The sequence below is a fragment of the Haemaphysalis longicornis genome, unplaced genomic scaffold (genome assembly GCF_048455015.1).
Source record: "Haemaphysalis longicornis isolate Haplotype H1 unplaced genomic scaffold, Haemaphysalis longicornis Haplotype H1 scaffold_7, whole genome shotgun sequence".
Taxonomy (NCBI): domain Eukaryota; kingdom Metazoa; phylum Arthropoda; class Arachnida; order Ixodida; family Ixodidae; genus Haemaphysalis; species Haemaphysalis longicornis.
Genome location: NW_027526422.1, coordinates 149,065,182 through 149,137,270, shown reverse-complemented (window position 1 = coordinate 149,137,270; position 72,089 = coordinate 149,065,182). Strand labels below are relative to the sequence as shown.

Below are 72,089 nucleotides of genomic sequence, written 5' to 3'. Positions count from 1 at the left end.
CTTCGACTTCCCGCCGCCGTCATTTCGTATTCCGGTGGTGACGTCGTTCTGGATGCCAGCTATGCATGACTGATAAGCACGCCTCCGGAACGCGGCACCTACTATCGTGTAGTGGCAGTACTGAAAAAGCTCAGATGGATGCAAAATCCCTATACCTCGTGTACAGGACGTCGCCCGGTGCGCGCGCCTTGCTCTAGTTGTAGAAGAACACAAGACGGCGTTTCTCGCCCGCGCCTTGGATGTTGTTCTTGTCATGCTGCCCGCTCTAACCGTCTCAGTGGACGTGTTCGCTCGCTTGAGCAGCACCAATCGCTGCTTGTCGTTCCTTTTGTGGCACACCAGTATGGGCATTTCCTCAGCGTCTTTCCGATTCCATTTTCCGCCAACTCGCTCATGCGCTAGCATTGCGTCACATTTAGAAAGCATATGAGCGGCAACGGGTGCGCTATAACAACGGCCGGACGACGGGTGCGCCGGCCAAGTACAGGGGTGCGAGCGCAGCGCCACCACAGCCGTTGCCAGCATCGAATAGGGGCTGTAAGGCGAAAGCCTTAAATGTCCCAATTGCGAGAAATTGTCGTTGCTGTCCGTTGAAGAACTTGGACGGCGCTGAAATTACTCAAAGAATAAAAACCACATTTGCAACCCGATGAAATTTTAACCCGGAATTTCACAATACGACCATGTAGCAGCCCGATGCGCTGCCAATATGCTATTTCGGCACGTTGCCCGCGGTAGAACAATAGTTGTAGTCTATGTTGTTGTTTCTTTCGTTTTAGCATATACTCACGTGAGGATGTGCCAGGGATCGGCGTATTGTAGGCGCTTATGCTCCCGCTTTGAGAAATCTAAGAAACCATGAATTAGAAACGTTTATGTGCAGTGATGCCACTACGCATAAACCTCTCTGAGTGAAGCATATTGCCACATACTTGCTTCCTTGACTTGTTCATGTCGCTTCTTCTTTTTTTTTTTTTACCGCCCCTTCTCATGCCAGAGACCTTTCACTAGAGGTCGGCAGTACGATGTTAATATTTAATAAATAAATCAATAAAAACCTGAAGAACAGTGCTCCCACATGATCCTTGAACGTGATGACACGTGAGCGGAAGAACACAAGCCGAACTAAACATTTTGCGCCAAAACAAAAATTAACAACAGTGAAGGTGTAGCAGTAAACAATATAACTTTCCCCAGGGGTTAGACTTCGATGCACACAGGCACATTTAGGTGTACGAAACCATTATTTATCACCGTTCGTTATTTTGGCTCCAAATCCTCCACTCCCGAAACCATGGACTGCTGCCACCTCCGCCAGCTGACTATGCAGCAACAATCCATTTCCCACTCGGAGCACAATTCCACCAATACGGCTAGGGCCAGCAGATTTTCCCCAGCTATAAGGTAATGTCACCCAACTCACCCATTTTTTCAAACTCACACCCAGGACTCAATGAAGCCAATGCAATCTGACTATTCAAAGCCCTTTTTATTAGCCGCATCACATACGCCGCCCTGAACTGCAAAGAAAGGAAAAAAGCTCGACGCATTGATTCCGTAAGCTTTCAAAATAGCAATTTTACTACCCCATTCAAACCTCTGCTTGTCGTTTCCTTATACATGGGGTTCATAACACCTCTCATAAATCATTTTAGAATAACGTTAAAGCCAACTCCCTGGAATACTCTTTACCACCACAGCCCGGCACGTCCTATTTGACTCCACCTGCTCTGCAAGCCTTTTACACATTACATGCTCAATGCGGGCTCACATAACCGTATCAGCAATTCCCAATAATATTAACCGGGGATTCAATCAACGCCCAAGTCTCTCTCGGGTTCAGCATCGTTGCAAACTCCACTCCTTTCCCTACAATTGCCTGTGGGATGTCACCTCTGCCTCTTAGCCCATCTCATACCTTGGGGGTTGTAAACTTCTATAGCATACTTCTCACTTCTTTTACCATGGTATTCAAATCTCCTAAAAGAGCTTAAAAACCGCCTCAGGCATTGCAATTACCAGCGGCTCCGAATACCTCACCAGTACTACAGATTCCCACGAAGCCTTCGCAAATTGTGCGCCTCGCATCTCACTTCCTGCCGTACCGATTCTCACTTCTATCAACTCCTCACCTCTACGGTCCGTTCAAGCCACGTCACCCGTCCCTCGAGGTACGTAAGCGACCGAAAGCTGCGGATTTCTACGTCCAACACCTGACATTTCCGTTAGGGTGAGTACCCATTACGCAGTCCGTACCCCTTCCCACTCTTCCGTCGCACTGCCAGGTCATCAAAACCTTCGCTTTACCCTGCCGCAACGCCACCCTTGACTACGTAGGGATGAAGAATTCATCTGGCACCGTCACAAACACCGACCACAAAGCACAGCTTCCACTCTATCGCCCCTGCGCCACAGCCAACTAAGTGCCACTTCCGCGCCTCTTCTAATACCGTCTACCACATGGCCAGGGCTTGCCAACCCATCTATCTGTTGCAATTCCTAGTGTTCCCCCCGGCAGTGCAAGGTCCTGCTGACGAGGCCTCACCCCGCTGGCCAGATCTCGCTGGTCGCCTTTTCGGGTGTGCAGCCAAGGCCCGAATGTACCTGAACTGAGGATAAACACCCCACTGATTGGCGGCTCAACACTCACCGCTTGCTCGATTAAACGTAAATTCTCTGTCTCACATACGCACTTTTCGTTGTTCTCGAACTTTGTCACTCATGAAACAATTCGGTGCCATGGAATGGCACGGAGACTATTCATGATGTAGTGCCCTGGCGCTACTGCAGTGTGTGCGCATTGACAGCGCTAGGATGTGCGGCCAAAATGTTACATTTGAAAACTGATGCCTTCTCTCAAAATATCTCTATTTCTATCTGGAAAGGACGTTGCTACTATTTGATGATTGGGGGATTTTTATGTATACCCACATATATTTTTATGCCGCTAATGTTTGTGATCCCGTCCGTTATTCACCTATAAGAACTGTAGGGATAGACGCATGTTTAGAAGACTTATGAAACAATGGTGTTAAAGCTAAACCAAATACTGGCCAAATTTTATATTCCCTCCACAATAAGAAAAAACCCTTAAGAAATATGTATTGCTGCCAATTCACATCAAGAAACATTTTTTTAAAACAAAAACATCAAATAACACAGAATGAAAGGATTTATTGTTCTATGCATATGCGTTAAATGCTTTTTTCCAAACGCGTGTGATGGTTGAGTGGGAGAAAACATGGTGTATTTTACGCGAAGCGTCGGTATTATTAGGAGGGATTTATATTAAAACAGTTTCTTTTATAATAAAGGTATCCCACCTTCACCAGTGACTGTCTTTCGTTCAATGTCCTTGCCGTCAATACTCGTAGCTTCGATCAGGCCGCTTTCGTTGACCCAAACTTGACGAGCTATCGTAGTGTCACGTACGCGAATGTTCGCCGCGGACTGCTTCTGTTTTAGGGCCAGTTTTGCGGCCGCAGAATTGATGTCTGCGTAGACGATGAGTTCGTCCTTCGCAGTTCCCGTAACGGCGTCGTTGTCTGGTGGTGCGTCCAGCGTGCATGGCTGGGCATCTTCCTTGTCTATCGCAGCTTCGCTTGACGCCTTTATGCCGGCAATGTGGTTGACATTGGTGTCGTTTACTTGGGTGGTTTCAGTGGTCGAGGAAATCTCCGTTGTGCCTGAAAGGCTGCCGTAAAACACAATGACGGATGCCACTACAGCAACGGTGAAAAGAACGCATAGCAAGCACGATAACACCACCGCCTGCTGGGCGCAGTCTTGCATGTCGATTATAAACCGAGGAGAGTGCTGCACATGCTCCCCAACGTCGTTGTCCACCGACGGCGCCTCTTTTTGAACAGCGACATCAGCGGCCGCGCTGGAATTCTTCAGGATTCCTTTGACAGCCTTGTTCGCCATTCTTTCCCCTTCACTGAGCTACTTCTTCCTCGTCGTCGTGCTTAAACATTTCTGCATATCCTCGCGAGGATCAACGCTGATCATTGAGCTTACAAAGGCATCAAGTCATCAGGGTTTACCCACAGATGCAAGGAAAGACAACCTTTAGGATAAGGACCAAGACAAAAAGTCACCGCTTTTGCGCTCTGGGGGCCATCGAATGATTTGCTTGAATATAAAGACGTGCTGTCTCACGGAGGGTTTACAGAAATGTTTTAGTAGAACTTCTGCGTTGGGTATAGCCTACGAGAATAAAACACTACTTAGCCAGGATGCAAATGAAGAAGCCTTAAGATGAAGTCGTTGACATTCCCAAAAACAATGCGAATAAAATGGATGTCACGGTGTTCGCCGACTAAGGAACGTGCTTTAATTGCTAATTCGTAATGTCTTTTAACGTACGTCTTCCGGTGGATCATTAGACTATCTTGCTGCGAACCATGTATGGGTTTGTTTATTTATTGTTTGATTTTACTGCCTGGCCCCACCCAGCTCTGTTATCTGTGTCTCAAGCGAAGCGCGTCTTCCATTCTTCATTTCTATGCCGCACGGGCAATCTCATTCAGATAAGCAGACTGTTTCGTCTTAACGTCTCTAGCCCAGAATAATCTTATCTGATCTACAGTTTTCGGGGTGTAAATTGAAGGTTCCAGAAACACTCGCGCCGGAAGATAAAGCCTGCAGAGCAGACGCCGCGGCATTCAAATCCTCGACGCTCACCCTCGCACGTCACTTGTTGACTGCTGCTTCGCCGCCTGTATTCTTTGAGTTGTTAGGGGAGCACAAGTTCGCTCTAATAAACGTGTTTTCCTTCAAGGCAACTGCGTCGGCTTTGGCCACGTCGCAATATATTTTGAGACGACATATTGTTATTTGCCGGCAGTCTTTATAGCGTGGTCTCATGGGCCCAGCGTCATGCCAACATTCGTCGGTTTGGAAGCATGCGTTGCACGGCAAGGCCACTGCCATAGAGACCCCACTGATTTCAGCGGTTGGATGATGAGTGAGATATCACTCCAGACAGAAAGGTACTACGATTGTCAGTTCCATGAAGAATAATATTTCGCTCGTAGCCCCGGATTTGCACTCCCGACCCGCTGTCAAGGAGCGGCAGCAGAACAGAGAAAGAAAAGTGTGGTTAGAAAGTGGCCACCGCCAAGCCGAGATGGCTGTGGTGGCGCTGCCTTCACGCTGCCGCTTTTTCTTTGATCTGAAAGATGCGGCTCCTCGCCCCTCCCGCCACCCGACAAGAGGAAGGTGAAGAGCGTAAAACGTCGAGTAGCCGCCAAAGTACAAGAAATGGGAAGGACAACAGCGAAATGCCGACACTAGCGAACAATACAAGGAGCGGCAGGCAGCCAATGTTCTGCTGAGGGGAGCAGATAAGATTACTAAGACTGTTTGACCGCAAAGAAAAAAGTTAGCGTATACAGTTGGAGGGAACCATGCTGCTGGCTTCTAACGCTAGAAAAAAAAGCGTGCAAATCAGGCCGACTAGGCACTTTGGGCTGGAGAGGCACAAGACGCGATATTTTCACTCCTTCTCAAAAATGCACCGACAAATCATTGAATATTTTGTTTATTCGTTAGTATTTGGCTACGGTTTGATTATAGAGGGAATCGGGGAAAGGAACGTCCTTCGACCTCGGCAAGGCTTGTTAGCAGAAATGATAGGTTAAGCTTTTTATTATTACTAATGTAGCGAAGTGACAACCTAGCAGCTGAAAGCCTTTTTCACCGGTCAGGCAGACAGAGAGACAGCTAAGTTTACTGACTTGCTGTGCTTCTAGTATTTTTGCCAGCGTGTTGCACATGTCGAGCTTAAAAAGATTTCAAACGGGGGTAAAGAGCCACGGAATATGAATAATTTTTCGACCACAGAAGAAGGCAAGCTGTTGGATATGCTTTCTGCGTGATACTAAACAAAAAGCGTCCCCATGAACTGACTCAGATTCAGTTAAGCTGGGCAAGTACGTCCCCTTTTTAAATTTTCATCGCTAAACAGCTTCAATAGATCCTCATTCTTGTTTCTAACTTGTGCACACCAAGCTTTCTTTCTGAATCTTGCTCTTCTCAAAGGCTTTGTACATAGATACAAACAAAAATGGATGGGATTCAGCATCCTGATGTCGCTATTTTATGTGTGCAGGGCGGTATCTGTTGGATTATGACATGTATCTTTTTCATCCTAATTCATTCTTCTGGACCTTTGATGCCAATCGAAAGCATTTTGCGCAACGAAATGGCACGTGCACGAGTTGTTGATCGGACGGACTGGCGTTACTGAAGTGCCCGGGCGGGTGAACCGTGGGAGATCCTATAGCAAGAAATTGCCATAATTAAATCTGCTTCCTTTTGATAGATCACTGAAGTTTAAGTTGACAACGACACTTACATTTCCGTGCAATATGTCAATGCTTATACACCCCGGTTGCTTGAGGCGTGTGCATATCCTAGCCCATGCTTATGAAGACTACCTCTGCCCGCAAGGGTTCTTTCGCGACCGCTGGTGTCAACAGAAAACTCCCGTGAAAAAATAAAAGAATTTACTGGCACCGCCAGAAATCGAACATGGAACTAAGAGCGTAACAAAGCGAGAGCCTGTTGTCCTACCGATTTAGCTACGAGTCCACGCGGAGACGAGGAAGACCGGTGACGCACTCACGCAGCAAGTCTTCGGGTTTACCCCTGCGTTGTCGCTGAATGTCATGTGACAGCGTAGCGCGACCTCTCGCGCCGCTGTGCGTTGCGCCTACGGAACGTGCAGCAGCTGTGTGCGCACCTTTAGCATGCGCTAGCACTTCCAAAATAAAGCAGGCTCACACCAACGCATGCAATCCCACTTCCGGTACGTCAATATGCTAAAGCCTGTGGCCTTCGGTGTTCCCCTGAAAAATCACAGCTCCTTGTCGTCCGCCCTCGCGCCAAGCGACGCGTCAAGGAAAACAATCAAATACCTTCGAAAAATAAATATCAAAAACGAACAAAATAAAAAAAACGTGGTGGCCTTGATATCCAGGCCACCACTCCAAGCCCCATCATCATGATCCTGGGCCTCCATCTCAAGTCCAAAACGAAGAGTGTCGATCCTTGCAGCACCTGAAATAAAGCATCAATAAACTCATACACATTATCAGGCGTGTTGGCACCTTGAAGCGATGCCTTAAGCAAGCCAATACGCTTCGAATAATTCAAGATTTCGTCATCTAGAGTATCACTTACGTCACGCCCTATCATCTCGGCAAGGATGAAGATGCTTGATTGTAAATGCGGTTAAGCGGGCCATTGGTCTTCGCATGAGTGCATCCAGGGAGATGGTGTTTAGGATGGGGCTCCACTACACGGTGGAACAGCTGATAGAGGGCCATCTTTCTAACCAGACGCTCCGATCGAGCAGAATTGAAGTGGGTCGCCGCATCCATCACCAGGTTGGCTGGGCAACACAAAATGTCACTACCGGACTCTTGGCGACAAGAACTAAGATGCTCCCTTTTTTACTTGAAATATGAACCTCTCCAACCATGAAGGTCGCCGACAAGCACGGGCTCAAGCTCTCAGCACCACCCCTGGCGTGGATGTTGTGGTTATCTAACAGACGCCCCAAACATCGAGGCCAGCAGTACGCCATCATCGTGGCTACACCAGAACCAACCTCCTTGCGTGTGCCTCACTCAAGATGCAAGACATGACGGCAGCAGAAGAGGCAGCCATCGCCTTGGCTCTCGCTCAACCATTGGTTCCGAAGGTAGTCCCGATTACCAGCAAGCCTGGGAGAAATGACAGTCCGGGTGGGTGTCCCAAGCTGCACTGCGTGTGCTAAAAAAACATTGCCCAACCGGTTTCATTCAGTTCATCAAGACGCCTGCTCCCGCTTCCATGTAGGGCAACCAATACGCCCACCAACACGCCTGCGCTTTTACTTCACCATTCTATGGAGCTGCACGAGGACAGTCACCCACTTGTCACCTTCAGGGACATAACCCAGCATTATCGCCTTCAGAGACAGATCCTACCCTCATCGCACCAACAACTTTCAACGGAACAACTACCCTACGGCTCATAACAGCGGACGCGTCTTCACTCAATGCACCCGAATGGCTACGACAAGGAATAATATTTTTCTCAGAAGTACAAACACTCCGCCACATAATCTGAGTGTTCAACTTTAGCCCCGAGCACCTTCCTCTCTTCCTGTGAACTACCCAAGAAGAGCAATGGCCAATGCTGCTGTGCAGCCCCTCTCCGCCTACCCAACTTCAGCTGGTGGACAGAGCGCAGGCTGCGCGGAATGCATGTGGGCTCCACGGAAGAAGAAACCACTCCCCTGGGCCGCCGTTTCCGCCGTTCATAAATCGGAATAAAAGTATTTCCTTCTCCACCACCTCCTATATCTCTCTAAGATTTTGTCGCCTCTGTCGGCGGCGGCAGAGACGGTAATGTGAAATCGTCTAACACCGGGTTTGAGTTTTCTTTAATTTTATAAAAAAGCGCTTCACTCATGTGCTTCCCCAATACCACTCAAACATCATTCGTGAATCATGCATCGATTTCACCTTAGCGAAGAATGTCTCTTTGAAGTAATAAAGGGTCTGGTTAAGTGCATTTCACTTCTATCTGGTTTCACTATTCGTAGAGCCACGTGAGTAAATTTAAGTGATGTCGCATGGGTAATCGTTGTGGGTCCCTCTTACAGCTTGGCTTTTCAAGCACATTCATAGGGTGGATTGGCGCGCTTTTTTGTCTACGCATCTGTCAATTCAACTTTCATAATAGATGGTCACACGTTGTTAGTACGCCTATAAATTACTGCTGTCAACGCCACGCGCCACTCCTGTGCAGTGCTCATAGGCTTCCAATACCAGGAAATATAGTGCTCGAAGTAGGACCGGTATTTCAACTTTGTGATGCGTATGAATGTCTATGCATATTTTCAAAGCGAGAATTTGAAGTTGACACGCAATGAAACGATTCACCCTGTGTTACATATACGCTTCAATATTTAACGTCCATTACACTGCGTCGCCTGAACACAAACAAATATTGTCTGTGTGTCTCACAAAGCGTCGCTCTTCTTTAGAGGGATATCATATAGCTTGGCATTGATACCACTTCTTTCCTAAGAGACACTCCTCGCCCAGCGGCTGTCTATCGTTCGTCTTCTTTGTCGCCGCTGGTGGCAGCTGCAAACACGGCGCTCTCGTTGACGCGAACTTGGAGTAATATTGTGGGGTCGTGTACGCGCTTAATCCATGGCCTGCTCTTGCGCTGCGGAAGGTTTTTCCGACGCCTAAATACGTCTTCTAAAATCTGTGTCCTCGTCTTTCCTGGTTTCCGTGGTGATGCCGTCGTCTGGAAGTGCCTCCGTCATGGCGGGCTCGGTGTCATCCTGCTCAAGGCCCAAGAATGTTCATGCGAAGAATAAAATTGAAATCTGCCTTGTTCACTTGCTCGGCTTACTGGCCGTTCCACTCTCGTCTACGCCCGTGCGCTGGCCGTAGAAAACGATGGCGGATGCCCGTACTGCGTGGGGAGACTTGTTCGGACGGATCCATACAGGCATGAACGAAGAATGTGTTTTGGGTGTGCCCCCCGCAGATGGGCAGATTAGACACAGTACACAAAATACCATTGCACAAGAGCTAGCAACTGAACAGGAACTAGGTAGGGTCCATAGATCACAAAGGGTTAAGCGTTTCTAAGTAGTGGGGGAACACGGCCTCCTTCACAAGGACAAATCACATTGTTGATTCGCATTAGGCTAATAAGGCTGCTGTATTCGGTGCGTTTCTGCGAATTCTGATGGAAAACTCAACGGTAGGGTTAATAAAGAATGTGTTAAAAAATTACGAAGTCACCAATTTTAATCGAGGGATAAGCACGTTAGTTTTCCGTAACTTTCATTTATACCAAGCATCGCTGACCCAAACTTAGAAATGAGATAAGATTCCCGAACTTCGCTGTCGTGGTGGGTTTTGAAAGCGGATTCCAAAATTATTGTTTTAAAATGTACAAATGCATGACCGGGATCATTCACATGTCCTTACAGGGTCAAATAAGGGCAACGTTTTGCATGAGAGGGGTGATTATTGAATGGTATTTGGAAAGGGGTTTCAGTTCTGCCGATATATTGCTGCCTACAAACAGTGCACTCAAGAAGGTATACGACATTAGCAGAGTCACGGTTGAAGTTACCTTTTATATTTACGTAACAGTCTGAAGCCGTGCTGGTGGCACGCTGTGCAGTGGTCATGTATGGGCGTACTTTACATCGAGGTTTATTGCTGAGCATGTAACCAGTAGTTTCCGGTCGGTTGATACAAGAGTTAATAAGAAAGTCGCGTATATTCTTATTACGCCGGTAGACAACGCGTGGTGGTTCGGGACATATGCTTTTTAAGCGTTCACTTTGAATGAGGATATTGTGATCGTTTATTAGTACGGTTGACACTCTTGGAGCGGAGGCTGAGTGGGTTAGAACTCAGTTTCTTTGCGAGTTAACGTTCGGGGTTTTTTTGTTACAGATTTCGTTACGGTATAATTAGTTCGCTCGCACAATAGCGTCATCGATAACTCGTTTCGGGTATATCTTATTCAAGAGGGCGAACATGAGTTCTCGACAGTTGGTGTCAAAGTCGGCTTGGTTCGTGCAAATTCTCCTAAAACGGTGGGCTTGGCTGTACGGTATTGCTGCCTTACAGTGTCTGACATGGCTACTTTGGAAGTGCAAGAACTGCCGCGTTTCTGTCGGTTCTCGGTACAGTTTAGTTTGGAGCCGATTTTTGGAAGTAGTAATGGTGACGTCCAGAAAGTTTACACTGTGTTCCGAATAAGAATGAGCAAGAAAAATAGTAGAATGGGCTGGGATAAATGCCTCAATAAAGGTAAGGAGCTCCGCGTCACGGTGCTGTGAGACCATGAGTATGTCATCAATATATTTTTTATAGTACAGTGGCTTTACGTTTTGAGTGTCAAGAAAGTGATTCCAGGTGAGCGATAAAGATATTGGCGTAATTGGGTCTGATTCGAGTTCCCATTGACGTTCCACTGACTTGCACGTAATGAACTCCGTCAAACGCAAATTTTTTGGGTTCAAGAATAAGCCTAAGGAAGGTTTAGAGAGTAGAAGAGTCGATAGGTTTGTCGCAAGATGACTGTTCATAGGCAAGCGATACAGTGGTGATGCCATCTTCATTGCGAATGTTGGTATACAGGGACGCAATATCGAGGGTGTCTAGGAGGCAGTTATCAGGAATTTCAATTTCATTCGTCCTCACAAATACATTTCGCCAAGACTTTCGGCAAGGCCACTCACAACCACCGTATGAAAAAGCTTATTGTTCCTAATATCAACGTTACTGCTCTTAATACCAACGATAAAGTTACCAGGTGGTCTAGTAACTTCCTACCAACCGACATCAGTCACTAACCATGAATGCCCAATTCTCCCCTTTACCTCACGCAACTTCTAGTGTCCCGCAGGACTCAGTGTTGGGTCCTATCTACTTTGAATATGTATCAATTATATTAACAGTATTATGTGTTCTACTGCTCGATTATTTTCGAATGGCTGTTTTCTTAGACAAATTAAAAACTCCCTAGATTTTAAAGCGCAGCAGACAGACCTTAACCAACTGACCAAAGGTTTTGGGATTGGCAGAAGCAAATAATAGGGTCCATAAATAACGCCATAACTTTTCCAAGACTAGGATGTAAGAGCTCCGTCAATATTTTTAATAGTATGCTACACAGGCCATCCATCCATCTCTTCCCCATTCCCCTTCCTGCAGAGTAGCATGTCAACATACGCCTATTGGCAATCCTTTCTGCATTTCCTCTTTAATAAAGAGCTTCTCTCTCTCTCTCTTCTCTCTCTCTCTCTCTCTGAGCTTTAAATTTCGTAATTATTTTGCCTCAGGAGTGGGAAATCATGCTTCAAATTGCAAATTGAAATGTAACGTCAATGTAACCTCACGTTCCAATGTTCGAAGTGAAACCTGAAGGCGTTCCTTTCGCAAGAAACTTGTAACGGGAACTCGTTTCAAAATTGGGAAAGAACGATGAACGAGCTTTCGTTCCTGTTTTAGAGAAACGTGTACAGCACTGTGCATAGGTTACCAAATACAAAAGGCCCCCATTCGGTAGCATTTTGGCTGGCGTCCTTCTGTGGTATCCCGACCAGCCTTGTGCTCTTCACTAAAGAGTGAAGTCAAGCCAATCAGTGTCCTTACTCAAACATAGGCGCTGTACTGTTTCGTTACACTTAGTCTTTCTTGGGCTACTTGAACGAGTAAATTTTGGTCTGCCTGTATGTCTTTCTGTCTGTCTGTGTGTCTGTAACGCGATGAGGGAAGAGGACGCACAGCAAGCATGCACACAGCCGCATGAGGCCCTGTCTTGCAAGTCGAAGACAAACGTCGGCAATCGCCGGCAAACGGCGGCAAAAAATTGCCTTCTATTCCCCTTCATATACTTTATAATGGCTCCAAACCTGCCATAGCTTTGCAGAAGCAGGTATATTTCCCGACTTTATTTTTGGTTTTTCTTTAGGGGGAACGCTATTTTAAAAGGTTTAAAAGGCAAAGGTCCCAAAACGGAAAAGGGTCGCCCCCCGCCAATGTCCGCCTGCCATTGATCTTGCACGTTGTCCCCTGTATCGGCGCCTGGTCTCTTCAGGATGCCTTTCAGCGGCAGTGTAGCCATTGCTGCTGCTTCAGTGTCCTTGTTGTTCTTGTTCATTCGGGTATGGCACATAACCACTCAAGGGATCGGCCAAACAACAGAGGTTGGGGAAGAAAAAAATCGCTTATTTAGTTGCGTGGCACTGTATGAAGATTATTTTACGAGGTTGCAAACCAATCACGGTGGATAAATTAGGAAAAAATAAGGAAGAATTTAATGGGAGAGCAAACATTGCTAATTATATCGAATATCGCTCAGTATTTTCAAGGAGGGTCAGGAAGGCTGACCAAACATCCCAGCGGCTGCCTTAGAAGCCCCTAATGAATGTATTGCTGGTGCTGACATGTTAAATGCAAAGATACGCAGCGGCGCTTCAAGAGGGTGGTTCCTGAGTTTGGTCAAACGTCGACAGGATAGTTGAAAATGGTCGAGAGACTTCTTTGTTGAAGGTACTACGCTGAGGTGTTAGATATAGACGAGACCTATGAAGGTACTTGTTTAGTGGGGCACGTCGTCAGCGGGAAGCCGTTAGAATAACCTCTAGGCGGCGTGGAGGGCACCAGTGGACTTTAGGGGGAACTTAAGGTGGCCAAAATCACTGCAGCATAACGCCACCAAACGATGTCGTCGTCACGGAAAGCAGGAAAGAGGAGGACACAGATTTCACAAGACATAATTCTGCGTCTTGACGTGCCTCCCGCCCTCCTTGTAGCTTCTGTACCATCCTGCGCTATCTTTCAGCAGTGATAAAAGACGTTGCCGGAACGATATCTACAATGAACCCAGAGAGCGCTATTCTTGCTATGGAGTCAGCGTCGTCATTTAAGGAGATCCCTTTCATACCCAGGTACCCAAACAAGATGGATTTAAATAAGACGAGGTGGAAGGGGTGATTTAAACGTGCGTTGGATAGGGGTATTTTAGGGGCAGGTAGAGCTTACCAGACGCAAAGCGAATCTGAAATTATAATGAGGGACACCATAGATGTGTACAATTTACGTGGAGATAAGAGCATTGCTGAGAATATAGAGTGGAATACACAAAAAAAGTCTGCAAAACAGACTGAAAACTCCCAATTAAAGGGGGGGGAAATACACCTATACCTGAATTTTGATTGCTCTGAGAGGCATCTGTATAAATTACAGCTTCGGTCTGCATGGAGGCCAAATAATCTTGCGGGAGACCATTGAGTAGTAGTGGATGCAAGTGCTCGGTATTTTTCTAAAAGATATGGCGAAGGTTTATGGAAACCGAAGTACTCGTATTAAGGAGAGGAGTCCCCGTATTGATTTCTACACCTACTGGGGAAATAAGACTTTGTACTAACGTACTCTGGGGGCGGAATGCCCTGGGCGACTCGTGTGGAAAAAACGTCCTTGGATCAACAATAAAAAAGCACTGCAGCCTGTTTGCTTAAGAATTATAGACTCACAGAAAGGTTTCCATAGTAAGTTTGCGAAACCTACTTAAAAGAAAACTAATGGGCACTTCAAGATACAGTATAGCATTAGCTGCATACGTCGGTAACCCAAAGCGCCAGCGAAGACCCTGTCGCTCCAGAAGAACCATGCGACGGGTCTTATTCTCCGCCTACTCTGAGAATAACACACAGCAATCTCTAAAATAGGCCGAACGTATATTTTATATCTCTTAAGAAGGGTATCTCTGCACATTTTGTTTTTTATGACTGAGGCGCCACAACATGCCAACTGCGCCTGCACCTGTAGCACTTATGAGAGCTTTATATGTGCTCCAATCTAGATAACTGGTGTATTTCATCCCCAGATATCTTGAACACTTAACCCGAGGGATGATCCGTCGTCGATAACTGAGGGGTATTGACAGGAGGACTGAGCGGAAACGCTTATAAAAGAGCATATATTGGGCTTTATAGAAAGATGCGTACTCTCTTTGCATTGATGATAGCATTACATTGATACGTTGATTACATTGAAAACATTGGATGTCAGATGCTGATACGAAAAACGAAATATCGTCGGCACAGATATATCTACCCACACACAGAACTTCACGAACCGAGGTTACTAGGATGTTAAACCGAACAGGCGGAAGGACAACCCGTCATGCACACCTCTAGTCTGTGGCCGCTGAGTGGAATAAATGTTACATTTTACACTATTGAACTGTATGTCTCATAGAAATTCTCAAAGCCATGGTATGATACACCTTGGGAAATTTAGTCTTTCTAACCTGGAGAAAATCACTGGACATCCTACACTGTCAAAATCGTTTGCAATATCCAGAGTCACTACAACGGCAACCTCGTTATAGCGACGGTCAAGTTTAATCAGGCTTTCAAGGGTCATTTGGGTGTTCCAACTAGGCTCAGGCTGAAGATATTATTTCTGTTCTTAGTTTATTCGTCGTGCGTCCGCGAAATATCTGCTTGTAAGAACCCTGACAAGTAATAGTCCCACAGATAAATTAGATGCCGGCAAAACGAAAACGTGGAAAATAAAAACGCCATAATAACTGACACCACAAAATTACTGCTTTAGTGTGCTGTAACAGCTGAAATGCTTTCAATAGCATTGAAGGCGCCACTTCGAAAGCCCCTGAGACTGCCCTACGAAAGAAACGAACGACAAATTTCTACAATGGCGACCTGTGATTGCTAGGCAGCCGTTAATATTCATACGTAGCGTAGATGTAACATATAGGGATTGAAATAACGAACGAATAGTCGTTTGTATAAGAGTTATCTGCGATGGGTTTCCAGGGATTAAATGAACCTGGGGAGACCTGCGAAATTTTCGCGCCGGTGGCAGCTGGCGCACCCTTGCTTCTTTCAGATGACTTCTATGTACAGCCCGCTAGATTCGGCTCAAATGAGTAATTATCATCATCATAAACTTTATTGGGAAAGATGGTTGAGTAAACTTGAACAGGGAAATTACGGCGAGCGTCTGTCTTGTCTGCAGTGCTTGCGCTGAAGGCTGTTCACGAAGTCAACGCCACTACGGGCACCGCCCTTCCGGCAATGCCCATGAGCTCAGCTGTACTCAGCCTGTTGTCAGTTTGAACGTAACCATGCAAGAGGCAAAAGCGCTCATTCATCAGTATTATTTCGGGGATCGTTTTGCGCAGCTCTAAGCTCGATGCCCAGTCTCCGAATGCACAAGTAAAACCTTCTATCCTCCGTAATCGGTTTTGTTAATTAAAATGTCAAATGGTGGTTTCTTTCTGCAGTTTTTTATACTTGTTTATTACAGTCATGGAAAAGCTACAGCCGTGTTAAATATATACTCTTACCCTCTTGATTGAGCAGCACTTTGGAAGTTCTACGTTTCCGATGCCCGTTCACCAATCGTTTCGTAAGATGGCTGTTGTTGTTGTAAGACCCTTAATCAAAAAGGGGAGGCTTTGGGCAGTGTGAGAAATACGGGGGAGGGAGGTTGCTTGAATTGACCTTGTTTGGAACTGAGTTCTCAAGCTTCCAGGGGAGTTTACTGCAGACCTTTCGCAATCCGAAGGGGAAGCGTACAGCTCCAAGTGCTTAGTAGGCCGTAGCGAGCTATATTGTGAGACCAATTGTATTGCGAATTACCCTATAGAGAGTCGATGATGGTTTTCACGAGAGTATGCGTCGAGAGGGGTGTTTGCATTGGAAGTGGGAACCGGAACTTTGTAAGACTGAACCGTGTACATCGGCCGGATTCCTTGCTGATCAATAAGCGCAGTTCGGGGCTTTCATACACGCTTTATAGCCCTGTATGTCCTTTATAAAAAAAGGCGAATTCCTGATGTTTTTAAGGTTCCCCCAGTACTCAAGAAGTAGGAAAAAAATGGGTTTCGGCGTATCTGCCTGCTTCGCTTGAAATGTCTGCGAAAAGAGATAGCCTTCTGCCGCTCCTGCCACATAAAGCAATTTCCTCACTCCTACCCTTACACTCTTATAAGCTCTTCACTCTTACTCCTCACTTAAAGGGACACTGAAGTGAATTTGTCAAGCTCCCGTTTTTGCTTGCACTGCGTAGACTGGCTCAAATTAGCACACTTTTCATCGTTTCTCCGGTTGACAAATCGGTAATTATTTTACACAGCACGAAAGAAGAAAAAAATTTCCCCGCATTTCCCCGAGGGGAAGAATGTGAAAGTGCGAATGCAGGAGTTCAATTTGCGCGGTTGGGTAATGTTCGCGAAAGAGAGATCACACACACACACACAACTACAAAGAAAGAAAGATGCATTTATTCACAGCCACCTATTTGTGTTGTCGTTGTACTTGATTGCTAGAGCGGATCTCAGCTTTGAAATTTCGTGTGAGTACTCCTTTAAGCGGGTGCATTAGCCCTTCTCACGCCCGATTCCTGGCCAATCCCCCACGTGGGTATGTGCCATGTCAGCGGCCAGGCAGCGCGCGCCCATCTCCCCCCGTTGCCAAGGAAGACGAGGAGATTCCTGGCCAATCCCCCACGTGGGCATGTGCCATGTCAGCGGCCAGGCAGCCCGCGCCCATCTCCCCCCGTTGCCAAGGAAGACGAGGAGCGCGCGCACCCGCAGCTGTTGCTATGTGGACGGACGGCGGTCAACGGAATTCAGGGGCGCTTATAAAGTGCATTCCCACTTAAAACTACTATGCGCGGTCTGCGTCGGCCGCACCAACTAAAGCTGTGACGTTGGGAGGAGGGAGCACCGTGATTGGACGATGCCCAAGGTTAGCAATCAAACAAGTTTCGGTTTCGGTTTCGGTTCTGTAAAACACAACCGATGGGGTTGTTGAATGGGCATTCTCAATATCTCAGTAATCATCGTACCGCGCTTCTGCCATGTTGTCGGCTGTAAAATGCGTAAGATAAGCCTCCCAGGACGGCTTGGAATCGTAGCATTCACTAGCCGAGGCCTACGCAGTGTATGAACGCCCTCCGCGTCCCCGCAGACGCTCAAATGCCATGCGCTTTTCCCCCATATTTGGAGCTTGCCTCACTCATGCCTGTATCGTAAAAAGCGTGTTCGCACCAGGCCAAGGGTCTGTTGATTCTGGCCTGTGCCCACTGCCCGCAAGCGGTCGGTGCTTATGGCAACAGCACAAAAACGAGAACTGGCTAGCGCGCCAGTGCCAGCCTACGCGCGTTCTGTGAACTAGTTCGTGGAGCAATGAAAGTGGTGGCCCAAAAAAAGGTGAACTCAGTATAGAAAAAATCGGCGGAAAACGAAAAAGTTAACTTATGAAAAAAAAGCACGCACCCACGGGGATTTGAACTCGTGACTTGCAAAACACTTGCAATGACATGCCCAGCGCTCTAGACAACTCGGCCACGGGGCAGGCTCTCCTGACCATGGTAATATAAAATATATATTGTATAACCAGTTTACACTTTTATTTAGTTTGGGCATTTCAAGCAGCTTAGGTGACTATTTATTGTGTTGCGCTCGTGCAGTAAGCATCCCCCAAGTTTCCACAATATATCACGTCTAGTAATTGCATTTCTTAGACGGAAAAGCGTTCGCAGATGCGTAGTCGTGCTGCTGACCGCTGTGCTTATTCGTCCAGCGCAAAAAAGTGCTTCCCGTACCCTAGTTTTACGCTGTACGGTAAAAATATCAGTTGATTTTATTTCCTTACTACCTCTATTGACTTCGCCGACTCTTCTCCCGCCTTCAAGAGGCATTATATTTTCCTACTGGCGTACCAGTCAGCGAAGCGTCGCAGGTGCGCTTGTGCAGCGCTTGTGCAGCGCTTGTTTGAAGCGACCTTGACTTGGAGCTAGATACAGTGTACAAACTAACCAAGTAAAGAAAGGCACATTCTTCCATTCACAAACGTGTCCTGGCTTCGTTTCAACTGAGCGAACGAATTGCGACGACCCGTCGGCGGCCGGCGGACGAAGCGCTGGGCCGACTGACCCTGCCTGAAGGCCGGGGAGCCGTGCAGTAGCGCAGCCAATTGCGAGCTCGGCTCCTCCCGACGTCACACGAAAACGCCACAGAAAATGGGCGAGCGTAAAGAGAGGAGGACAGCATTTTCGAATTAATTTTTCTACTAAATAAAATCGCGTAAACGCGCCCAGAGTGGTCGAAACATGGCCTGGGGACTCCAGCCTACAATTACCGCTAGTAATCCCGCAATGTTTACATATCACTTCACTGTCCCTGTAATGTTTGCACAGGACGAGAGTTCAACCCACGTCAATGTTCCCGCATTCTCTGGGCTCGCCTGCCATGAGTTGGCACCTTTCGTCTTAATGTTTCTTGGAACTGCAGGTTCTGACACTTTTTTTTGTAATTGTTGCCGTTACGTCGCCTCTCTTCAGACTTAATAAACGCTCTCATTATTGTCCGGGTAAAATGTCACTGCAGCCGTCATTTTGTGTTTATATTTTGGCTAAATTCCGCAAGTTTTTTATCCTGAACAATTTTTGCATGCATTGGGCATGCAACCAATTTTAGTTGTTTCTCTCACGTATTCCCTACGTGCACTTTCTCTTCCTGCACTGCTTCTGCGCTTTTTTGGCGGGGAGTTTTACAGATTCTAGTAAGAGACCAACCGAAATTTGTGCGTTAGGCAGGCCAAGGAATACCACCGTCTTTAAAATAATGGCGCCTCTGAGCCAAGCCCATTTTAACATTCTAACACATGGCGCATATTGATGTGGTGTATTGGGTGATACGAATCCCCTGTGCGCGTGCGCGAGTGTGTGTCCGCTCTTATGTGTTGACATTGCGCGTGAGCTTCGGCAGTGCACAGAGCGAGAGCGTGCCGTGGTACTCCCCGGCCAAGTATTGGTGCAATGAGAGACGGAGATGACTTCCGGCGCTCATGCCGCTTCGAGAACACGGCGCGCTCAAAACGCCCTTGAGCAAGCAAAGGCTTGACAGAGCGGTCATTGGCGGAAGAAACGTCTGACTCATCGCCTCTGCCGTTCTGCAAGGGCTCTTTTTTAGATGCCACTGCATCTCATTCAGTCGCCTTGTCCCTGAATCCGGCGTCGTCGGCGTTGTCGGCGTCCGCCCCTCCCCCATTCTCCTCGCCGCGTGAGCTGCGCTCTCCGCCGCTCACTCCATCTCCTCTCCGATAGCGAACACTCTCTCGCGACGGGCATTGGATTGGATTCCAATGGATTGGCTTGGCTTGGCTTGGCTTGGCTTGGATTGGATTGGATTTGAATTGAATTGGATTAAAGTGGATTGTGTTGGATTGTGTTGCGTCATAGCCGCGCAAGACGCACTGGCGCCGGCGCGTCCCCTCACCGTTATGCGCGCTATAAAACGCGGTGCCTGCGCCGCTCCGCTCCATCGTTCCAGCGCCGTTCCTCCGCTGTCCAACGCTGCGACGTGAACCCCCTATGCGTCGCATCTACACAGGGGTTCCCGCGAGGAGAGGTGGGAGTTTTCTGTCTTGTGTGTGTTTGACTCTGACGTGTCGACTCCTGTTTTGACCGTTGCAGTTGAGACTATACATAGGCCCACTTTTCTGACGAAGGGGTAGAGCGTGCTGGGATTTTGCGCAGAGCGTTTCTCTGCCCATTCGAGTTGTCATGTTGTATGCACGCCCGTATGCTGCTACCGCTACCATCACTGTTCTATACTTGCCATGCAATAAATAAGTTAAGTTTGGATCTCGGCTGTGCGTCAGGGGACCGGGTCACGACTCCACTGCACACCACTCATTCACCACGCTACCACACGATGGAGGCGGTTCCCGTACGCCGTCGCCCACGTAACATGAGCGCGTAACTTAACCGTAATTAGATTCCCACCCTCCGAAGATATATGTGCTCTATGATACATGCCAAAATAAATCATATTTATTTATTTATTTACAGGTACCCTCAGGGCCGAAGCAATATAGAGGGGAGTGGGTTTAAGATTCACGAACAAGTACAGCTTACAGTGCATATCAAGCAAACATACAAAAAAGAGGAGTTGCGCGAGAACACACCACAAAAAAAGTTCACAACTTCTGTGCACAAAGGGTCAATAACTACACGAACTACATAATAATAATAATAATAATAATAACTACATCTGTACTTATAAAGGTTACCGCAAAAAACCTCAGGCACGTCGGGGCAAAATGTAAGTAGATCACAGGGAGTACCGTTGATTTTTGGTTAGTAATACATGTTTGGTCGGTTATTACCATTGGAAAAGAATAAATGCAATGTGTTAAGCATAGCGCAGAGTAGGTTGAGCTAGTACGCGATAAAAGCAAGCACGAAACAATAGAGATTCTGCTAGTGCTGCGCCATGCAGAACCAGAAACCAAAGATACAAAAAATATACCGCCTATCATTTCGTGTGAGCTGGGGGCCCCACACCAACTCATGTAAAATATCCAAACCCTTCCCTTTAGCAGTGCGTACACGTGCTGAAGATATTTTTTTGTTCTCAAAATTAGCGGCCAATAAAATAAATATGTGCCATAGAAAGATGCGGAAGAGATTCTTCCTAGAATGACTTGGCATTGCTTGTGTGTGCCTGTTTTGGAACCACAAGACCGGGCCACCAGTACATTACTCTACACAACAGCTTGCAGCTGGTAACGAAATCATATTTTAGTCCCCCTATTTTACCATTACGTGCTTCCCTTGTACACCCGTATTGACCGAGACCTGCAGTCTTCCGGGCACTTTGTCAATACTCTTGTCTACTCAGCCATCAGCTGAGTATCCATCGGCCCTTTAGAACTGTAGGTGCAGACGCGTGCTTACTAGATGTTTAAAAAAATGGTAGTAACTGTACTTCTAAAGTGCTGCCTAGCAGAGGAAATATCCTTTCAAGTAGGCGTTGCTGCTATTCTCTGTGTTTTTAGCCTAGGAACATTTTTATAGCAAACTTTAAAACGACAAAGAATGGAAGAGTTTATTTTGCGTTGCATTTACGCTGAATATCGTTTTAATAGGGGGAAATATCTTGTTTATGTTAAGCAAAGCGTCGGCTTTGTTAATAAGTAGGAAATTATGGACTAGACTGTAAAGACGCCTCAATGATCAGAACGTTGTTTCGCCTTCACCAGGAACTGGCGTTCGTTCATTGCCTTTACCGTCACAAGTCGTCGCTTCAATCAGGCGGCTTTCATTGACACGAACTTGACGTGCTTCAGTAGCGTCCCGTACAAGAGCGTTCTTCGTGGTCGACTCTTGTGGTTGGGATAGGTTCGCTTTCGCAGAATGAATATCGTCTTTTCTTGTTTCTACAACTGTGTCGCTGTCTGGTGGTGCGTCCAGCGTAGTTGGCACGGCATCGTCCTTGTCCACGGCAGGGTGAATTGACGCAGTGATGTCGGTGACATTTGTGTCATTTCCTTGGATGGTTTCACTGGGCGTGGTAATCTCGTCTACGCTCAAAGGGCTGCCGTAATAAACGATGGCGGATGCAACTACAGCGACGGTAAAGAGAGCGCATAGCAAACATGACAATATCGCTGCCTGCTGGCCCTCATTTTGCAAGTCGATGCTGAACGTAGGAGAATTGCGCACCTCCTCGCAGGCGTCGATGTCCACCGGCTGTGCATCCTTTTGAACGGGATTCTCAGTGGCCGCATTCTTAAGGATTCCTTTCACTGGCTTTTTCGCCATTCTTGCAGCTGCACTCCACTTTTTCTTCCTCGTCGTCGAGCTCAAACATTTCTACATATCCCCGCGTGGATCAAAGCTGGTTGTTGAGCTTAACAATAATATATCTAGTCTTAAGTGCTGACCCACACGAGCAACGAAAGAAATGCTTCTGCACTGGCGAGGCATGACAAGAAGGCAGCCTGTAGCGTTTACAAGTAGTAAAAAAACAGTTCAAGGGAAATATCAAATGAATAGTAATCAGAATGGGTTTGAGTTTGGACAGGTCCTTGTTACTTCCCAGCTAGCTTACTCCAACTGCTATCGGTGGGCAGGTGGCGGTGCAGCCAGCTATGCTAAGTTGAAGAGATATTTAGCTTGCATAGTATTCAAGGTGGTAGAAGCTTCTTAGAAGTGATGTTGATGATGGTGATTATGATGATGATGATAACAGTGTCTTACAATTTCGCTGACTCATACAATCCTCCACCGTTAATATAGGTTCGTACAATATTACCTAGAGGGGAACCTGGCACTAGTGTCAATGAGAACTTTGAGACGGTGCTTCTGCTTTTATATGAAAGTTGGGTATACTGGAACCGGATTGCGTTGGATCGAAGGATGCCTTCGGCTCCGCTCACGGCGTGTTTGACCGTAAACTCTTATTCCGTGGTTTGTTGTTTGTAAAAACGTTCCTTGCACTTAGCTCGAAAGTGCCAAGACCTAAATCTTGGCAGCTGAAAAAACTGTCATGCAGCCATTCCCTTCCCTTTTGTGTGAAGAAGAAAAGCATTTCGCCCTTCCTTCGTCACTCCCAATAGAAAAACGTTGACACCAAAAAAAAAAAACGTCTCAGAGTTGCTCAAAAACAGTTTTCCTGCTTCAGCCCTCTCACTAACACTGTCTTGTCACGAAATTCAAGGTAATCTCCTAACAGACTACACCTTAGGGCATGACATGAGCTCTTACGTTAAGACAAGGTGCTTTACTGATGCCTTTATGTAAGGAGAATCAAGCACGAATGCAGGAAAGGATGCTCCCCTTCAGGTGTGTCAACTCAAGGTTTCGTATCTTTTTCTTGCCCGATTGACAGGGAATGGGAATACACCAACTCGGTTAGCTTTCTTCTTCAAGGTGCGCGCGTGCGCATGAGCGTGTGTGTGTGTGTGTGTGTGTGTGTGTGTGTGTGTGTGTGTGTGTGTGTGTGTGTGTGTGTGTGTGTGTGTGTGTGTGTGTGTGTGTGTGTGTGTGTGCGCACGTGTGTGTTCGCGTGTGTATGCGTGTGCGTGTGCGTGTGCGTGTGTGCATGTGTTTGTGAGTGTGTGTGTGTGCGCGCGTGTGTGTGCGTGTGCGTGTACGTGCGGGCGTGCGTGCGTGCGTGCCCGGATGTGTGTGTGTTGTGTGTGTGTGCGTGCGTGTGTTGTGTGTGTGTGTGTGTGTGTGTGTGTGTGTGTTTGGGTGGGTGAGTGTGTGAGTGTGTGTGTGTGCGCGTGCGTGTGCGTGCGCGTGTGCAGGTTGGTACACGCTGAAGCGCTTAAGCCACGTCTAGAATACGGCGCGGGCATAACCCCACTGAGCATTTACGGGAGAGAGAGGGAGAGAGAAGCAACATTTATTTGTCAAACGTAGTTTTGAAGAAAAGGAGGCGGAGCCTGTTCAGCCCCCTCAGACGGCGGCCAGAAGTCATTGGGCTCCGGCTGCTTCTTCGGCCATTTGGAAAGCCCGGATCTGCACGTCCGGGTCGGAGCTGCGCGAGCAGTACATTGCCTACAAATACACGGCACTATTGCAGCGGCATCCAATTCACCGCCTCCCCGTCTGTGCAAAAATGATTTTACTTGTGGTAGTTTTTTGCTTCCAACGTGTAAGGCGTCCCATAGACCGTTGCATTCGGGAGCGTAAATCCACTTTTGAGAGTGTAGATCCGCTTTCTGACAATACGGCACTGGTGCCCTGGGCCACCATGGAGAACGTTTCCCTTCGCGTTCGAGTTGTCATGTTGTGAAAACGCCATTGTGCTGCTTCGTTTTTCATTGCTCTTCTCTACTCTTCATAAATTAAACCCGTTATGTTTGGCTTAAGCTCTTCATCATCGCAAGAGAAACATCTCCCCTAGAAGGCCCTCGCCTACCACGCGGCCTCAACATACCGAAGGCCCATTCTCGTACGCCTTGGCCTTAGAAACAGCATGTTTGCAACCTACGCCGCTCATATATTTAATGTTGGACAAGTGAAAAGAAAACAATCCTCTTGACGACGTTTCGGCGCGTAGCAGAATTATAAGGCGTTTGAATTCATTCATTATGCATTCATTCGTTTATGTATTATCTAACAGCGCTTTCTTTGAGGTTGGCTACACCGACAAGGGTTTATTTCATATTGGCCTTAAGTTTATGCGAACACGTTTCGCTGCGATTATTCAACACTGCTGGACAAATCGGCACCGTACGTTCAAGCGAAACTAAAAACACGTACGTATGGTGAAGTGGCGCAATAAGACAAGACAGTTGAACCTCGATTTATCGAAGTCTCCAGGACCCGTAAATTATTTCGTTAAATCGGGAACTTCGTAAAATTGAAAGAATGACAAATTTATTGCCTGGGGAAAACGCTTGTGATTTTGGCCTACGTACCATTTGTGACCAGCGTGATCACACACTTCTCTTAGCAGGAAAGTGAAGTCAAAGCCTCCTCGACACCCTCGCGTGCCCCAGGAAACTGCTCCGAAGGTCGACGGCCTCCATCACCGGGTTTGGTGTGGGCAGGGGAGATTCGACAGTTTCCGGATCATTCGCATCTTCCACCTCCTCTTGTGCGCCGGAAACAAACTGCACTATCTCCTCGTCGTCGTGAACTTCTGTTGTGTCAGTGTGAGCGTCTGCGTCTGCGTGCACGAAGTCGTCAAAGTTGTGATCTGCGGCCATGTCATCACGCCGGCGAAGCTCTTCCCAACAGCTGGGCGATGCCTCTTCCTGTTGGTGTTGCGGGCTTGTGGAGCCCGCAAGACGAGGTAACAGCACACTGTCAGGTAGTGTACTTCCACGGCGCTCGAGGCTTACTGCCAGATATTCTAGACGGCATATATTTGGAAAACAAGACATTTTCTATGCATCTTGTTTCCCGGAATGCTTCGTTAGGTCGGCTTTGCCGGCGAAGTTTGTTTCGTTATTTAGAGTTCGTAAGAACATTAAACCTATGGGAAACTGCGGGGGGAATCCGAATTTGTTTGTTAAATCGGGTAGCTCATAAAATCCGGTTTCGTAAAATCGCAGTTTCACCTGTAGCACTTCGTACACGCACCGCTCGTGTGTCGTCGTTTGCATCAGCCCCAAGGGCGATGTCCACGCCCAACACTTACGCTATTCCATATTTCAATAACATAGTTGCTCGAGTCAGCAGCCTACGATTTTCTCGCCGCAACAGATAAACTTTACAACAACGTTGCTACAGTCACTTTCGTTGGTTTTTTTTGCGACCGTCGCTAACAGAGGAGGAGGTGAAGGATTAACCTTTTTTTTTAATTGGCCGCCATTTTCTTAGTCGCACAAAACATGTATTGAAGATTCACTGCAGGATCTTAAAAAATGCATGAGTAGCTCGTCCCTCCCCCTAACGAAGTTGAGGGGGAGCCCGATTAGCACACTGTGCTCGGGCTTTTTTTTCCGCCCTGCGCAGAGGGTGGTTGCGAACCATGCGCCCGATGTTGCTTCGCCCTACCAACGTCGGCACCGTTCCGAAGGTAGCCCTGTCCTTTCTGGAAGGCAGCTCTCCCTGTGGTCGCTTCGCTCTATCGTTATGCCACGTGATGAACAAGCAAAAAAGGCCCCCCGAGTAGAGACAGGATTCTCCATTACTCATCCGCTTTCCTGGAAGATTGAGCGAAGTGCGCTGCGTAGTTTTACTCGCAGTTTTTCTGGGTATGCGGGGAAAAATGCGCCATCTGTCAGTAGAAATAGAAATATTCACTTTAAAATTAAAAAAAAAGGATGTTGTATAAGATCTTTAACAAGCGATTTGTGGCAAACTGCGTAGATTTGGATATAAAGCCGGAAAAGCAACCCTATTACGAACAACGCTTCGAAAGAAACATGGCCGTGCTCCCGGTGCAGACACTGGAATTACCGCTTAACGAATGGCTTAACCAAGCATGTAACGGGTCCTGTTCTTTCAGTGAACTTGTTTTGACTGTAGACGAGCGCTACCTGCTAAGCATCTGGCCGAATAGGTCCTAATCTAACGAACCCTATCAGCCATGTTCGCGTCAATATACGCCACCACAAAACAATCTATCTAGCACATGCAAAACGAAATCTGCTAGATAAGGGGGGGACTGTCCCTAAAACATGACTGCTGTGATATACAACGCCATTGTTGCGTTTTAGAGGCGTTGGACGCTAGAAAGAAGAAGATGCTCGAGTGAATAGGAAATTTCTTTGTCGGGGCTTGAAAGAACAAAGGTCCTAGTTTTATTCCCAGGCTTGTAAATCTATGAATGTGTGCAGTACGGTGCTCGTTCTTCGTTTGTCGGCTCACGGGTCCTTAAAATTTCGGAAAAAATGCAAACAACGTTTTTTCGGCTCAACGCAGTGTTTTTAACTGCACATCTTCTTATTAATCGCATCCTTAATAATTCAGTAATTCCTTGCACTACTACCCGCCGCTGTGGCTCAGAGGCGTTGTGCTGCTGAGCACGAGGATGCGGGTTCTTTTTTCGGGTGCGGCGGTAGCTTTTTTGATCGAAGCGAAAAGTGAAAGGCCGTGTCTAGAGTGCTGTGCGACGGTATTATAAGCACACCACTATACCGACGTCCACCAGCTTTTATAACAATATCGCCGCGTCTGGCCATACATCGCTCCAAATAACTTAAAGCTAGACACCTAACCTAAACATAACATAACATGACCTAACGCACACAAAGAAATTATTTAAAACACCAACACTTAACCTAAGCCTCAAAAATTATTGTTCACTTTAAAGATGAAAAAAAAACGGAGGCCAAGCTGGTATCGCACCTCCGTCCTTGGGATTACGAAGCTAAGACGTTTCCTCTACACTAAAACCACAGGCGCTTTGGCCGGAGCTTGCCTAGTCTTGTATATTCTAATGTCGTCGGATGGCACTCTAGCCATGCCTTCAGAAATCAGCTAGAGTGCCGTCGGACGGCACTCTAGACACTGCGAAATCAAAAAGGTCCGTTGTAAGAGATTTCGGCTCACGTTAAAGACCCCAGGTGGTCGAAATTAATCCGGAGACCTCGACTACGCCGCGCCTCATCGACTGCATTGCGTCGGCGCGTTAAGCCCTACTATCAATCAATTACTTGCATTACCAACTATTTTTTTCTGGGCTTATAGGAGCAGTAAAACGTAGTAGAACACAAAGTAATCATATTTGTGCTTGAAATAAAATAAGGCTGAAAGGGTTAAGCTACATTGCCACGCGTCCGCTCGGCGTGCGCTCACTTTTGGTCAATTTTCATAGCTATATTTTCGGGTTATTTTTAAGACTAAATATTAAATAATTGAGTGATGGAAAAATTACGGAGAGATGCTTAGAACTTTTTATAGCATTGTGATGGTTGAAACGTACCGGGACCTTCTGTTGATATTTTATCGCCAATTCCGCGTTCATCACACACATAAAGTTGGAATAACGCATTGTCAAACTAACACATTTTCTAACTCATTCCTGCCTAGCAAATCAAACTGTTAGTGCCTCCTTCATGTCGATTTTGGTTCAATGACACATCAACCACTTTTTCGGCGTGCATAGTATGAGTTTTGGTTCCAGGTGTCCTGTCATAAATATTTTGTGTTGGTTACGGCGCACAGCTACCCTTGTATCTGCGTACATATTCTTTATTTTGTTTGCTGTGTTCAGCGTATAACACCTGGCGTTTTTTTTTAAATGTTCGCCTTTGTGATATGAGATATATGCCACCTTTGGTTTCTTTTTCCCTTTGTGATATGCATGCCTCTAACTTTCTACATTTCTGATAGGGGTATATTTCTATTTACAAATTATTCTTTATGATGTTATCCATGCCTTGGCAAAGTATAGCTAGTCAATTTGCAAGGGATTCTGTGTAGTTTGCCGCACTTGTCCTTTTTTGTGCACTCTGTAACACCACTGCTCTCTACAATGCTTCGGCGATCGAGATAAAGGTACGTAAATAAATAAAGAAAAAAATTACGGCGTTCAACTTTGATGAACTTTCCTGTTCTTTCGTGGGAACACTGCCGCAGTTTCACCAGAGCCTGTTGGTTCAGACAAGGGGTACGACGAGCGCCATTTTAAGCTGTTCTAACCTCTTCTGCTGTTTCAGCCTGTTCCGCTGAGGTTGTTCCTTAGTTCCTCGGTCTTCCCCTCCCGCTGCTGTGCCTGGTGCATCGTCATTCAATTTGATGAACAATGACGCTGTAAGCCAACGTGGCGACGTATAGGCCTCCTGCGCTGGAGTTTTGGCGACTTGCAGCGCCCCTAGCGGCCGACGCCTCTGGGTAGTACAAAAGGAGACGACCCTCGCTGCCCTCCATGTGTTTTCAATTGCAAGCCAGAGTGAAAGTTGGCTGTGGCGCTTTATGGCGTGTTTAAAAGACTGCATACTGTATGAAATAGCCCTTAAAGTAGTTGCAGAGGCTAAACAAAATAATATCCACTAAAAGAAGCCGATTTGTCGGCTTTCTTTTGAGCGAGCTGTAGCGGTGGTCGCGGCGTGGGACAGTATCGCCAGGTCGGGTGGTTTAACTGTTTGACCACAGTTACAGTTTCTTCTTCTTGCGTGGGGTCGACAAAGGAAAGTTCACGAGTAGCATAAACACGGAGCGCTGCTCATCCTATATCCCGAGGTAACTGCAAAAGGTTGCTTCAGCTGGAGCATACAATCTAACGCAAGAATTGCGCAGCCGACTCAGCTGACACTGCTGGCCTGGCACCGCCTTTGAAACGAGTGGAAATTTTGTTTCGTATTTTCGCAAACTAAATGATTCTTGCGTAACGTTTTACGCCGCATGATTTACGAACGGAGGGGTAGATGTATACTAGCGAGTAGGTGGGGCAATAGCGCCAAATAAACATATTAAGCGCTATTGAAGTACGCAAAACATGCACCAAATCACACGGACGCTGCGTGCAGAGATGTGTACTTCTATAACATCACATAACAGCCGCATACACGGCGCGGGGCCCCGAATATTTACATACGATCATCCCTGACTGTGTTGGTTTTCTAGTGCGGGGGTCGTAGAATCTGAACGCCGACACGCCAGTTTTGACTTCAAATGGAGTTAGACAGTGAGACAAGAACAGAGAATTGTCGTCCTCCAGTTGAATTGCCCCCACCCCCCATCTTCACACTTGGCCAGATTATTGTCAAATATTATGAGAAATTTGCAGAATTTTTTCTCTTTGCATTCAAAGCCCCCCTCCTCCTCTCACCCGATTTGCCGTCCAGCCCTCCGCCGTGTCGGCTGCATGGAACTCGGCCGTTGCTGACCCTCATTCTAGGCTATTAAGTGCGAACTGGGAATGTATGCTACAAGAGCGTAATTAAGTAAAGTGAGAGCAAACAAGGAAAGTGAGCGGCCTCTTATAGTTCGCCCGACCATTTTGTTTTACGGCCACTAATTTCGCATTCGCCAAACAGATTTCACGCTTCTGACGATCGCGGCATTTTGTCGCCGAGACACGCAACAAAACGGCAATCTAACGCTGCACCATGTATTTGTAACTGCAACGCAAACGAGCACTGTTTAATGAAAGTGCACGCATAGTGTGCAGGTACGCAAAACAGCGGCGCACCGCAGCAGGCGAGCCTGCGGTCCGCCGGACTCGCTGGCTTTTTAAAGCGCGATCATCGCCGATTCCGTCACTCTTCGTTTTTGATCGGCTGTTTTTGAGAAGTCTTTGTCACCTAGAGTATTATTAGTTTAAACTAGAAATTTCACTTCAAATTTCACATAGTACGACCATCGATCGGTGAACCTGCGAGTAGCAGACGCCGTCACGGTCCCGGCACTTTCGCCGGCGCTGTAAACGTGTTTAGCGCTGCAACGCTTTTTCCCCTAATGCCAAGTTGATCGCTGAAATAGATCGGACGCGTCGGGTGTGAGCTGGTAACCACGTCGCAAAATAATCGGGAGCGTCGAGCTCATTTTGCTTCTGTCAACACGGGATCCTATGGGACCCGCGCAGCTTTGTACTACCCGGAAGTACTTCCCGGAAGCCGCTTGCGCAGCGCCCTCTGGGCAGCGCCGGAGGCCTATAACAGATGCCCCGGAAACATTATACGGTCCGTCACCTCTTCTTACACCCCCTATGGCAATGCTGCGGGCCTTTACTGGTGCGAACTCTCAGGATCGCGGTCTGATTTTCTGTGCCACCAATTTTCGGCACATAATTCTGCTGTTCGCAACGTTTCAGCACCCACTGTTCACGGTATCTTCCAAAGTTGCGGCACAGCAAGAATTATAACTTTTCTGTACAGATTTTAATACATTTGTCACAGCATGCTATTCATCTCGCGACTAGCTACACTAGCTCCTGCTACATTTCCTGGCAAGACAAAAAGAAATACCATCCCTTCCTGGAACTTTGAGAGAAGCGCGAAATTGAAATTGATTCAAACCTTCGGTGAAAGTGCGTACAACTGATCGGGAAACATTTAAATGCATAAATCGGAAACAAAGAACGAACCTATTCGACGACTTCTCGCGCAATTCGTAAACGCATTTTCGAACTATCTAAACGTATGTAAGTACGGGGGTAATGAGATAAGGGCATACTATTATACTCCTTCTTCATAATCGATGCGTCAATTTTTCTATCCGGAACTGTTACTTTTTCGGGATTTTACAGCAACCGTTTTGACACAATCTCAGCCTGGTTCCACGCAAGCCCGGTGTATCCAGAGATCTTATCAGAGCTTCTTGGCAGACCTGCAGGTAAACGCGGACCTGCATTACTTTTCACACAGAGCATCATCGGTCCCACTAAGACAGCTTTCGCTTTCACAAACATCACGTCACAACTTTCCTGTAACCGACTTCGAAAGTAACGTTGCATTTCGGCAGGTCGACACTTCTCGGGTTGCCCCAGCATGTTTTAAGCGCTTTCCTTTCCGGGCGAGTATTTCATAGAACTGTGCTTTTTCTTTCTGCAAGTCCCTCGCACACGTGGTCACCAAACTCGCATTGCGGTTGTGTGTGCGAGGATGTGCTTCTTACGGGTTCCAACGCTTAGCATAATACATTTCCTTGTTGGCAGCACGAGCGTGCCGTTAGTCGGTCGGAAACGAAAACGAGAGCGCGAAAATTAAGGTACACCTGTAGAGATAGCGAGATCTCCGGCGCCCTAAAACGCCTACCCAGACCATAAAAAAATGGGCTGTCGTGACAAGAACGATTTAAGCGACGCATAAAGGGAAACCGTAACGCTTATTTTCTTCTTGCGCTTACGCAATCATGTAACCCACGGAAATGGGTTGTACTGCGTTGTGTTCGGGCTGGAACTTCTCTAAAGTTCTCTAAAGAACTTCTCTAAAGTACAATAGTGAATGCAGAGCTTGGGCGGGCTAGTAAGTAAGTAAAGACAAGAGAACACCGAAATTACAACCCATTAAAAAGCACACGTTTACAACGTATAAGTAACGACGTCTACGCTGGAAGCACCGAAAATATCGAAACGCAAAGACCACATCTTAAAACAATAAGTGCAATAGAGGCCATGCGTTGTCGTTTAGTGGTTATCTTTAGAACACCCCTTTTTGCCTCCATCTGTTGTAAAGAGGACGACTACTAAGCGACTGCTACGCATATATCTCCGAATGCATAGCTTGGCTCGCTTAGTATCGTGAGTCACGCGCTCCAAACACAAACGCTCATCTCTCGCCCATCAGGCATTCGGGTACAAGCAACGGTTACTTACTTTCTCTGTGCGGAGCTCTGACGGGCCTTTACAACGGGCTTTTACAACAGCGATTCGCAACGCTATAGCGTTCGTAATAGCAGGGACGCGTTCACCTTGCGGCATCATAACAGTGAAACAGAGACACAGTAACGCTGATAAAATGTGCTGGGTGTTTAATAGCTTATTATGATACAGTTACAGACGCCATCAGGGGTGGCTGCAGAAATTTTCTTACCCGACATAGGCTGCGCAGACATGGTTTGAGGGACAACCAATAAACGTCATTCATTTAACACATTTCTAAACAGCACAAACTATAATCAATTAGCCGCACGCACCAACCATATCTTCTTTGCATCATTCATCTCAAGTCGAATGAATAAGGCTAGGGGGAGAGGCAAATGAACCCCTTACAACCAGAAAACCGTTCCAGTTGGTATTCAAATCAACCACTTAAAGAAAAAAAATTCTAAATGCAATATTGTTTACAACTGATATGTACATATCATCGCTCTCCCCTCGTCACTTTGTGAGTCAGGCTAAAAAGGTCAACCCGAAAAAGTGTATATGAATCCGGAGAACGTATATCGTCCGCGAATCGTCTTTTCACTTCTTCTTTCTATCTAATTATACGCAGTTGCAGCTCTTGCAGGATCCGTCATTCCTCGCCAGAACACTAAACAATTGTTATTTGCAGTGCTCCATCGGCGACAAACCAAAATTCTTTCCAGGCTAATGCGCTGTTTCTGGACTGCGCAAATCGCTAGCATGCGATTGCATAAATGCGCTCCGTTTCCCTTTTCCCGTTGTACGACAGCAATATTCAGACATTCGCATCTTCGATCACCGTTCAAGATTGTGAGCGAAAATCCTATGCAAGAATATTAGCCTTTTTTTAATCGCACCAGAAAGCTGCCAATACGGGGCAGGTATTATTTGTATCCATCTATCGGCGCTAGTGGAAGTATACGTCCCACCTCCACCAGCGCCACGCTAACTGGGCCGGCGCAAGACTCTATCTCAGAACATGTTCATGCCAAATGGTGTCGGTGGCGGCGAGGATGCGCTGCCGGATCCTCGAATAGTTTGGTGTGGATTCCCGGGCAATGGAGACCGCCGCGAGGTCTTCGTCGCCGCGAATGCACCGACACCGCGCCGTCCCTCGCCCTCAAAGAAGCCGCATCTCGCGGCCGGATTCATGGCCGAGGCGACGGGGCAGGTGAAGGCGGCCGCGAACGCGCGGCTGCTCTTCAGCGGCACAGTGCACGCCAGCTTCTGGCGCTCCGACGGGTCGTGGCTGCAGAAGGCCTGGCAGAAGGACACGAAGAAGGCCTGGTCTTCGGTGAGGCCCAAGAAGGCGCGCCGGCTCCGAGACCTTCCCCGGTTGTCCATATTGCGGGACGCGTTGAACGACGCGTAGGCTGCATAGTATGGAGAGTAACGCAGTGGTTTGTTCTAAGCGTGCAACTGATTCGTGGGGTTCTTAGCTGGTCCTGTAACAGCTTCGGGAAATTACTTCAGTGCGAATCCATATTGCGAAACCCATTTATTTGTTTATTTATTTATTTATTTATTTATTTATTTATTTATTTATTGGCCGATCATAATTTATTCATTCAATAATTTGTTTATTCAATAGGAAATAATTAGTAATTATTGATTGAGTGATTGATTGATTGATTGATTGATTGATTGATTGATTGATTGATTGATTGATTGATTGATTGATTGATTGATTGATTGATTGATTGATTGATTGTGGGGCATAACGCGCCGACGCTACACAGGCGCTGAGGCGCGCCGTAGTGGAGGGCTCCGGATTAATGGTCGAACCCACTGAACGTTTTCTGCTCATCAGTTCAGCAGTATTGAGAACTTGAGAATTATTCGTAAACTCTGGGAATTAAAATGGAGAAGTAGATACGCCGAACACCTATGATATTGTGGTTTCTTTTTCAGTTTGTGCCACCAAAATTGAACACAAAAATATCTCTGAACTCGTGAAAGAAATGTTCCGTACTAACAAGCCATGCAGCCGAAGACATCAGCTTCCAAACGTTCAGGAAGCAGTACAATCAACAAGCAAGGCAGCGAGGGACGTGGTAGTCATCTTTCAACCTGTCACGCCAGCGTGCTTGGCCTCCGCCGTGCGGGGCCACCTATTTCTTTTATTCGCAACACAGGCTCCCGCCACGCCCACGAAGGCTAATGACTAACCGCAGCTAGGAACGTTGAGTGTTTGGGAGGGTACGTACCAGGGCGGCTAGGCCATATCAAGATATCATATCTTGTCCACGACGTTAGAACACCACCCACTCGCATAACTAGCGTGGTTGTCTTGTTCTAATTGAGAACTGGAGAGGCTTCTCCCAATATCAGAGCGCTTCATGAGTGGATCGAAAGAGTACGACTGCCCCCCTGAGTCACTATTTCTCGAGACATTGCAAGGATCATGTCCTGCGCAGACAGACCAGCACATAAGCCTATCACGAAATATGGGCCTGAGTGACAACCTTCAAGCTGAAAGACCAGCCACGTGAGAATGCTTTCCAGACTTTTCCACACAGGAGGTTAAGGGAAATTCGCCCAAGATGTTGTAATACTAATGGTTTTTGGGTTAGGGGATAAAGGTGATTTTTGTACGTTTCGACGACGTTGGTATGGTCCTCTTTGTGTCAGGGCGTCTTACACCAAAGTTACGGGGTATTTAGTCGCTAATTTGACCCTATTTATCCTGGAATTATTCGAACATTTACTACAATTTCATTTTCCAGTTCGAGCTCATGGCGTATTCTGAGGTTGTGCCTTGGCTTCCTCCGCCGTTTTTTGGTGCTTTATTATGCCTTTCACAAGTGTTGTACTTATTATTCTATGGTTTCAGGGGGTATATAGGAACCTATCTACTGTTTTGGTCCCGGCCCGTGTGTCTGCTGCCATGTGCAGTACCCAAGCTTGAAGATTTCAGGTGTGCCCAAATTATGCTTCTCTCTGAACCTCCCAAGCAAAACCCATACGCCCCCTAAAAAACGACCCACCACACCTGGCCCACAATTCTACCGAAAACACATACTTATTTCCCTCATCTCTCAAGCCTACAGACTAGCCCTAGGCCTAAGGCCTACCTCTCCATACTCACGTGCAGGTTACTAATTTGGAAGAATGGCACTGGCTCACCGCCACTCCCATACTGCCCGCGTGAAGCTAACATCCGCCGGTTAAACACACTCAAACGTTTCTGTCTTTCAGTTTTACCTAAGTAAGACCAGAATTAAAAAAGGCGCACACATTCTCCTTCCTCTGTGATCTTTTTCTTCACTAGGTACTGATGTCGCGTGGCCGTGCGCACTGTCAGGTATGCGGTGGCTACCCGGGCAATGAACACACTTAGTGGCAGTGGGTATGGGCTACCTTGTCTCCCACAGTTCTTTCCACCAACCTTTTCCCCACTGATATTTCTTACTCGTGGTCAAGCTGAGCAGCTACCCCCGATAGTCTACGGGCCAGCCTGTGGTCCCTGTGGGTGGCCCACATGGAAACTCTTCATACAGCTCCTCCAAGCCCACCTCCATCGTAGGCCCGCGAAACGTCCCCTTCTTCCCAGGGCTCATAACTCTCCAACTAGGATGCTGCCACTTATAGCGTTATCTCCCTCTATCTCTCTCTCCGCATCAGCCAACACATTCGATAGCCCCCATCCAAAGTGACACGCACACCCATTGCAAGAAAGCACGCCGCGAAGAGGGGTTGACCCCTTGACCGATGATTACACAGTCAACCATACGACGCGACACGCGTACTCAACTTGTTACTCGTGCAAGCCCACCAGCGCAATCCCGGCGGTCGACCACCGGTCAACCAGAGCAACGAATAATGACCGCCACTAGATGAACCAACCCTACAGACGCCGTTGAGAAAATCCTCGTCGCCCCCGTAGTCACAACAAATTTTGTATGCATCACAATTTTCACGGCTTCGCAAGTCGCATGTCGCAACTACCTTCTCGGTCGCCTAACACTCCTTGCCGTGAAGTTCCTCAAGAATGCACAGCAACTCCCCAACACCCTATAGTATGCCTGAACAAGAGTCTGTCCATAGAAATGAGCCAGTGCTCTGGTGCTGGAGATTGAAGACTCTTACACTTCTCGAAGGGATATCCTGCCCGGAGAAAACTCCCGACACCCTCCGTAGCCACACGGATATAATCTTCCACTACAGACAGAAGCATCACCAGTTCGCACCACCCTGCCTTCACCTTTTCCTGGCCGAGGAGACTACACTCCACCAAATCCAAGCCAATTCATTCACCCTTCTACCCTTCTCCAGCATACGTACTCCTCACAACACTACTGCATATGCAATTTCTTAACCAGCCCCGCACCCTGTACCGTCTGGTCTGGGAACGCTACAGTCCCTGTCCCCCATACTCAATCCCAAGCCCACCCACGAGCAATCGGTATACCGGCTGCTCGTACGTGGGCCTGGGATTTCAATAGAGAGGGCACAAGCAGCAAGCAAAGATGACGGCTCACCGGACTGGAGGAAGTCACCCCCACCCACCATCAAAGGATTGTTGGCCTCAGCATCATTCACCTAGCTAGGGATTTTTTAGCACGCTATTCACAACTCCGAACTCCCCGTTCTTTAGCAGATCCAATGAAGAGAGTGAAATGCTGGGCTTGTTGGTTCATACTGTTGCAAAAAAGAAACCAGCGGCAAGCACACGCAGGACAAGAGAAGGAGGGACACAAACACAACGCTGGACTACCAACTGATTTAATCGGGAAACTACGATACACTTATATGCAAAACCACGCGCACGCGCACACCTTGACAGCATGAAGAGACAACTTTATACATCTAGGAAGTGAAATTCTTTATCTGTTAGAACCACCGAAGGAACGCTGACACATGTCTTCTTGTTTTTTCTTATAAAAAACGCCTCAAGTAACTCACGCTCACGTCTTGATTTGCCCCTCCCCACAGTTGAAGGTTCGTAAGGCATTAAATCAGATTTGAGTCATGCTCCAAGAGCGCAGCCTCTTTGCTGCAACGATACGTTGTTCGGGGTTGTGGACGCCAATGGTGTTGCATATTATAACGAACTATTTCTTTTGTTTTCTGTGCCTATGTGTCTTGTCGCCTTCGTCTGGCCACTTCAAGTCTTCTTATGCGGGTTGGGAGCGAAGCCTGGCTCGCTCTCTTTTTTGTATGCCGGGAATTGCATCTGATTAGATAAGCAGTGTCCAGCCCTTTCGTCACTATACTAGAACGCTCTTCTTTAGTCGCCAAAGATCTCGATTTAACTCGATGCTCCGGAAAGTATAGTATAGCGCGGGAAAATTAATGTTCGGAGAGCAAACACCGGGGCATGTTATTCGCGGACGCTCTACTGTGCGTGTCGTGCTTGTTGACCGGAACTTCGCCGTTGTATTTTCTCCTTGCTTGTATCGGAGCCCAAGTTCGCTCGTTCTTGGCTGCATGACATCGGGTGAAGTTGTTGGGTGCATTAAACCTCCAGAAAGGTGCCAAGAAAGCGCATTTCGTGGCACCCGCCTACAGCATGATCTCCCACCGATTTTGGACTACTGCCCCAAAAAGTAGAGAAAGAAGACATCGTGACCGGTGCCATGATCAACGCAGCCACCATGACCAACCAACGCTCCTCGCAACTGGCTCGAGAACCACGAGTGCACCCTGACTATTTACGAAAAAATACTTCTGATAGGTCACCCCTATGAAGTCGGCCCGCATGACATCAGCTCTACCTAACAGGGCAGCATGCTTAATTTTAGTATTTTTGGAAGCAACAAACAATCAGAGGCGTTCGGGTATGGTTTGAACATTTATCCCACTAAGGTTTAAACTGCATCCCCTGCACATCCACTCCTTCGAGGATTTTTTAAAATATGCTTTAGATCAATAAATCTTGTGATAGCTTAAACCGTACATCAACATTTCAAGGCGAATGAAGTAGATGTTTGTTAGGGGTTTGTCAAAAACATGCCTCGTACTTAGCCTTCCGTCTGCTCATCGCTCGCGCGCCACCTACCAAGACATTACTATCGCTTACCTATCTCGATGGCCGCGACACCTGCAAAGCCCTCGGAGCCTTCGTCGTCGTCGTCGTCGACAGCAGGGCAGGTGGTCCGGCGCTCGTACTCTTGGTAGGACGATTTGCCCCACCAGAGCCCAGTGGCCAAACCGCCACCATCGATGAGCACGCCCCTCGGATCGAACGCACGCGCCAAGGTGGCGGCGTAATGGGCGCCGAGGCCACCGATGTTCACAGCGAGCCCTCCGCCATCCACGTACAGCGGGCTGGTCAGGGCTTGCAGCGACACGGCAAGTTCGTTCACGTAGTAATGGTACCTGCAACGTGTAAGAGAGCAGGGAAAAAATAGAGGCAGTGTTCAATGTTCACTTCAGGTATATGGCCCTGCTCCAGCAAATCTTTTTGCCTGCACAGTTATTTTTCACAAGTACGACACATGGCCGTTTTTCTGGGTATCCTCTATTGGAGCTCAATTATCTAAAACGAACGGCGTCGCTTCAATTCAAAACCACGCCCGTGGTTTTAGAGAAATGAGCCCCTGGTTGCAACTAGTTAGGAACGGAGAAAAAGCGTCCAAGCTAACGCAAAGGAACAGCACGGGTAATCACCTCCACATCTGTTTCCTTCTCGCGCAATGTTTGCAGTGACACACATCAGTGAAGTCGGGTGTGGATTGCCGGTGAGAGCGAGCACGGGCGGCGCTGCGGTGCGCGCCTTCTTGACGTCGGCTTAGTGATTCTCGCATTTGTCGTCTGCTTAACTAGGGCTCGCTCTCCCTGCTGTTTCTTCGCGCTCGGTTGACGTCTGATGCTTGTCGGCACCATATTTTGCGTGTGCGTAAGTTTCTAATATAATAACAGACTTAAAATCGCATACACTATCTCAAGGCACGAGTTAAAGTATAGTTTTCAATACCGCTACGAAGAAACATTACCGGCGTCGCCCTATTCCTTGCGAAGCCGGTCCTGTTCGGAGCGCAAAGAGTCGGAGCTAAGCGTCAGCTTCTGTATTAAACAATGTTTCGAACAAAGGGAACAGCCAGCTGCCAGTAACCGACAACAGCGAAAATACAAGACCAAAACAACTTCCAGTCCTTGGGGGCGGTTGGCTTTCGCAAAAGGCATTACGATTCCCGGTAATCATATGTACGGTAGAACAGTTTTTGCAACCTTGCCGAACACTCGAAAGTGTTGTATCGTATCACTTTACTATTTCATCGCATGAAATAAGGTTACATGAACTATGGGTTGCAAAAGCTGTAGATTAAATACCACATAACCTACTGTGTGCATAGACGCGTGCTGGTTTTATAACAGGCTTCTAAGCAGTAGGAAGCTTTATTGAGCCAGACGAGTCACGTCTACAGTAAAGATACAGTAACACTATCGTTTTTCTTGACCTATAGAGATATTTCGGTACATTTCCCGCAGCCATATCTATCCAATACTCAAATATGCGCTATAGAAAGACTGCACTGAAGAGGAGGAGGAGGATCAGAAGGGGGAGAAAACTTTATTTAACAGTAACATCTAGCTGATTAGTGGTCCGGGCTGTCAGTCCACGACAACAGTAAAAAATTAATTTTCTTCATTATTAGAACGCTATTCTGAGTAGACCAGGATTGGTTCTGTACGCCTGGAGGGGTTGGAAAACAATACATAGCTTCTTGGAAATATACATCGGTTTCGATTTCTGTAATATATGCACGTATACTATTTATTGCGTTCACTAGCCAGTATATGAAGCCTTGAACCCCGTATTCATGTCATAATTGTTCGGTTTGAGAGTCAGTTCGTTATCATAACATTGATTACGATAGAAATTCAGAGCAAAAAGCCGCCCCTGAGTACTCTGGATAAAGTTGTCTGGGGCGCAATCGCGATTTCGTAGCACAAGCCTTCGCATTGTATATTGCATGTGAATAAATAGCGCACGCTGCGGATATGCAGCTTCGAGCACGCAGCCATAACGAAAGCGAATTAGTGAAGAAGGGAATGTAGGTAATGTATGCTCTACAGCCTGAAAAAAATGGATTTGTGAGCCTTCCAAACGTCCCCAAACCTAATATTAGGACGTTTGTTACGGTGCAGAGGCGTTAATGCGTTGGGAAAATAAAAAAATAAAGCATTCGTCTGAGAAAAGCCAACAACAACAAAAGAAATAGAAGACAGCCGCTTTATTTCCTTGGGTGCGATGCTCGTGTTGGGGCCCGCTGCTTGGTACGTAGCATTTGATTGTTGAGTCCTTATAAAATCATCTCAAAAATACGGTAGGGAAGGAAGCCTCCGCAATTCGAATACTTATCAAGCAGCTCTGCGCGCTGAACCTCACGAATAAGCCAGAAAGGTCGAGCTACACTCAATATTATGACCGATGTTCTGAAGAAAGTTGCTCTCTGTCTCCTCGTGTGTTGTAAACCGGTTCGGAATACAGCTTGATAATATTCAGATGTGTCAGAAGGTGGCAAAAATAACTGAATTACCAGAAATAGGCTTTTTAATGTACTAAACCATCAAAGCGGGAGATTTATAACATGGGCACTGCTGCCATTCCCAAGCGGAATCTAACAGACGAAACGTCGGAACAAGGGAGCGCCGCTGAAACATCTCACCGCCAATAGCATTTATTTAAACCTTTTCTTTCTCTCTGGGGGCATGGAGGACTGAAAGCACACGATGAATTTCTGTACAATTAGTAGCCACAGCAGTAGCGAGTAAAAAAATCTTACGTGAAGTCGTTACGTTCAGCACAAAAATTAGTGACACGTTGTCAAGTGCATGTTTACCGCACCGCATTTGCTGCTCCTTTTTTCTCAAGTTAGTGCTGGAGTCCACCATGTGCGCACATTCAAAACACTAATACAATTTGTGCATCCACAGTGTACTGCAAGAATAACTGAGAGATCACTAAGATGCAAGCAATAAATACTTCATTACGGACAGTTGGACTAGTTGGTTTGAGCATACTGGGCACATCGTACTAGCGCAAGGACGGTACACTAGAGGAAGAAAACCACAGCCCTTACGGTGTGATTTTTACAAAACACACATGCACACTACGTCGTCGCGCGCTCTACGTCATCGGGTATTTTCTTATTGACTGCGTCAGAATGTAATTATGTGCGCTGTCAGAGACTGCATAGCTGGAATGTGGCCGGTGGCCTTGCAGAATTATGTGGGGGTGTCAGCAGAAAATTATTTTTAATTACTCAGCTCTTATCTTTCTTCCACTGTGGTCCATTTCAGTTACGACTCCATTGTTGAGAGGGATGGAATATGTATCAGCTCGTGTATAGCACAGAAATTACGTGACTTGGTTTTAGCGTACTTTGACAAACGTTTTCCCTTGTGCCCAGACCCAGAAACTGTTGCCACGGTTTTTAGATATGTAGGTGACTATCTTGTTATTTTAAAGGGGTGTTAACCCTCATAAAAGAGCCCGTGTTGTCGACAGTGTTCTTGACGTTTTTAGGACTAATGCTAAGGGACTTGGTCTCACGCACGAAATGCCAGAAGAAGGGGGTCTGCAGTACCTTGACATATGCATATGCACGAACAGTGAAAACGTATACTGGAGGTACAGTCAAACACGGTTATAGCGAACTGCAATATGCGCCACTATTAGTTCGATATATCCAATAGTTAGAAATAGCCGAACTCACCTATAACGAGTTTTTTGTTACAAGTTCGCAATAGGCGGGACCCCCTCACCGCTTCTCCCCCCTTTCCATGCCATCCCCGCATTCAGAAACAAACGCAATAAAGTATGCGATTACTATACACAAAACTATCCATTTACTGCAAGCAATAAGCTATTTTCCTCTGTAACTACCTACTTTCGCAAAAAGCGGTGATTCTTGTTTTCACTTTCGTTTTGGCGGCGTCAACTAGCCCAGCATTCTCTACATGAGACATCATTTGCATCATCAGCTGCAGTCCGTGTCCTTCAATATCGAAGCAATATTGATGGAACACATTGACCGCCGAAAGCGCTTCATTAAGCATTGAACGGTTTTCACTCGCGACAACCTCCGCCTCCTCGGTGCCTCGAGCTGCGTCAGCAGCCATGACATCGGAGACGGTGTCGGCGTCCGAGGGGTTCACAGTGAAAGCAACGTCGTCGTCGACACTCAGGCAATCCTTGAATGGCTTCTTTCAGCACAACACCGGGAACGTTGGAGAGCTCTTATCACAGTTCATCGATGCCTCCATCTTGGTCCCGACTCTCTGTCTGGGGAGTTTAACCGTGAGTCAGGCTCGTCGCAAAGAGCCACGGAAAGTGCCGGGAGACACGTCGCTCCATGGGAGGCTCAACATCTCCATCGCAGCCAATCAACATCCCAATCGCCGCTCCGAGACCATGCATTTTGGCGTAAATTCTAGGCGCACCGAGTTTGATATATCAGATTGGAACTTCGTTATAAGGAATATGTTTCGCATGTATTTTCGTAACTGAATTTTCTTTGTTCGATATACAGCATAATTCGCTCTATCCGGGTTTGTTATAATAAGGGTTGACTGTATTATGCACGGTCTGAAAAGAAAATTTTGAGTTACAGTTCAGCCAGCTGAATAATTATAAAAAAGGGGAGTAGCCATAAACTGCCTGCGTCTTGCTCTAGATAAGCATGTGAACATCAGGTCAGCACTAGCGTCATGACACAGGTAAAGCGCCTAAAAACTGCATGTCTACCTCATAAAGCATTGCCGGTGGGGCGGAGAGCCTTGTCGCCGAAATAAAAGGCGTTAGAAACATTGCCGAGAGAAATAAGCAATCAGAAAGGGTTGGACCGCTGGTGGCCCTGTACATCCATCACCTCTCACAAAGCCTCAAACAGGTGGCGGGAAGATGCGGATTAACGGTTCTGTTATCGGCTCCCCACAAAATGGCGCAAAAATGTCATAAAGTCAACTGCGAAAAAAAAAAGTCCTCAATGATCAAATAAGCACGCAACGCGCTGTGTGCTCGGCTGTACTGGTGTCGTGTATCGTATTCCGGTGTCCTGCCGTAAATGTTGCATCGGAGGACTGATGGGGCGATGTCTATAACACAGACTTGGAGAGCATCGCTCAGAAGTATTGGTTGTAATGGGGGTGAGCGGGCACGAGGCCGACCATTGTCGCAGATGAAAACGCCCTCCACCATACGAAAAAAACATAGGTTTTGCGCTGGCCAAGCAACCACCTCGAGCGCGAAATACGAGCCATACCGTATTGGCCATGAAGGCGGCGCATTCAGTGGCATTGTCCGCAAAATAAACGTGGTTTCTGAAACAAAGATTAACTCGCACACGTGTAAATAACTTAGCTCTCCCTTTTATCTTTTTTTCTGGTGCATGCCCCGTAAACGTAGCGTGTATGTGCGTTATGTAAAAGTCTCAGTTGAAGTTTAGCGTTCGTCCTTTTGTTTTCTTCCTCTTGTGCTCCATCCTTGTGCTAGTACAATGTACCTTGCAGCAATCACAAATCCATTTTGAATGCTAGTAGAGAGTTGTAGGCAGATGTTTCCCACCAAGGAGCGCAAGTGTTCAAATACAAACTACGCTGCTGTAACAGCGTTGCCATTATGCCACGGTTGTCCTGAGAGAATGATGAGCTAGAGGTTCTGCGGATGGTGCCAAAAGGGAGGGAACACCCACCTGAAAAGTGCGCGCTGTGATTGCATGTCCTCCGAGTACAAGACGGCGTCAATGTTCCGGTTTCGCAAAAGCGCTCGGCGAACAGTGAGGGCGTCCAACCAGGAGCGGAAGACCGGCTCGCTGGGATCTGGAAAGGGCTGAAGGATGGCGCTTATCTCGGATGCGTTCAGGTACGCATCGGCTGGCCACAGTGACGTGTTCATGCCCCGCAGTTTGTCGATGGCAGCGTCGCGGCTCTCGGCGTCGATCCACGGCGTTTTGAGGAACAGGTTCACTGTCGTCTGCTTGATGCCCTCCAGAATGCCATCCACCGCAGCGCGCGTCGCCAAGGGGTACTTGGCGTCAATGTGGCTGCGCGCACGCGAAAATAAGTACACCCATTAAAAATAGCATATCCCTTTACGGAAGGACGCCCGAATACAAGCGCTTTCAAAACGAAAGCTATTCGCAATGCGTGTTTCCCGATATTTCCGTTCGTGTAAAACCGTGTTCTTGAAAATTATGTTGGCTGTTGAAATGTTACATGTCGCTACGACATTTCCCAACGCTTACGTAGTTCTCAAAAAACAGCCCTCATGCATAAGTGGCTTCCAATAGAATTAACATAGGTTCCATAGCTCAAACATACTCTTTCGCTCACATGAGCTTCGATACACATGAAAACACTGATTCCGCGGCTTTGATTAAGCGCCGTGCTGACAAGGACAACATTAGCCTCATATTGAAGTACCTCTGTGGTCCAGTCCGCTCTAGACAACGTAGCTAGACCCAATGTTGCTGAAGAGCACTGCGAGCAAAATTATTTTACTTGCTTCTCTATTCAAATAATTTAAAGTGTAAACAGTTGCTTAGGAAGGCACTGTGCGCACCTGGACAGCAGTGTCAGTCCGAAGGCCCTGTTGGCGGCCCAGAGGCAGTCGGCGTGCCTTGGTTCGGCCATGTGCGCGGTGACGGGGCGTCCCGGCAGGCTCGGATCAGCCATCCAACCCAATAGCTGCACCAGAGTCCAGGCGAGTTGCTGGAGTACGGATTCCACAGAGAGAGACTGAAGCAGCCCGTCGACAGCCCGCAGAAGCTTCACGTTGGTGACCAGCACGCGGTCCGCCTCGCTGACCCTGTGATGGAAAGGTACCATGGGAACCGCGTTGAGTTTTATTGTTCCATCACCTAACCTAAAAAACAGTTGTGAAAAAGGCGGAAGCAGCAAACTAAAAAAAACGAAAAGAGTGTTTTGGTCCGGGAAGAATAAGTGAATGATTTTCTTGATGGAGTCCTCTTTGGTGCAGCGAATGAATGAAAAAATAAAACGATAACAGAAAAGGCCTTTCCTTTGCTCTAATATTTAACGGTACCCCGATGAGTCTTTCTTTCCGCTTGACCTAACAGATCTTTTGAGAAGTATTTTTGGCTTCCTAAACTAATTTTTAAAAATAAAAACGTTAGGTTATCTGCATTTTAAATTATTACCGCACAGAGCACATATCTACACAAACGCAATAAATCTACAAATTCAGACCTGGCGTTATTAAAGCAAAACAAAAATACATTTTACAGTGCAAAGTGCAACAAAAAGTCTCCCGAAATTCGGAGAGCTGTCTCCTGTGCGTTACATTCTTTCGCCGCATGTCTACATTGTAGGCACTTTACTTCCCGGTCTGTCTATGAGTAGCCAAATAGGCTGGGTTATTTTAATGTTTACGTTTTCGTTTATTATGTTCCCAATGATGTAAGTTCACTACATTATCGCGATTAAGCGCATGTTTGTGGCCAGTTGTGTATTTCTCCGCAGATTCCAGGCGTAGCGCACGGCTGGTGTGTTCTCGTGATTGCTATTTTTTCGGTTTATTTTCGTGGCGCTCATTGTTAGTCCTCCTGTTTTGGAGAGATGTAAAAGATCCACATTTTTTTTGTTAATTCCTTTTGGAATTTTTCTGGTATTAGTTATATTTCTTGCCTTTTTAAAAGTCCGTTCCGCCAAATATCTGTTCATGCTACTATAATGATGATGGGGTTGCTTGTGCCAATTATGGATTTTTTGGAAATGCGGAACGTTACACCGCTGGCTTATTTTCATCATTCTCTGAACCGTTTTTCCAACGTTCTTTACGGGCATTTTTTTGTTCACCCTTCGTTCTTTATAAGATATCTACCTACCATAAGATCATATTTTTCTATTTCGGCAATCCATTTTTCTAAAAAGCTCTTTTTTCTATTTTTGCGTTTATTTTTACTTAAGAAATTTGTTCCGCCGATTGACTCCGTTTGCGCTGTTGCTGAATGTGTTAAATTTGAAAGATTAAATGTGTTACTTCCGCCGATTCTGAATTTTTTTTTGAAAAGGAGGGTATTCCACCGCTCTGGCTGTGGGGGCACCCAACAAAAAATGCCACACATTCATCATTTTACCACTTTTACAAGTACCAAAACATATCTCGTGGAGCTCCCGAACACGGAATACCGGTCTTGAAGCGGAGCACCCCTAGCGTCTACTCGAAAGTCCGCTTGAGTGTGCAATAAAACATGCGTAAAATCCTCAAGGTAGTGTTTCCAGAGTGGCTGAGTGGTAGTTCGTTATTATGGGCACACGGAGGGCATTACATATAGAACGGATGTCATACAGGAAAGCTTTTTGTTGGAAGCATTATGCCCTTACCCCTCATGCACTGCCTACTGAGCAGTTTCCGTGCAGCATCCACTAGTGCCTAGAGTGACACTAGGCCTCAACGTAGTGCTGCACCCGACCTTGGCTACCCACCTGTGCCTCTTCTTGAGGTGCCAGTTCAGCAGCGATAGCCAGTGCGACGATCTCAGGTTCGGTGTGGCGAGCTTCTGCATCTGTTTCAGGGGGAAAGCAAGCTCGCTCTGGCCAGAACTCGTGGTGTCGGATAGGGCTGCCATTATGATGGACTCGTCGCGAAGGTGAGCCTCAAGGTCTCTGCAGTGGAGAGCAAAGTCATGTTTGAATACTACAGCTGTCTCACTATTTTGAGATTATCAATCTCTCCCTCTTTCAGGAATGAATCGCATGTTGCAGATACCGAGCACCAGCTAAGAGGCAAGATGGTTTCCATGACAGCCTAACCATGTGCTATGGTTGTAGAAATGACTGCTACGGGAATAAACATGACGCTGCCAAGTGCAAGCTACAGATAACCTTATAGTCGCTTCTATGACAGCGTTGATGTTTGAACTGTTGCGTATTATGGTTACAAGGAAGGAGCATGTGACAACAAATAGATTGCGCTCTTACGTATTTCCTCTTCAATACATCTATCTGTTCCCGGACGTTTATGTCACATACAGGGCAATAACCGAACCGACCGACATTTCTACCTTAGTCAGTTTTGAAAAATCAGAGGAAAGCTAGTTGTGGCAGAGGGCCATTAACATTTAACAAACCAAACAAGTCATATTTGCTTGCGGTACAACCCACTCTCCTCCCATATACGCAGTTAATGACGGAGTCATTGAGACGGCCTCATCAACAAAGTACCTTGGCTTTTTCTAAACTGTGATATAACATGGAGCCATCATCTAGAATACATTATTAACGAATCCTTTTAATAACTCGGTTTCCTGAAGCGCCGTCTTAATGGCGCAAACGCGGACACAAAACTTCAGCCATATAAAACAGGGGTCAGGCGTTTCATTGAGTACGCGTCAACAATTTGGCACCCTCAAAAGGCAATACTTACTGATACGCTGAAGTGGCTTTTAGAAGTTATAGCCGAACTTAAAAATTGGGTTAGATTTAACACTTCTAAACATAGTTGAAAAGAGCGACAGGCCTTTTTGGCCTGGGATTTTAAGGGCTATGCAAAGAGTGTTTCATGAAAGTTAGGCGATTGCATGATTGTATTCAGCCTGTTGCTGGAGCTGATCCGCACGTGCAGACGGCCCAACCGGCGCACAATTCACGGCGACGCTAAGAGACCAAGCGCCGGCTACGCAGTCGTTAGACGCTCGGCTAGTCACTGGGTACCCAAGCGGCAAAGGTCCGAGCGAGCGCAGCGGCAATGTCTCTCCGAAGCGGATCACATGGCGAGACGTCCCACCGGCCACACTTGAGCGCCGGCGGCTCAAGGCCATTGCTATACGATGAGCAACTTTGCGAGACATAACGCAGTAGAGGGTCTGCTGTAAAGCAGGGAACAGCAACGCGGTTTTCGTGTTATTCTCTGAACGCCTACACTGCATTAAGGCAAAACCTCTGTTCGCAGCAACAGATAAGCGACAGGAGAAGGTAGGTGGCACTTGCTTGTCACTCATGGACACGAAGTTGGTCGTCCGCATGACGTTATAGAATTTGCGCAGGCGCGCGGTGTAGACGCCCTTGAGAACCAGGTCATCAAGGGCCTTTTTCCATGCTGTTGAAACGATGCCCGGCCCGATGCGGATCATACGCTTGCTGTGTCCCGGCACTGGCACTAGGCGTATTGAAAACCACAGGCCTGCAAGTAATATATGCAAAATTCGAGTGACCGTTTCTCTAGCAGCATCTAATATGTCAAGCACTGTCCTCACGGAGCATCGCTGCTCACGAAAGCGATGCGCAAGAGCGAACACTGCATGTCTGATGCGCCCTCCGCAGGTAACTAATCAATCTTAGTTTTCTTCCATCACTGGTTACAATCTGGGTTCAGGGACGTCAAAACTACTAGAAGCAGTAAAAGAGCAGACACCAGCCTGTCAACCGAGTCTCAGCTTCCACAGTCACCGACCTATCAGGGATATGCGCATGCGCGGAAGATGCTCCACGTGCGCATCCGCTGACCTCTTGGAAAGAATGACAGCAGGTAGCAGCCTATGGACAACGTATTTGTCACGCGTGGCTGCAAAGGCTTTCCCATCCAAGTGCTGGCAATGGAAGTTGTGGTCAAGAAATGCAGACAATAACATGATGTTCGCGGGCTTCCGAGATAAAAAATGGCGTGAGGTGCCACCAAGCCACGCAGTACCACTAAGCGTGTTTGGTGGGGCAAGCCTTGTTAGGCTTAACGAGTAGTGGCCGCAGCGAAAGAGTCAGCCATCAATGTTTTGCCCGAAAAAAAGTCAAATGACAAAGCTAGTCTGCTGCGAGGGCCGCAGCTAACAACTTTTCAGTGTTATTTCAGCCTTGTATTGTTGTGCATGTCTGCAATACAGCGAATTCTATTTGTTGGGCTGGTTCAAACCTTCCTTCCAAGTGCGGGGACATGTGCGAGTATGTGCGCGAGCACGAAACGGTGTATGCTGTTCACATTCTCTTCCGCGCAAGGGCGCCGTTCCACTTTATTCTTTTATACCCTGTGGTTTGACATTTACAGTGGAGCTGCTGTGCAAGCTAAACTTCGCCATTACAAGAACAAATTACAAGTAAATCCCGAGCCCTCGTGAGCGCAGACCTCGTGACGACCAACGAGCGTCCCTGCCATGCCGAGTGGCTTTAGCCAAAAAAAAATCGGGGAAAAACAGCGAGGAGCGAGAAAATGCGGACCGCTCGTGAGCGCATGCCTGACGGCGACCGCCGAGTTCCCGGCTCACGCAGTGGCTTTAGCAAAGAAAAAAACAAAAAAAAAAAAACTCCTGCACTGTCGTCAAACGCTACCCCGCCTGTAAAACTCCACCGCTAATGTGACGATTAAAAGACACCCAGCTTGGGAGAGGTTACTGGGACAACCGCATTTTCTGAAAGCCATTATGAATAATTTGAGACATGCTACGAGTGTGCCAATCATCCCTATACGATTTGCAAGTCTCGTCACCGATGCCTGGAGTCGATGGCAAAGATCGTGGAAGTCTACAATTCTGACGATGACTTGGCATCAACCACTAGCCGAGAAGACGACGACAACGTTTTCGATGCATGTGACGACGATTACTAGCACTGCAACTGTTCAAAGAAAGAATGTTAGCAAAACTTAACTGTGTGTCCGGCGAACCTCTCTCACAACAGCTTCCCCATTCAAGTCTTGCGTGTGAGTGCGAGCTTCCCTGAATTTCTTAGTTTGCTAAAATTACCTTGTTAAGGAAATTAAGCTGATGAATTTCGGACTGGAAAAAAAACTCATACTATTACCCGCTAACGTAACAACTCCTATAGGTGCTATAATTACCCCACAGTAATATCATTGCATATATCAATGCTTTTCAATAAGATCCGTCGGGAATGGCAGGATGGCGGAAGGCTACAGAAACGCGTCGCAGAGCAAGCAACAACACCTTGGCTCCTAATCAATGACCGTGACCGCAATTCTACAACCAAAACCGTTGTACAGCCAAGGCTAAAGTCTTTTGTGGCGTTTCGGAACTGCAATCAGCCCGAGAACAGCGTAAAAAGTTGCTGGAAGTGGAGAGCACTTAAGGTGGAAAACGATGGCGCTCCCCCCAACAGTGACGGGCAACACCTGTTCCATTGTTTACCCAGGTTCCAGTTGATATCGAGGTCCAGGAGAATGTCTAAGGGCTGCGCTGGTGACGTGGGACGCTCGGGCCAGGAGAGCGATCTGTTGGCCAGGAATTCACGCAGCAGCGCGACTTCACTGCTCTGACTGTACAGACAGACGCGGTATGACCGCTCCGCCTTGTTGAGCTGGATGGGCTGGGAGTCCTGAAACAGAAAGGAAATGATTACCTATTTTTCTGATTGATGGCGAGGTAATTATTATTACTGTAGGGATTTGGTAATTACACGAAAAAACGAATTCTAAGAAGCGGACAAGTTACAGACCTGGTGCGTGCATTGCAAAATACGAGTCTTCGTGTGATTCGCCATTGCATAGAAAGAAGGCTTGCATGGTGCAGTACGCAGGTGTCAGAAATAATCGAAGTAGAGCGCCTGAATACATGGAATCTAAGCAGCGACTATAGGGCCAAGAAAAGAAGGATGAGGCTGGAAGCAGCCTCCTGCTCGATGTTTACATTTTTTGACGTAAACTTGTGTTCGAAATGCAATGCAACCATACGAAAGAATATGTCATATTTCAACCTCAAGCCACCTCGTGGACAGTAGTAGTTAGGGATTACGGCTGCGTTCCCCGCACGTCTTCGATTGCAACAACTTTATTTTCGGCCACAGAGATGTTGTGAGTTTTCTGCGGGGGAAGAGAGTTTTGCATGTCAACAGGTTTAAAACTACTGCAAACACAGCTTAATTGGGAATCTGCCAATCACGGTTCAATGCTCAGATTCGATGGCCCAGCGAGCATCCCCCGCATAAGCTTCCACTTTTTGCTATAGGACAGCCAGACGAAGCCGCGAAGCGGATACATGAGCACTCAAGGGCTGATAATACAATTAAGGTAAAATCTTCTCAGGGCATTAACAACTTTTGCTGGTTGTATAGGCTACCTTTTCAGTAAGAAGCCCAACGAAACCTGAGGCTTCCAACATTTCAGTGACAGTGACAAGGAGAGCAGGAGACAGAGCAGGCAAAACAACGGAAGACAGGGCAACCGCTATTTTTTTTTACTTATTATACCCATAAGCGAACAGGTCTTGCCGTTGAAAAAAACTTAGCCGCAAGACCAATGGCAGTGCAAAGACGCAGATTAAACAGTTAGGTATCACCGGCATTACTTACTCCCTTCGCTTTGTCAGTTGGTTACACTTCAAGTGCATGTCCACCGTATAATGTCTCTGACATTTTCTATTTTCTCGAGGCCTTTGCATTTTGCTCACATTTATAGGGGTGTAATGCATTTTGCGAGGACAACATCTGTTATGCCTAACTTGAAAATAGCCTTTATCGGTCATTGCAGTGCGGTGGATTGCGCTAACATCAGCGTCCGCCGTAACTTAGTAAAGCAGAAAATGTCAGCCCCAATAAAAATGCCATCGCAGCTTTATAGAATTCTCTGTCCATGTATATGGCTTGTAACGCCGTCAACATCTACATGGCAAAAGAGGGCTAAATGAAGTGTTGGACGGAAACCCGGCTGGTCGGGAAACGCATGACACAACTTAAAAACTGACACCAAACACGAGTGTGTATAAAAAAAATAAAATTACTTTTCGGAACAATGGAGCGGAAGATGATAGGTGTAACATTAAGTGGCACAAAAGCGTGTTGAGGACATATCAGTAGAAATTAAGAAGAAGAAATGGACGTTGGAAGGGCATGTAATGCGAAGGCAAGATAACCGTTGGTCATTACGGTGGATCCCTAGAGAAGGCAAGCGTTGCAGGGGGCGGCAGAAGCTTAGATGGGCAGATGAGATCAAGATGTTTGCGGGGATAAATTGGTCGCAGTTAGCACAGGACCGGGATAATTGGAGATTAATGGGAGAGGCCTTTGCCATGCACTGAGCGTACGGCGTAGATAGGCAGGTGTTGATGATGATAATGACGTTTCGGCTCCCGCACGGGAGCCTTGTTCATTAATCCCTGGAATAAAAAGATTATTGGACCCCTTGTAGGCCCTTTTCTGAAAACTATGTCGAGGTGGGTATCTGTAAATGCACAATACATAAACCTGGCTATATTTCAATAGAGCATATTTGTAAATATACAATTACGGTATCAACTGCCCTTCTATGCCACCCGTTTCAGTCGGTGCATCAATGCCTGTTCGAGGGAAACGTTCGAGCTTTACGCTGTGAACTCTAGCTCCACGAGTATAAACTTTGTTCTGGGGGGGAAACGAATTTAGGTAACGAAAACTAAAGCTTGAAACGTGACGTACCGGCACCGAAATCTTTCCTTGCGGGAGTGTCTGGTTCTGGTTGTGCGCCGCGCCCAGGTACCTGATGGCATCCAGTTGCGCAACGGCCAGCAGGTCCCGGAAAGCTGTCTGCGCCACAGCCACCCGCGGTTGCCACGAGCCGCACGCAAACCGGTAGAAGTCCTCGCATGGGTCAATGGTCCGGTTCAGGGAATCTGCGCGTCGCACCGCCAAAAGAATGTCAACCCAGCTTGCTAAATGTTTGACCGTAAAAAGAAGGAGTCAGACCGAGTTAAACTTCATCGGGAAGTTTAAGGAACCAAAGATGCAGTGGAGGATCTGGTACGTAGTAATTCAAACCCAGGTATAGTTGGGTGTTTTAATCTTTTTTCTCTACTTTTACGACAAAAAGTAGAAAGTCGCCGCATTCTGTTTTTAAATGCAGAGCATTTCAGTAACTCACGATGTCACCCGCGTTGGCGTCCGTAGTTCCCATCGCTCCCCCTACATTATATAAAAAATAATATTTGCCGGCGCCAGGTTTCGATCCAACGACTCTGCGGGCGGAACGCAAGGTACATGGTACTCTACCAACTGAGCCACAAAGCCGACACACAACGGAAGGTTACGAACGTGCCTTATCTACTTGACTCATTCAACCGTCGGCCACAGGTGCGCCCTTTCCCCAGCGTCCTCCTCGCCTTCTCTCCACTCGCAACGCCCTCTCTCGCCGCGTTCGGTTCGGGCGCACAACAGGTGGGGACGTGCGCAACACCCTCTCTCGCCGCGTTAGGTTCGCGCGCAAGAACAGGCAAGAGAGCATCGCGCTCTCTCGCCGCGGTCGGTTCGCGCTTAAACCACATATGTCGTTCGCGCGCGCTGCGGTCGCTAACATCTGTGGCGTGATCGTGACGTCAGCATCACGCGTTCGTGTGGTGGCGATTTCGGCGCTATAACACTCTCTCGCGAGGGGCATTGGATTGGATTCGATTGGATTGGCTTGGATTGGATTGGTTTGGATTTGGAATGGATTGGATTAAAGTGGATTGTGTTGGATTGTGTTGCGTCATAGCCGCGCCACGTTGCGTCATAGCCGCGGCAGGGGGTTCACGGCACGTTTCACGTTTCACCAGCGACTTCATCGACAATGTCTACGCTGGAAGACAACAATTACAACAACAACCAATACGTAATCCATACGACTTGCAGGCGCGCCCCCCGCGGAAATGCTCTGCATTTGATCGTGCCCCTCGCGAGGGGGATGTTTTTTTTTTTTTTTTTTTTGCAGTGGCATGCCCCGATACAAGATGAGCAAACTGCTCCAGCTGCATCAAGAAACAGCCCAGCTGGAACCTTGCAACAGGTGGGTTATGCTTGTCGCATGCATGTAACTGGCTCAAGGTTAGGATGCGGCCAATTGCTTTGTATTGCAAGACACTGGCCAGTTGACGTTGCTCCAGTTCTAGACACTGCAGGCCTGGCTTCTTTTTGTGCGTGCCTCTTTTGACTTGTTATTTAACGGACTGTCTGATGTAACCAATGAAAGCAAAGAATTAGCTCATTTTATTTCAAATTCTTACCTTCTTATTCGCGAGCATTGCTTCATTTTTACGGCTTCCCCAAATAGCCCATTAACAAATAATCCGCATTATCTCACTTTTGCTTGTTTAGTGTTGTGTTTTACAAATAAATGGCAGTGGTAATCAAATAATACCAAATCCTATCAAATCCTACTTTATTCAACGTCGTTCTCTGCGGTGTTGAGAGCACGGACGAAAATTCTTAGTATTGGCTTAACTGTGGTTGTAACTACTCCGCACTTGTTCTATTTGCCAGCACTTGCGTGTCTCAGCTAAGGCTAGGAACGCCAGCATTCTCTCAATTAATATCCCATTTAGCCAAAACGCCAAAGCAAGTGTAAAATATCTTGTTAGGTCGATTGTAGTAGAACACTGGTTTAGGATAACAAGTAAAGCTAACCACTGAATCAATTTACAGGCTACGAGTAGAGAGCGTGCCATTCAAAGTTCGCAGTCACCGGCCTTAGTGATATTGCTCATATTACGCACTTCGTCACAGAGATACGCGAAATGAGGGAAAGCGCCTGCGTACGTAGGACACAATATTGCGAACGCGCACTTGACAATCCTATCCACTATCGCATTTGATTTAACTGGGCTAGTTTTGTTGAACTGGCCTTGACGCCTCAATACGAACTTTCTTAAAACACGCAAATGAAAGTGCCGATTTGTGAACGGGTATTTAAAACTATATTAATTATTGTAATAACTGAGATTCCTGGTAGCCGTCATGGCAAATACGAAGTCACCAAAGTGATACCTCGGGCTTACGCCCATTGATTATAAGTCTTGCTGAAAAGGTGCAGTTTCACGTTTCACAGAAGTTCTGAAACTTCGAGAAAACCTGGTCTACACCCGCCGCAGAGATAATGTGGCTATGGTATTTTGCTGCTAACTCCAAGGACGTGGATTTGATATCAGCCGCAGTGAACGTTTTTTTAAAGCAGAAAAAGGAAAGCGCCTGTGTTTCAAGATTTCAGCACACTTTGAATATACCCAGGGGGTAGAAGGTTAAGGCCACCACTACTGCGCGCCCCATAGCCCAGGAGCAGCTTGGGCGTGTAAAACTGCCATGGATGGATTTTTTTAAATCCTTCTGCACAACAGTTTATGGTACATTCATCGCTGCCATCGCTGCAGCTGCTGCAGGCGGCAAGGCCAAGTGTACCATCACACAAACCACACAAAACATAGGCACGCACACATGAACGCACACATACATGCATGTCCGTGGAATCTGGTTTGTGATGATGCATGTAGACCTTGCGTGTGCAACAATATCTTGCATTAGGGAGTAGGTGCTTGTTTGTATTTCTTCCATTTGTGCCCGTTTTCGTCGCGCTCACTTCACACTCACACAAACAATCAAAAGTGCATACAATCACTGAGTCGCTTGTTCATTAGGCGAAGTCCAAATATCAAGGACAATACCAGTTACTTCCAACATTGTCCAAAGATTTCAAGAACGGCACTGTTCGCCGCACAGTTCAGCGGCATTCCGAATAACAACAGAAGTGCGGAGGAGGATCAATGCATAAGTGGTCGTTAGGAAAAACTGATATCGCAGCCGGCCCGGTTCACCGTATGCTTTAGGGTCAGCGCCGTACCGGTTAGGGCCCAGTGCATGTGTTTCTCCATGAATATTTTCGCAAGGTTGAACCCTTGAGATCGGCGGGCTGGGCTTATTCGAGCCACTCTCTCAGCTGGATGCGACACTACTTCCGTTTGGCCATGATTTCCGCCTTTCTTATAAAGGTTTCACAATCGGTGTTTATTTCGTGAACACTACACAGTGCATGTTGTTACAAGTTTGTGCCTTGGATCAGTTGACACATAGCATTAGAATAAGAGAAACTGTAGAGCACATGTGGAGGGTGAGGACGTCAGCGGAGCCAGCTATGCCTTTCGGTTGCGGTCACCGCGTAGTTGCCCAGCTGCCGACGCAATTGCTAGGTGGATGTCAAGTCGAAGTGCGGCTCGCATTCTCCTTCCACCTGACGCGGCCTTTCATGTGGCGTTCAGACGCGTTAGGTCACCGCTTGTGCGCATTACGAAATGGACTGCGCATAGAGTGCTCAAGAGAGTGTCGGCAAAACACGATGGAATGCGAAGGATGGGGAAGAAATGCCGTTGCAGGTGGACAACAAGAGGAGCGATGGGCAGTCGATGTCCGGGGTTCAGTGAGCAAGCGTGATCATTGAGACGCTTAGTACGCGCGGCTGGCACGGTGTTGCAGGGGCGCAGGAGAAGGCGTTGCGGGTTTCGAAAGCAACAGCAGGGTGTGCGCACCCGGCCGAGTGTCACGTTCACAAGTGAGGGATGCGACACTAATGCATTCATAACGATCCACTGAATCATGATAATTTTTTCTGTGTTCTTAGCGGCGTGCATGAGTATACTTAACGGGCCATATTTTGTGCCCCCCCCCCTTTTTCAAATCACGTGATACTAAAATATGCTAAACAAAACTCAGAACGTTTGCTTCGGTTCGCGTTTCTTCGCGCTACGTAGCTTCTGGGTTCAATAACGTACCTTTTTACGCAACGTTTGCAGCCGTACAGCTAATTTTCCTTCCAATATTTGAAGAAGGGTGAATAGTGAAGGTAGGCTCAGTCCATAAAGAGGGCGAAACAAAACGCGTTTGTAATTCGCTATTGCGCACACACCGAAGTCAATAAGCTCAATGAAACTTTGAAGGGCTGGAGTTTTATTCTAAGGGGAAAACACGGGGCTGTGCGGTTCGCTCCTGCGCAGTAGGCATTTTACTGTCTGGGTAACAGACCAAACCACAACCCTCGAACTAAAGCTTGATTTTGGGCTATGTGGGTGCACATGACACCGTAGGAAAGAGCGCGAAAAACTAGGATAAGAGAGGGAAATGGACATGAGCGCTCGTGCACGCTTTCTCTCTCTTGTCCGACTTTTTCGCGCCGTTTCTTAAGTTGCCATAACCCTCGCCAGCGGAGGACAGCAGTCAGATAGCAGTAGGCCGTGCGACGTCATGATACGTTGAAATCTCCCACTATCCCAATGGGCCTGTCATCAGTGATCGCACGAAGCTTGGATGCGTATGAACGATCCCACACCCACCGGTGCGTGCACAAGCGGGCAACTACGTATGTGCGCGTGCTTAGACGTGAGGGACACCGCCCAAAATGTCGCTTCGAAAGCCTTTCAAACTGGACGGGAAAAAAACCTGAAAAGAAACCCTACTAGGAGGCCTTGAAAAGGGAAACAAAAAACTAGCCCTCGAGTGCGAAAAATCTCCGTTCTATGCAAAATTATCAACGCACGCTGTATGTGAATAACAAGGCACATACAAATTTGCGGTAGAATTGTAGATTTGCGGTAGCATGGCCAGCTTCTTTTTGCGATCACGTACAACATAGTTTCTACTTTCTGTTACATAGCCTCGTCAATTTACTTACACTGCTATTAAGGTACAAGACATTTTATTTCAACATCAAATGATGCCAGGGGTACATTAAAAAGCCAACAGTGGGCCTGACGGCGAATGCACCCCCTACAAGTTGGACATGCCGTGGTAGCACTGGAACTAGGCGCGAAAAGAGACTTAATATCACAGTTCGTCAGCGAAATTCCACTTATTATGCGCAGTCCCGTAATACATTTTTTCGTTTCTTACAATGACAATAACATGACATTATATACCAAAACACCAAACAGCATACAAGAAACTAGCCCGTCATGCCAATTCTTCCGGATGCAACCTGTTTAGTGCTATTGGAATTTTGAAACAAAGCATTTGCCGTTCATAATTTGTATGCACAAAAGACATTTGCCAGGGGTCCTTACTTCTTATTGGGCATGGCTTCCGTTAAACAAAATATTAACTGCGGTTGCATGCGGTGGATCGAAACCTGCACAACAAGGCGCAAAGTTGTGGACGATGTCTGTTCAGTCCAGAATACCGTGGAATGTTAAAACATCATTTTCCCTCAGTTTGCAAAGCGGTAGAGCTTTCGCATTTTCTAATGGGCCAAGACTACGGTGGCATTCTTTTCGTAAAGCGTGCTCCAATGTTGTACACTGCTTCACAATCAGGTGGTACTACACCATTTCGAAGAGTCGTTAGGTTTGTCATCGTGAAGGCTCGAAAAATGAACATGAACACAGCAAACTAATATCTTGCGATGCCCTGCCGCACCTCTGAGTCTGCGAAAGTGGTTCAGGCAGAGCTTGGAGTTGCACGTGTTCCAAGAGGACCCCCTCAGGCCGAAGATTCCGGACCCCGACGACCGGTAGTGGAGCACCGTCAGGCTGATGGTGATCACGCTCAGGGTGAGCGCCACGCCCAGAACCGAGGACAGCAGCGGTGCAAGGATCGACTGCGAAGGGTTGAGCAGTGATGACGGGATTGCCTGGTCTCAGGCCGTCAGGAATCCTCGAATGGCCGGGGATTGGCACATGCAGACGCCTACATAGCCCACAACCAAAGAGCCCCGTTCCTTAAGGCTGCCCAATATTTAAGTCCCTCAAAGCCTCCAGAGGATAACTGCGCTAAGTGAAGAATTGCATCCTGTTGTGCTGACGAGGGTAGCGGCTACACATAGACTGATAGAACGATGAGCAGACAGTCACACACGATGGCGGAATGGCATCATCACGGAATGACGCAAATTAGCAGACGCGGTCTGATTATATATAAACACCTGGGCCAGTTTGCCCGAAGGTGATAAGTTTGGGAATAAGTTCTCAACTACGACTTTAGGGCTGTCTAAGTAATAAGTCGTTTGCCCGAAACTGATACGAACGTTTGGTTAAGGTAGCGTTTCCGTCGGGTTTTGTGGCAACCGGCCTATTTGCCGTGGCTGGCTCCGACTTATTGGCGTCTTTTTCGTAAGCGGGAACTTAATTGGGAACTTATGCGTACCGGCAAACGGGCCCTGGTCACTTCTTCGAGAGCGAAACCTCTATTTGACTAAATATTTTAAGGTCGTTCATCGCGTCGTGTGTGACTTTCAGCTACCGGCGCGCAAGCATCCCCTTTCTTCTTGTCGCTTCGCTCACTGGGAACTGATTTGCTTGAGTTTCAAGTGGTTAGGCGAGTGTGAAACGGCTGCTTCGTCCGCGCTTGATCGCTCACCGCCGGCTGCACCGTATGTGGGTACGCTTTAATGCAAGCGAATTCTGTGACTAGGCCAGCAATTTGGGCAGCTTCTCAGGCGCTTTGTCCAGCCGTGCCCCAATCGATCGCGGACCGCCTGGGCAGCCATGGGTATTCTTCAGTGGAAGCAAAAGGTTGAAGCCGATCCCCCGCATTATAGACGGCAGACTGCGAAATCTCGAGTAAAATCAAATTTTCACGAAACACTGTGTGCGTAGCCTTCCGTTTTGCTCGTGATAAATTTTTTTAGGATTGCTAAACCTCAGCCATTTTCTTGTCATTTTCTGCAAGGCGCATGCGGCTGTGTCTTCTATCATACTCGCCCTAAAAGAAAAAATCAAAAGGGACAAATTTTCTTCACATATCACCTTTAGGTTACACTATAGCCAAAAACAGATATTATTCCTGTGCTTTTCTTCTCCTTCCTGTCTTGCTCTGTTCACGGAAAACACGCTGTAAAGCAATTCTGTTTTGCATATTTACCACAATATCTCTGGGTGAAGTATTCTTGCATGGCACAAAACAAATTCTGTGAATGACGCGGATTTGACCAAGTTTCAGTTGGCGCGGTGGCATCACGCAATGACGGAACGATGTTATGAGTTGCGCAGCGCCACAGCGAAGATAACATTTTTTACTTCCATAATGTCCGTTCCTATCCTTTGCGGGATTTGTTTTATTTTCGCCATGGGTCGGTCAATAGAGTACATTTCGATGAAGTTAAAACGCGGGATGGTTCAGCAGTGTGAAAGTATATGGAAATGTGTAGCTTGTCCTCGTATGGTGAGCACGTAACCCACGTGTCACTGCTAATACGACTCTGAATTTTGTTTTCTTTATCTATCCCGGTCATTTAAGCTAATGGTACAAGGGTGCTACGAGCACCATGTCCTTTAGGCGACACCGCTTCGTGTTCTTCAGCCACAGCCTCCTTTTCATAGTGTCCGTGTTGTCTCACTGCCATTCTTCTTCGCCCTTTTTGCACTCTCGCTAGATAGGCGAGGATATGGTTCCTTGAAGACGGAGTAGTTTTGTAGGTGAGATAAAACCTGTGATATTCTACGGACATTTACATACGGATAAATAAATTGAGGACCACTGATCTAGGAATGGAACGGGAGATGGTAGGTTTAACGTTAAGGGACAAGAAGTGATCAGAGTGGGTCAGGGAACAAACGTGTGTTAACGACATATTATTAGAAATAGAAAGAGGAAATGGGCATGGGCTAGGCATATAATGCAAAGGTCAGATAACTGTTGGTCATTAGGAGTAACAGAGTGGATTCCTAGAGAATGCAAGCCTGGCTGGAGGCCGCAGAAATTTACGTGGGCAAATGAGATGAAGTAGTTTCGGGGAATGAATTGGTCGCAGTTAATAAGGGTCAGGGATATTTCGAAATCCACGGGAAAGGCCTTTGCCCTGCAATGGCCGTAGGCAAGTTGGTGATGATGAATGTCGAAAGCTGGCGCTCAAAGTGAAACGCTCCGTGCTACATAAAATCTATGGGAATTCAGTAGTGTAAATAGCATATTATGTCCTACGTGAACACGTTCGAATGCGATGAAGTGCCACCAGTAAATCGGCGAGCGATGGAGCATGCACACTAATGCCATACATAGCAACCTCGTCGGCAAACTAGGCCTGACGTTAAAAAGCCCCAACGTCTTCATCTTAAACACAGCCGACCACAGCTAAAGCTAAGCACGTCCCGCGGTTACAGAGGCACTCACCCGCTTATCCGGTTCGGACGCCGTGGTTGTGGTCTGAAGGCGTGGTGTGGTCGGGGTGGTCTCGCAGCGGCGTGACATACTGGTGCCTTGGCTCCTTGGCCATACTGATACCTTGGCCATACTGGTGCTTTGAATGGTGCCTTGGTCGCTGGCGTGTCTCGGGAGGTTGATTGCGCGTAGATGGCAGGTGTAGGCACCCGCCACGTTATCCTCTTTTTCTTCTCCCCCGGAAGCGACAACCAGCACAACCTTGTCATTATTCCGCGTATAGGTGTTTCCTAGTCAGGACAGCCAAGCGACGCATGGCGCCATCTAGGTGCATGTTTTAAGATATCTCCACGTGCATGTGGCCCTCAATTTAAATCGCTCGCAACCGCTTGGTCTCGTAGTGTAGTAGTTCCGCTCCTGCGAAGCAAACATCCTAACCCGGGTTGAAACCCCGTTACCGCTTTTTTTTTCTTTTTCAAGGGTTTGTCATTGTTGAATATTAGCATTTGTTATCCCGCATATAATCTATTTATGACATCTTTAGGCATTATAAATGGGAATTTGGGTATTTTAGTTGCCTTTCGGTCGGTTGCAGCTACTGCTTCTTGTACGTTCTTGCGGGTTTTCCCGTTTTAGGTCAGTTTCGGCTATTTTATGTTGAATATTTTTCTACACCGTGGTTTTCAACCATCGCAGGCCCGTTTTGGCTATTATTTATTTTAGTTCAGGTGGTTTTGTATGCTTTAGGTACGTTTATGCTGTGATATAACCCCCATAACCAAGGTCAGAAGTCGGCAGGCTGTAGTGACTAGGAAACGCATATACGCTGTCATTGCTTGAACCGCTTCAGAGCGGCTGTTCCTAGATGCGAAAGAGAAAGCGCGGAGGGTGAGAAAGAATTGTGGAAGGGTAACCTTTCAGTTTTTCTGCAAATTGTAGCAGCTGAAGTTTTTTTGTAAATAGAGAAACAAAACTTTATTTGCAAAACTGGGTAAGTGAAGGGGGTGGCTGAGGGCCAGAAGTGCCTCCGCGCCGCCAGAGCTCGTGGGGTGACCAGCAATTGGCTGGAGTGATCCCAGTAGAATGGGGAGGGGAGTTGGAAGCAGGGGTCAGTATGATACTTCATAAGAAAGTGATATAGAGTATCCAGCTGACCACACGTGGGACAGTGGGGATGTCGTTCGGTGTCGCCTAAAGACGCACTCCACAATAACCAACTTTTCTGAATGGGTTTCAGAGAACGCTGATAATGATAGGTGAGGACATATTAATTTATTTATTTATTTATTTATTTATTTATTTATTTATTTATTTATTTATTTATTTATTTATTTATTTATTTATTTATTTATGTGTCGAAACAATTGACACCACCCTCTCCACCCACCCGCACTTAGGGCGAGTCGCTATCCTTATGTTAATAAAGTTTCATTCTTTCATTAATTCATTTATTTCTGACCTGACCTGACCCTTCAACAGCAACAGGACCCGTGGGTCACTTCTTTTATGGCATGTCTTACCACCACCACCACTACGGCAACCTCCCAACCTCCCAAAGCCGGGCAACCTCCCAACGACGGCAAACAGCTCATTTCGCTGCAGGAGACGGTCTTCTATACCGTCGGAACTATATGTCTGACGGAAGGCAATGGCTGCTCGTGATACCACGCAATCTACGAGCCGAAATATGTGCAGTTTTCCACGCTCACCCCCAATCCGCTCATGCTAGCGTCTTGAAAACGTACACTAGGCTTCGTTGGCGCTGTTACTGGAGGGGAATAAACAGTTTTATACGCAAGTACATCCGTGGTTGTGAGGCCTGCCAACGCAGCAAGCTACAACGTCCAAAGCCTGAAGCAGCCTTGCAACATCTACCGTGCCCTTCGCGCCCATTTGATCGGGTTTGAATAGACCTTTACAGAACCTTACCATTCCCGCCTTCTAGAAACAGGTGGTTTATCGTCACCGTAGACCATCTTACGCGCTACACGGAAACGTCCGCTCTTCCCAGCGCTATAGCCCGCGATGTGGCCCCTTACCTTTTCCTCCTATACTAATAGCAAAAAAAAAATTCCTGCTCGGCCTCCTGGTGTACGGGGAAATTCACAGGTTCTGACACTGGTGACAACGGTTCGAGTGCTATCTGTTTGGGTGGTGTTTTATTGGCCACGTCCAATAATGTTCTGTTAGACCACCTTATTAATTGTTTACGTAAGTAAATTATCTTTCGTGCCTTCTAGGTCAATTCAAATTTGGGGTACAGACTGTGATTACATTTAACTGACATTACGCATGGAGCTGAAAGTGCCATAAATGTACCTACATGAAAATGGAATTACGCCTGTACATGTCTCCTAATTGTCATCATCATTTTTTACCTTTCTGACGTTTTCTTCGTAGCTTCGTTACAATACCTTAGGTTTAGGTCAATCGTCCTGGGTATTGCTAAATATATGCAACTAATAGGGACATATGCTTTGCTACTCACCTATTACTACTTGTGCGACTACCATGCTTAAATTTCTCCTGGCGTAGTGGGTACGTCTCTAACACACGTTACCATGTCGACGGCCACATTCGATTGCCTAAATTTACGGTTAGTCAGCTAACATCATCGAGCTTCAAATCTTTCGGAAGGGCCTTCCTTGCAATGGACATAAAGGGGATGATGAGGATGATGCTGATGGTGGTGAGGAAGAAGGAGAAGATTATGGTGCTGGGGGTGGTAGGGCAGGCAGGCTGCGGCTGTTTTCCATATTCGCTTTGTTCTCTCGAGTGAATAGTCGTCCACGGGATATCAGGACTGCGACTGTGTGCGCTTCATGACGCATCCTTATCGCCATAAACATGATCGCCTCACCGCTCCATCACTTCCGAATAGCATCACTATAGCTAACGCGGAGAGAAAGAAAGCGATAGAGAGAAAGAGAGGCAGAGTAGCTTGATGGTTTTATTGGACATGAATGACCTTGTGGGGAAGGAGACGGACACAAAAGGAGCGAATGATCGAAAACATCACACTTGAAGGTTACGCGCTTTGTGCAAGTTTTGTGAGGTCACAAATCACTTTAATTGGTGAGGTCATTCAGAAGTTTATGGTTCCGTGAAGACCACATAGTAGTTCGTAAGTTTTGTGAAACGACAGGTGTGCAATGAATGTAACAGCAGGGGTCGGTACAGGTTCTCATATCATAGAAAAAAATATTATGCAATAAGGCAGGAGTGGTTCCTCAGTCCAGGAACCCATGTGAGGTCCGGTCTGCAGTAGCTCTGATCACAAATAGGAGTTTGCCCTCAGATCGACAGCCGTGCAACAGTATCTTTCACTGCTCAGGCGAAGGGGACGGGTTGAGGGAATGAAGGCCTGTGTTCTTTGCGCAGGTGAATATTATGTGTTTGAAAGCTCCACGTTCCTGTCCAAATTTTAACTTTGCTGAGTATTGTGCTGGAAAGGGTAAATGCCTACGAACCGGATTGCGAAAAGTGCTATTTATATTCATTGAAAGAATTTTTGCCTTTTTGTCAAAGATGTGTGAGGACTGGAGAAGGTCAGCCTTGTGGTTCGATTGTACCTGGCGATTTCTTGTTATGTCAGAAGTGGTACGGGAATACTCCCGGTGTCAGCTGCTCGGTAAGAGAGGTCTAGAGCCTGTCGATCAGCAAAGTATTCCCCGTCGATGCAGAGTTGGCGGGAATACACACAATGTCCAGCCGATGCTCAGGCAGATGCTGCTTCCGAAACCGTAGTGTGGCGGAAGCCACCTGCCCCAACAGGAGCCTCCGGCAGGCGGCTTTGCAACCAGTTATGATAGTAGTGGAGGTAATTTGGGTAAAACAGAGTACAACTGGCATTTCTTCATAGCCCTAGGACGAGGTCGTTGGGTTGAAGCACTGCTGATGAGGGTGTTCTTGGATATCGTCATTGCAACCGTAGTTTTATTATTCGCGGAACTGGCCGGGTGTGTGTGTGAGGACAGTTTTGGTGTCTCGAAAATTTAATACAATGACATGCCATTGTGTATCAGAATCAGATCGATCGTTATCCACGCCCATTTCTTTCTCTAGCGCAACACTGTTATGCAAGCAAATCGGACTAAAATGCTTTAGTTGAAAGTTTCGGCATAATCAATTACGGGAAATATAGATGATTCTATGAAAGCGTTTATTGCGCTAGAAATCGGCGCAGTACTGTAAAACAAACCAGACTAAAGCGCGACAGGGCCTACACGAACGAGCTGGGAACAACGGTACGTGTGAGCCCTGATGGTATCCGTCAGTACGCAGTACGACAGCGAGCAGAAGCGACCAAGCCGCATTCATGCGCCCGTGCGGCTCAATTTGTTTCTTAAAACAACTGAGGCACCTTTACCACTCTCGCAAATGTTTGAACGTGCTGCATTATTTCTTTGCTTTGAATATCATCTGATATTTCAAATATATGCTGCCTAGCATTGGGAATTTCTTCGCTGGATCCATGGGCTTAAACGTCCTGTCGGTCAGTACTCAATAAGCTAAGATACGATACAGAGGAATGGGGCACCTCTATGAATGATCGCTCCTTTTTCCAATGACTTTTCATTGGACCCTGGAGTTCAAATGATGGAATAAATGAATGAATGAATGAGTGAGTGAGTGAGTGAGTGAGTGAGTGAGTGAGTGAGTGAGTGAGTGAGTGAATGAATGAATGAATGAATGAATGAATGAATGAATGAATGAATGAATGAATGAATTGTGTCTTGTTATTAAAACTGGATGGTTCCTTTGATTTCTGCTTTTCTTTGTTTTGCAAAGGGCTCAACAAACGTATATAGCGGTGCTGAGCCATACACGTGGGAAAAACAGGTCTAAACAGTTCCAGCCGCACTGATTAAGCATGAGTCCTGCCCATTATTATATGACCACGCGCACCCGCCTATTTTTTTGTTGTTAGATGTGCATTACTTTTTAACACGGATGATACAGCGTTGGATCCGCCGCGGTGGCGACGTCGGTCTTGAGTGTGCTCATAGCCAGCTCAGTGAGAAACTTGTCAGGTGGTGGGAGCCGTTGGCTCCCTGTGACCTCTCGGATGATTGGGGTGTGCAGAGGGGGGCAATATGCCCTTGTAGATGAGTTGCCGCCGGACCAGCTTAACGTGAGCAAGCGGCCAGTGGTTGAATCATAGTGGCCAATTTTAATTCACAAGCCGAAATGGGTCGAGGGTGCTCCTGGCACTTGAATCGTAACAGCGGAAGCTTGATTTATGAAGGGCGTCCCGGGTGGCTAGAGGCAATGCCGAAAAAGTGATTTGCCTCTTTCCACCCACTTAATTATTTACTTTTTGTGTGTGTGTTGGCCCCAGAAGATGTTTTTGTTTTGCCTTTTTCTCCTTCTCTTTCCTGTTGTGCGTTTTATACGAGAACACAAGGGCTTGGAGGCATGTTTACGTATATTTTGTAATGTTTTTTCTGTGAATTCATGTTGAGCCTGGTTTGCCACATGCAGGCGTCCTGCGCGGATCGGAAATGCTGACAGAAATCGAAAATCGCTGGTAATGCGCGAAACTGGAAATGCGTCTTTCTTATTGCGAGGAGACCAGGAATAAAAACGTTCAAGGAAGTAAACAAGTCGGTCCTTTTTGCGCGTGTTGGGAAATTACTGTTCATTCTTTCAAAATCTCTGCCATGGAGAGAGGAGAGAGAGAGAGAGCGGGAAGAAACGTTTATTAAAATCAACACAGAGAAGTGGCGTCCTTAGTCCAGGACTCCTTGAGATTTTCCTGCTGTGATGGCTCTGTTCATCAGCCGAAGCTTGCCTTATAACTCGGAGCTGGGAACATATCGGCTCCACTCTGGGGTTCGCTACGCACTCCCATGTGACGTGTTAGAGTGCACCCGTCTCCTTCCAGAAGCGACATAACGGAGTTTACAGCTTAGATCTGCTGAGGTGTGCTTTTTGAGAGTGTGGGAACACATCTATCTGTAATAGAGAGATTATTCATTTCTGCTATTTCGTGAACTCATTATGCGGAGTGGGTCCTGCCTACGTGCCAGCCTAATACATCGTTATCTCCGGTATGCCACTATCAGAGATGCCCAATCAAACTTGCATTCCTGTTTGTCTCAGCAAGCCAATTCTCGGGTTAGGTGACGGGCGGCTGCGTTGCCTGTGCCCAGCGGTGGCAGGTGTCCACACTATCTTGATGTTTATTTCCAGAGGACTTTGTGGTATGATGTTCATCAATCGGGCAGAGATTCTTCATCTCATAGATCTACGGCCAGCCTGCGGCAAGTCAGTGACGGTTGTACCCGCATCTCTTGGAGTGATGGCTAATAAACTAGCTCTTTCCTCCGCTTGTAATGTGGTGGTTCGTTGGAGTGGCTTGCTCGCGATTTGTCCCTTGTAGTGGCAACTACGACCATCAATGCCTTCGTGCTGGTATATAAGGCTTCGTCAGTATATGCTGAACCCTCACTCTCTCCGTATTGACCGCGTTCCTGCTTCTCTTTGCTTCTCTTTGGTCCGCATGGTCGGTTGAAATATTATCGTGCTGTACGGGAGCGACATTTATCGCCTGTCGCAATGTTGGCGTGGTGTTTTCAAGCAAGGGATCACTGTCAAAATCTGGCGGGGACATTTGCAGCCCCGCGAAGAGGTTACTTCCTGCAACCGCAGGGCCTAGTCGAAGACGTTGATGAAGCAGTTGTGCTTACAAGGGCTGTTCTGCCGTATTGTGGATTCCTAATTCGAGCAGCTTTGGAGTTGACGTGCTGATGGGTAACCCGAGGACCTTCTTGCAGACCTTCATTAAAAGTGGCTTGGAGGCATGCCTTCTGTAGATGGGCAAGTTCTGTTACGCCAGAAATGTTTTTAAAGCTCCACGTGACCGGCCTAACCAGTCATGAACGCGGAGTGTAGGTGCCCGCCACTGAGAGCTCCTAGCCGTACTTTCCTAAGTGAATCACGGGTCACTTTCCTACTTTCCTGTCGCTACTTTCCCATTGCCGCCGCATCATTTTCCAATACTCATGCTTCGTATATTTCATTTATATAGGTTCGAAATGATTTCTTTTTCTGATATTGGTGTTTTCAAAGGACAGTCGCTTTACAACACAGGGTGCGATTTCTGTGCGAGGCAACTCGACTTGCGGAAGAGCGAGGTGTTTGCCAGGGATCAACATTGTGGTCTTGATATGTTAGTGGGCGCTGATTTTAATTCCCCGTGTGTAAAATATATTTAAAAACTGCTTAGGGCGTTATGCTTATTAGCATGGTCCTGGTTCATCACGACACAAAAAAAGTTTAAAAGGCACTGTTATCGTCTAAACCAGGACGCCCGGCGACTAGTTGACATTTGCACGACCAGGCTAAGCCATTCTATGAGTACAACGGCACACGGAGATTAATTTAAACGGTGTAAACCAGCCAACCATCGTCAAACCTTGCGTGGGACGCTGGCCGCAGGGTATCTGCTGCTGCCGCCGCGCTCGTATACGGTGGACCAACAAGCAGGCAAAATAACGGAGAGATTTATCTGTGTTCGAGCTTCTTACCACGTACCGTTTTTTCCAAATTCCTCAAACCCATTCTTTTGTCCCTTCCGTCGCCATAAATCATTTGTGGCTTCTGGCCACACGCAAGAAAGCCAGAGCGTAAGGTGAAGCCCTAATACGGTGAGGTGGGGCAGCAGGAGACGCAGAGGTGTCGATTCTCTTGGCCCAGAATTGGGCACTAGTCTATGTACACGTTCGCGGCATCTATGAGTATGCAGAGCTTCCTCTGGAGCTGCAACTGCACATACTGGAATGACCAAGCTCATTACAAATACATCTTGTCATCATCATCACCCCACTATCTACGCCCACTGCAGTGAAAATGAGTCTCCCGGTAATCTCCGATTACCCCGGTCCTGTGCTAACTGAGACCAATTTATCCCCGCAAACTTCTTCATCTCATCTGCCCACCTTTCTGCCGCCCCCTGCAACGCTTGCCTTCTCTAGGGATACACTCTGTTACCCTAAATGACCCACGGTTATCTTGCCTTCACATTACATGCCCTGCCCACGTCTATGTCTCCTTCTTAATTTCTACTAATATGCCCTTAACACGGGTTTGTTCCCTGACCCGGTCCGCTCTCTTCTTGTCCCTTAATGTTACACCTATCATCTTCCGCTCCATTGCCCGCTGAGCCGTTCTCAATTTAAGTCGAACCCTCTTAGTTAGCCTCCAAGTTTCTCCGCGTAGGTGAGCACCTCTAATATGCAGCTATCATACACTTTCTTCTTCAGTGACAATGGTAGGCTGCCATTCTTTAATTGAGAAAGTCTGCCGTATGCACTCCACCTCATTCTTATCCTTCTAATTTTATCTACCTCATGTATTATGACGGAAAGCTGCACTAAAGACCACAGAAGCCCCAGAAGGGTTTCTTCAGCAATGCATCCAAGTGACCACCCTCCACCGGAATGCCCCCATTACCTGACGTCAAGAAGATTGCGCACGCACAGGAATGGACAGGTAAATCTTCGACGCTCAGAAGTAACAGAAGGTTCAGAATATACATATACACCCACACACACGCTCGCACATAACTGATGTTCTCGCCCCGGAGAAGCTATCGCCAGGAGAATGTTGTAGCCTCTAAAAACAGGGACTGGACCAAAACTCCCAAAGCGCCCATCTGCATGCATTTTTAATCCTATAAAACAAATGTCAATATACACAGTTCTACACAAAGGCATCCCAAACATACTCTACAGTATCTTGTGCTGCCCGTCGGCCTGCATTTTCGATATAAGAAACCCTAAATCCTAACACAAGCACTCCATAAGAACGCGGCGTTAAACTCCTCTCTAAAGGCTATCATGTCATCATACTCGCCAAGGCTCTAAATCATAGTCTTCCGGGTTCCTGGCATTCACGGAATTGCAGAACATGGAGCTGCTGTATGAAGGCAGCTCTGCTCTTCGTAGCAAGGTAGATATTGTCTCTGCGCCTTACTGTGGCCGCAAACTTCTCATTATAAGAAAACTACGAGAACTCTGGAGGATACAGAGCGAGACACAAACAGAAAAGAAACTCTATGCAATCAAATAGAAAATACGCGCACAACTAACGAAAAATCGCAGATTCATACAAGTTTCACCGTGTCGTTTAATAATCAGGCACACACATGGCACACATAGATACCTCATGAACAAAAAACCACGGTCAACACGTGCTAAACACGGAGGAGTTCTCCCTGAACTGTATGTCTTAGCTGAAACGAAGAACTCGAAACAGAAAGACGGGAATACTGCACCATTCTATACACACAACACATTCCACAACACCCGGCACGCTTTCTCCCGGATGAAAGTCTAACGAATGATAGAATGCTTTAGGCTGCTTGGCTGCGGCTGACGTTTTCAAGTAAACATTCCTAGCGCGCCAAATCACAGCCTGTCCTTCAGTGATGAGGACAGTGCTGAGGGTTCTTCCGCCACATTGTCTTCGTTTTTTATTCCCTTGCGGAGGCACACTGATTTTAAGCCTAAATTTTTAGGTGTTTTTTGGCACATCTATAATATTCACGTTTTAATTATTATCAATGACCCTACACACCAATTTTAAATAACCGTCTTACCCAAAGCGCAGAACCAACATTTACCCAAGACACAACGCATTTTTACTGCAACGCAGTATATATCTAACCCCCCCCCGCAGTTTTCATTCCGGTGTGATCGATTTACTCGGCGCCGTTCCGGGGCTCCTCCTCCCCACCGTTGGCACCTCTTTCACAACTATTTTCCTTCTCGCCTCCACCGATGCCCCCTTGTGAAGTTGCGCAGGCGGCAGCTAATGGCGATATGCGGCTATCAGATGATTGCGAAAAATAAACTGAAGCACGGATGGCCGTTAAAAAATGCGCTGACGATTACTACAAATTGTGCGCAGCAGGAGCTGCAGTCTTCTCGGTCACGGCGCATTTCTACTGCGTCTAAGGAAGTGTTCGCGTGATCAGCGAACGTACGACTGCATGCGCTACTCCGCTGCTACATTGCAGTGCACCGCCACTGCCGGCCAGCATGTTGCAAACCGTGTTCGAATCTCCCGCGCGAATTTCCGGTAGGTCGGATTATCCCCGCGCAAAGGAGCTGCGAGCTTGTTGTTGCGTATCGTGTATGAACCTCCCGCGCAAACGTCAAGAAGTTTGAATTAGCGGAGAAAGGAACAGCGTCTGGGGAATGTCTAGCGCGAGGGCGCTCCTTGGTGCCAACACATGAAACATGTGTGAAAGGCAGTGAGAGAGATCACGCGGTAGCCGCACGTGTTGTACTCCACTTCACCCTTCGCTAGACGGTCCTCTCCGTTTTCTTTCTTTCGTCGCTGCTGCGCTCGCTCACTCGGTTACGCAGACATAAACAGGCGCTGCTCCCGCGAAGCCCAGGTAACAGCTGCCAAGGGGCTGCCCCCTAAAACGACTGAAACCCGCCGTAGCGGCGTATGTCACTTCTAAGCACGCGTACATGACCGGTTCCCGGTTTATGCGTGCGCAGTTTTGTAGTAAAAATCATTGGTAGGGAGAAGGCGAGGTGTGCACGCGCAGCTATAGGTTTCCTGCCCGTACTGATGGGTGGTAGTCTGTTGTGCTGGTACGACATTTAAACGCGGACGTTAAACGGCCCAATGGGACCTGTCCGGAGTCCATAGTGGTAGAGCGGATACGGTTTGTGTGTTAGGCTAAGTTCAGATTACCGACGCAAAACCAATATTGTGATCTACGGATGTAAAAAAAATGCCATGTCATGCAGTTCGGTTAGCTGAGACGTGAAATAACGTCATTCTTTAGGTCATTGCGACAGTTGCGGCAACAGTCTGAACCGGGCCTTACACAAACAGTATGATGCTTACGACGCGGGAGAGACACAGGCAGTTCCATGTTTATCTGCAATAACAAAGCTTGGATCCGTCAGAGGGTCATTCAGCTAATGGCCTAGGAAATATGCTCCATCGCAAATTACGACAAACGTGTCTTGTTTCGTCCGCTCGAGTGCGTCCAGCTTTGCAGGTCATCCTTCTTCACAGAGTGGAAAGGCACTAATTTTTCGCGCTCTTTCGCCTAGAACCCCTTGCGCCAATAAACACAAATATCATCATCATCGTCCTCTTCGTCATCATCACGCGCACTAACACCTTTGCCAATACATAAAAACTAAATTGATGGCTTACCGCGCCGAAGTAACCAGTTTAAATTAGCAATAGTTTTAGGCTAGTTCAGCCCACCTACAGGTATCTAACAT

At 47.1% G+C, this 72,089-nt stretch overlaps 1 protein-coding gene across 1 annotated transcript; it reads right to left on the bottom strand.

Annotated features, from left to right (window-relative positions):
- Nucleotides 1–32,270: 32,270 nt before the first annotated feature.
- On the bottom strand, nucleotides 32,271–60,918 carry LOC144146597 (endothelin-converting enzyme 2-like). Its single transcript, XM_077678536.1, has 10 exons — nucleotides 60,841–60,918; nucleotides 58,150–58,330; nucleotides 52,423–52,616; nucleotides 50,163–50,349; nucleotides 48,019–48,211; nucleotides 46,516–46,695; nucleotides 44,630–44,875; nucleotides 43,761–44,111; nucleotides 38,141–38,439; nucleotides 32,271–33,491 (listed from the first exon to the last, which is right to left on the bottom strand). Exons 1-10 carry the CDS (start codon nucleotides 60,916–60,918, stop codon nucleotides 33,091–33,093), a joined length of 2,310 nt encoding a protein of 769 aa, XP_077534662.1. The 3' UTR covers nucleotides 32,271–33,090.
- Nucleotides 60,919–72,089: the final 11,171 nt, after the last annotated feature.

Coding starts and splice junctions, on each gene's coding strand:
- LOC144146597 (XM_077678536.1), bottom strand. CDS start 60,918: ATGTCACGCCGCTGCGAGACCACCCCGACCACACCACGCCTTCAGACC. Junction 52,617..58,149: donor CCACTTTCGCAGACTCAGAG/GTGCGGCAGGGC, acceptor TGCGACGCGCAG/ATTCCCTGAACCGGACCATT. Junction 44,876..46,515: donor CACCTCAAGAAGAGGCACAG/GTGGGTAGCCAA, acceptor TTTCCATCACAG/GGTCAGCGAGGCGGACCGCG.